The sequence below is a fragment of the Haemaphysalis longicornis genome, unplaced genomic scaffold (genome assembly GCF_048455015.1).
Source record: "Haemaphysalis longicornis isolate Haplotype H1 unplaced genomic scaffold, Haemaphysalis longicornis Haplotype H1 scaffold_8, whole genome shotgun sequence".
Classification (NCBI taxonomy): Eukaryota; Metazoa; Arthropoda; class Arachnida; order Ixodida; family Ixodidae; genus Haemaphysalis; species Haemaphysalis longicornis.
The window spans coordinates 108,201,175-108,263,827 of record NW_027526445.1 but is presented as its reverse complement, the minus strand read 5'-3'; the positions used below and the strand labels follow the sequence as shown (position 1 = coordinate 108,263,827).

Genomic DNA, 62,653 nt, shown 5'->3' with positions numbered 1-62,653 from the left:
TTTTTACTCCGTTGTTCTCAATCTGCACCTTTGTTCTCTCTCAACCTTTTTCTGCTCAATCATTTCTTTCTATACATGATATGGCAGTTCCGTTGAAACCACTGGCCGGCCGGCAGTGCTGCGCTGCCGTCAGCGTGTGTACACTGGGTGGGGACCTCGTCAAGCCAACGTCTGTGTTGGCATTTTGAACACACTGCCGGCATCAAGAGATGTAGATGCAGAAAGAAAATTTGTTTGAGTTGGAATGTTGGACATTGTTACGTCATCATCCATTGCATGGTGACCTTTTAGACGCGTTTGTAGACGTTGCCTTCGTGGTACCCGAGGGCAGCGGCGATCGCCGGCGTACGTGACGGGCGAATAATTTTTGTTTGTATTGTTCCTATAGCTGGAAACTTCGTGTCCGACTAGGCAGTGTGTGGCGCTCTACGGAGATTACTTCGTCCCTAAAAATCTCACAAGGTTCTTGGAGCTCTGTTTTTTATTGGCTTCCCTCGCAGTTTCCTGTTCACGTGTTTCGTCCGGCATAAAAAGTTCACTGATGGCTTTATTTTCTTAATTTTATGCACTCTCTTAGAGCACCAAATCCTGAGAGCTGTGACGTCAAGAATTAAGACATATTTCTGCATGTACGTTGACTTTCTAGCTTTGACGTTCTAAAGCTTGTCTACAAATCTTTCCTTTTCACCGTATGTTAAAATTGTTGGCTGTCAACGTGCGCTTTTATGAATCAGAAGGGCTGTTAAACAAAATAGCCCAGCATGTGTATAGAAGTTGGATGTATGTCCTTGACCACTTCTTCGTGTTTGAAGTGCGATAAAAAATGCGGCACACAGGGCCTACGGGAGGAATCTGAACCGCTGGCACCGAACATGGGGAGAATGATAGAATCGCAGTACAGTTAAACCTGGATGTAACGATGTCGACAAAATTCCGCATTTTTTTGTTACGTTGAGGTTTTTGTTACATTCAGATTTCTAGTAAACGCTCGCTAGAATGAAGCAGAAACGAAGGAAAAAATTCTAGAAATTGGTGAAGGTGAACTCCTCTTTTATGGATTTATTTCACTTCGAAAAACAGCAGGAGTTGCGCCTTCTGCTTTCGCACGAGCAAAGGTATTACACGGCGCTTCAAAGAAGCAAGGTTACCTACATCCGTATTAACAAATGTAACGTAAGTATCACTTTTGCCTTTTCGCACTTTTCAGCGCCTTAACTCGTTACAAGAAGCAAACGTATTCTGAAAGGGTGCCCCTTTGAGAACTTGATGCTTTTTACCGCACTCAAGATTGTTGGGATGGTGCGAGCTGGGATACTATACCTGGCGGCAAGATTATTCTTTCGCAGCAGCGGAAACGGCATTTCAAATTGTGCGCTTTTCTTCAAAAGACGCACCTTCTCGATTTCTAGCAGCAGCACTCATCACCGACGAACCGATACCGGAGATAGAAGTGGAGACGGGTGACTACACGCCGACAGGACGGCCTAGCACCTAAAAAACTGAAGTCTTGAACCGAAACCGCACTCAAACGTGGCAACGCACGCTAAAAAAATGTGAAGGTTAGTTACTCTTGCTAGCTGGTGGTGTGTAACGCTACACAACCAGAACCAAAAGTGATTACTATGTTAGCCACGAAATGGTGCTACCCTCTCCGTTCATCATTATCACCACCACCACCACCATCATCATCATCATCGTCGTCGTCGTCGTCGTCGTCATGATCATCATCATCATGAAAAATTTCGTGTTGAGGCGATTCCAGACGTTTTCATTGCTGTTGGCTCCTTACGGTAGTGATAGTTTTCGCTAAATTAGCTCATCTCTCCGGCCGATGTTTGAGTAAAAGTGCAAAAAACCCTGACTGATTCTCTCGCCGACTTCGTTACATAACGGCTAACCACCGCGCTGTTTTGTTACATAGAGGTCGCAAACACATGGGATTCAATGGGACTAACAATGAGTAATTAAAAAACTTCGTTAAATCCAGGAGTTCATTATACAGAGGTTTGTTACATCCAGGTTTAAGTGTAGTGGCTGCGGCGCGCTGGGGACTTGACATGTTTTCGTACACTGGAGCGAACCGCAAGCGTCCGGTTCGGCGTTGGGACGACCAACATGAGGTCCGATTGCGTCGGCTAAGAAAGATTATGAATTTTCTTTCTGCCGAACACATTTTGATAAAGACGTACTTCGCACCGGACAACGCGATCCAAAGGCGGTAACCGAAACTATCCAACCCAAAGAAAATGTCAAATTCTAGTACGGGCGAATACGGCGATATCGCCGTCTGGTTTAGGCGACCCAGCTTTTCTTTCCTCCATGGGCGACCCTGACTGCTTCCTGTTTCCTGTAAACCATGGCCTCCATGATGGGCTGGCGGCAGCGCCGATCGCGGAGACCATGGAGGAAAGAATGGCGGAGGCCATGCGTGAACGACCTACCGACTCAGAGACGCCAATAGACGCGCGAGTGATGCGCCACACAGGGAGTGCGCCACGCAACACCACGCGCAAGCGCTTCGAAGGAGAACACGAAGAGGGCGGTGCTAGCGTACACGTTCCGACGCGGGTAGGCCTATCCGCACGCCTCTCGCGGATAATTTTTCAAACTGGCCGCACGCCTTGCGCGGATAACTTCTAAAACTGTCCGCACGCCTCGGGCGGATAACTTTTCAAATTGTCCGCACGCCTCGAGCCCGAATGCAGCGCCGTGTGCCAAGTTTCTTTTTCAGTGTGTTATTATAGACTGCCCCGCTTCTTCCGCTCCCAACTTAGGTGCTATCCGCGTGTTACGTTGTCGTGGCCGGTTGCTTAACCCAATTGCAGCGTCGGTCTGCTAACGCTCGGCTTCACGTTGCGTGCTGTCCTGAGCCAGCTCACGGGTGAAGTCGGTGTGCCTAGCCCTCGCGGGACGACGACAAACGGCGACCGCGACGACACCGATCCATCTCCTGAAGTCTCGAGAACGAAGTTTGCCATCGTTCGTTCTGCACTTTCTCGCCTACAAGTTGCGCTGCCATCAGCAATAACATGCAACAATGTGCCAGATATCACCACACGAACAAATACGGCGGATACATGAGGTGAAGATGATTGTGTGCATCGGGGCGTAGAGCTCGAGGTACTACCACATTTGGCATCTGATTGCGGTGACGGCATAGTACATGGTAAATGCGCTAATGAGGTGTGGTCGAGTGCAGGGTGTGTTCTGTGTGCTATCGCCCTTCATATCGGCGCATTCGGCGGCTAAGTGCGCTGCTTGCACGGGCAGCGACATAGATCAGCGGGAAGCTTAAAGGGCCCATGCAGACAAAACGCAAGGTCGGTTCATTCGAAAGATTGCCTCCTTAGATACATACTGACACCATTCTTAATGTAAACTTCACTCAAATAAGCTATATAATTACGAAAAAGCGGAATGCCCGTCCGACCCACTACAGAACCCATAATATTATACACGCCAGCTCTGGGATTTGCTGAGGCCGGCAAGAGCAAACGCAAATTAGGCAGAGCTTATAAGTTTGGGTAAGAAGCTACTTGCATTTAAATTTAGGGCACATTCTTTTTATAGCAGTAAGAATGGTGGGATAAACAGTAGAAGTTACGAAAGCACACGTAAACGTATAAGTACCGATGCGTACTCCTCTTGGTACTGCGCGCACTGTGTTCGTTTTAGCTGCACAGCACTGCGGCTCTTTGGGGTTGTCTCAGACAACATTGGCCGAGTGGTGTAAGCTACGGCGTATTACGGGCCATATTTGTCGAGCGAGCACCATGTGTCCCGAAACGATTATTTTCTCTCTTCACAAAAACAAGCCAAGTACAAATATGATCAAAAACAAAGCAAGCAAAGTTACAAAACGGCCCGCTACGGTATGCTGGCGCTATATGCTGGCCATGCGGTATGCTGACAGTAACGGTAAACAAGTCTCCACTTCACACCAAGTTTAGCTTGAAGACCCGCTCTTGTGATGTCATTGCAGACGTCGTTAAAACACGCAATTTGGTGGGAGAACCAAACTTTCAACCTAAATTCACTATTTTCGCAGTGAATAAAGCATCACTTGCTTCCGTACAAGCACTGGGGGGACTATAAAAAACGAGATCTGTCAAATAAAATAAACTTGTATCATGTCTGTATGGCGCCTTTAGAGCATGTAAAGTGAGGTAATACATCTCTGCACTTCACACGGCGTATCGCCTCAGCAATTGGTGAGCCAATCTAAAGTGCACCTTCTGCAGCTGCGACTGCCCTACCTGGACTAATGACACCCAGTAACGGCACAAGATGACGGTATTAACAGATGAGCCATCTGCACTGTCACAGTGCTTTGGTGTGCGTCCATTTCCTTGTGGAGGAACACACCCAGCTCAGCATTATCACGGACTTAGTAAATGAGAGCAAAAATGAGCGAAGTTCCTCCAGCTGGCAGTGGCCTTGGTGCTGTATTCATTTTAACGGCGAGCCTCCTCTGACCGAAACACCTTCCCTTGTGGTGTTATACAGCCATTGCTACTATTGCACAGGCCCACTTTGTGTTGCACACAGAAGCAGCCATTCCACTGAGAGGAGGGTGAATCACCTCCGCAAGCCTCACCCACCCAGACGTCAAGTCACCTGTGCTCATTCTCTAAGACGTACGCTGTGCTGCCAGTGCTGTAAGCACTGTACAAGACAGGATAACATGTGTGCTAATTCAATCAACACAGCGAAGAATTTGAAGTAACAGGATGATGCTTTGAGCCTGCCAGCATATCCATGGTTGCAGTTCAAGATCCCTATACAGTAATTGCAAGAGCACAGCCTGAATGTTTGTAACCACTTTGCCGAACACATTTGCCCTTCGCCTTATGTGAATCCTTGCCAAGTAATTGTCATCAGGTCCTGTTGCCTTCGGTACCTCAAAAATTTCTGCCCTCTATAATGTCCTGCTACATCTGCTCCCTGCGTTGCACTGATTCCAGCAGGACGAAGCTACTCCCCCACAATGGAGTCTAGACCGGCCGACCCATGACTGGGGAGGGTGCTGATCCTCCCCTGTGGGACCAAGGCCATTCTTGGCAGTGTGTGCAATTAAGATAGTCTATTGATTGTTGGCCTGTGTGAGGAACTGCTGATAGCACTGCCTATACTCCACCGTTCACGCTGTCTTTACTCTTCACTGCCCTTTTTTACCGCCATTTCTACCGTTTTGCTTACTTTCTCCTCAATCCCTTTTAGGTCTCCCGGTTTTTTACACGAAAAGGCAACCTGTGAAGGAAGAAACAAAATGGCTACGGGGAGTAGAAAAAACTTGCAAGCCAAATAGTGCTCAACAGAAGTCGTTATGTGACAACGGTAGGGGTTTTCAATTATCAGTCCTGGACTCTCTACAAACTCCCCGAGAGGCAATCTGACATTTCTTGCTCGCATGTATTCCTGTGGTGTGGAGAATCTTGTGACTACCCGTGGGCAACAGGTGAAATGTCACTGTAAATACCCAATATATGATTTAGGAATTAAGTAAACTTTATGCGTATAGATGAGAATGAATATTTGTCGCTTTAAAAATCTTGCATATTCTTCACATTTGGCCCCACGTTAGCTCCTTCTACACTGGCAGGCTTACTGAAACTATGCATGGACTCGCTACCTCTGGCAGGCCCTAGTGTACCATTTTCGATCGAATAGCCTACTGAAAGATACCGAACACTTTCCAATATTAACTTTAGGTTAGTTATAGTGCAGGGGGCAGTTTGTCATGCACGCAAAAGCCACAATGTTTTTCATGGCTAAAGCTATGGCTACGTGATAAATCCAACGTGTAACATGAGTTGCTAGGCCAGCGGCCGTCCATGTGCTTCTTCCCCTCTATTCGTTTCGTTTGCACCAATTCCATCCAAAAAACACCCTCTAAATGTCTGCACAGCTTCACCTAAAAACTACGCCATAAACTACAGTTGAGGCTAACAGCAGCCCCCCAAAGTAAACATCTGCGGGGGAAAGGTGAGGAGCTTGATCCACAAAAAAAATTGAAAACCGCACGATGCTGTTAACAACCTTATGGTGCTCAACTTCTTGCGGAAAAATCTTGCGGAAAAAAGTTAGTAGCGAGTGAAAGCGGGTTTCAGAGATTAGTTTATCTTCAGCATTTCTTTCAGTAAAGTTTTAAAAACGCTGCTCTCGTTTCGCAAGTTGACATCGCAAGCAAGGCGAGTTGGGGAACAGCACTGCCTCGACATTAAAATTCTATAATGTAAGGTGTTTCAACTGGTGATTCCTGCACTCAATAAAACGCAACAATCACTCGCTTAAAAATCACATATCACTCCACATTACTACCCCTCCTTTTTCAGAATACCATTAAAAACTACTGCATTCTATTTAAACTTGACATGAATGAAAATAACCTCTGGGCACCTTCCTCTGTCACCGATGTCACCTACTGCCCTTTTCGTTACGAAATATGAACAAGGTAATAATCCTTTTATAGTAGCTTTGTGCTGAGTGAAGAGTGGTGTCACTACGACACCTCTGTCGAAAGCAGCCCTGTTATCATCTTTCTTGCCCTGTGAAGAATAAAGGCAATTTAAAGGAGCCATGAAGACAAACTACAAGTAGTGTTTATAAGAAAGACTGCTTAGTACCGATAACAATGATACCAATATCATCGCAATCTTCGAACAAATAACGGAGATATTAAAGGAAACGTGTGAAGCAGTCGCGACCTCCTAGCCAATTTCACGCAACTTTTCTATGACGTCACGGAACCTTGTTTGTGCGATTGGCGGCCGCCTAACTGACCTGTCGCGACGACACATGACTGGGCGTCTGTAATGGGGCCTCTAGTTCCATTTGACCGCATCACTTGAATGCTAACGAGCAGTTAACGCACTGAAAATTATGTTTTATTGTTGGCCCGTATGACGTCATTCTTGCTCATAACACGTCACTGTGGCGCAAAATTTGAAAGTTTTTAAATACTTGCTTTTTTTCGCAAAAAAAAACATTTTTTGTGGCTGTAATGGAGCTGAGTGAGATACTGAATCCTAGTTCTTTCAAATTAAATGAAGTTGTATTTTCTCTTCATGGCCCCTTTAAGGTCGCAGGAGTCACTGTACTTCTATTTAAGGTCCCTATACTCCTTATTCAATTTCGGCCATTTCCAGGTACATTTCTCTCGGCATCTACTAAAGGCATCTACATAATGTGTACATAATTTTCTGTAAAATGTGGGGCTATTTTAACTGTTGCAGAATTATTGAAACCAGACTAAAATTATAGTTTTGTGATATTTGTCCACCAGTATCTAAATTTTGGCTACCTTTGTATATTAAAAATTTTCTAAGAAAACCATTGGGTGCATATTTTCAATTCTGGCACAGTAGATGTCACATCATGTAGACGACAGGAAAAAAATCAGCCGGTTATTATGGAAGATATAGGAAATAATGGTACCTACATTAAAAACAGCTTTGAGGTAATTGTGCCTAAAATAAGAAATGAAGTGAAAAACTACTTTTTTTGCCACAAACACCACTCAAGTCATTTATTTAGTAAGCACTAGCTTCGTAATCACCGTCGAAATCATGTTTTCGCTTTTCAGCGAGTCGTCTGTCCTGCCTTGCCTATTTAGTCGGCGGTTGTGCTGCTGGGTTCACAAAGTTCCTCTGTGAACAGAGTCAACCTCTTTTAGCCACTTGTTGGTGCTCTTGCGCACTGGGTTCAATCAGAAATATTTTGAATGCTGGCTCTTGCGATACTACCATCACTCAATGAAAGAGCAGCACCCAATGTTGCAATCTTGAGAGGGTGAAGCCCAACAAAGACATTTTTTGGTGCGCGGATTTGAAGCACAAATGTGGTAAAAACATGCGCAGCGTCCTTGGAATGCCTTGGCTGAAACATCAGCTATGCAATGGCTGCCAAGAAACTTCTCAATACAGCTCGTTCCAGACTAGAGTTTTGATTTTGAGATGGGAGTTTCCTGATGGAAAAAATGACAATAAACACGGAAGACATTTTAAAATCGGACATGGTGACTTTCTACTTGCTCACGGAAAAACTGTTTTTTAGCTAGAAATACAACCTTGGGAAATGTGCATGAGGTGAACTTCCCTAATTGAAAGACAAAAAAGGCCACCTTTTTTTAAAAAGTTCGGCTTTCCCTTTGCCCTCAAAGGACTACTGACATTAAATTTCCAATTTGAACGACTATACAGATAGCTTCTTGTGTATATAATCTTTCAGAAGTTGGAACTTTACTGTTTCATAAAACAATTTCGATCTTTGCGCGAATTCAAAAGGCGAGAGAGACACTTTGAGATAAGCGTCATCTGATGTTAGCCATGGTCACCAAGATATACATAGAGGGGGCTCTGTAATGTGAACTGGTGAGGTCAGCCCTACTAGTGACAAGGCTTCCTATGCTAGATGGGCTTGCAATGCCAGACTACAATGAGTGGTGAATGTGGGACATTAGGGGTACAGCAGGGAGAAGACAAACAACAAACGTTAAAAATGTCAAACAAGGGAATGGTGCTAGCAGAGTCCGGACTTAAAAAGTACATTTGAAAAGAAAATGATTAATGTAAACTCTGAAAAATACAAAGTAAACGGTGCAAAAAAGTGAAGAACACCAACCCAAGAAAAAGAAATTGATAAACACCACAGCATGAGAGAGTATATATCTTGAGACACTTGCACTGCCTATGGTCAAAAGAGATATGTCCAGTTTAGTCTCGTAGGAAGAACCAAACATTGTGAATAACCACTCTTTTAATATGTGTGCCGTTTCATGCACGCATAATAGAAAAGAATAACGGATACATCCTCTCTGGAAAGAACTCTCAAAGGCACACAGTGTGATGACTATGATATAATTCCGCTCCTCAATATTGAATGTATACACTGGCGGCACGGGTTAAAATTATCATTGAAGTGTTTGCTGTTGACTCTAGCTCCTACATTACCATATAGAGTACATTGAACAGAAAAGCTTTGACCTACACATGATTCACAAACGGAGAATTTTCGGCTAGGGGTCAACAGGCATCACATTAGTGATAAAATGTACAACAGTGGCAGTATGTTGGTTCTGCAGAAGAGAAAAAAACAGTGTAGATGGAACAACGACAAAGAAAAATGCGACACACCCAGCACTCGTGTGATGAAATGCTTGCCATTGCCCTTGTTGGCATCATAGCAGACCTTGAGTTGTATACAATTTTGTTGAAAAGCTTTGCATATTCAAGGCCACATATTACACATGTGCTAGCTCCAGTAGGCAGTGTTCTCCAGCACGCATCCCACCCCATCCTAGGAAGCCGCATCTATAGTCTGAAATGCACAAATCCCTTTCCTTCTTCCCCACCCTGTGTCCATTTTATAAATGGGATCTTCCTGCCCCAGTTGCCCTACAACCAACTGCCCTTCGCACTCCATAAGTATGATAACTTTACTGGGAGTGCCATCCACCATACCTGCCGCCACACCAAAGCCAGCACACACATCACTTCCCGGGAAGGCTGGCTGAACGCAGATCAGATAATGGACGAGACGTCGATGCAAGAACTTCTGGCAGCCCACTGCCTAAGGGTTAGTGAGGGACTGTGGGAGATTTGCGGACTGGCCGTCTGCTAATGAAGATTAGGAGACGGCCAGCCAGCCTGGACTAGGGCTGCCTAGATAGTACAGTTCTCTCTCTCTCTCTCTCTCTCTCTCTCTCTCTCTCTCTCTCTCTCTAGGCATGGATACCACATTTATAATGCTTTAACACGCTCATAACAGCAGAGCATACAATGCACCGCTACTCAGAAAGAATGTGACAATGCTGTGTGTTGTTGAAATGCAACAGACTCGCTTCATACAACAGCAGTTTCCATGAAAGCGAGTGCTTTAAAATGAAGCACTTGTAATGTCAAGCCAAATTTTTATAGGAATGTAGTCGACTTTAAGACTGGTTTTTCGTACGCAGTGTTTTCGAAGGGTCTTTGGAACCTCACCACATCTAGCAAAGCTAGGACATCAGGGGGCCAGCTAGTTGGTAAACCATAATGCTCACAATAGAAATGACGGCCAGAATAAATGACAGCAAACAGCGCTTCTTCGTTCTCCTTTTCAATGAGTTCTTTTTATTTTGTGTTGTGAGCATTATTCTACGTACCCTCGTGTTGCTTTCAAAACCAATGCATTAAAACACTTGATTCAGTAACCGCAAAAGTGAGAGCTTCATAAGCCTAATGAACCGAGCCGCGGACCACACGGCCCGACTTGTCCGCAGGGTCACCAACCGCCATAAGGGTCTTACCGAAAGCGAAAAAGTTCGCATTCTCCAAGCCTTTGTCATAAGCCGGCTAGTTTACTCCCTCTCTTATCTCCTCCTAACTAAAGCCGACCTTAATAAAATAGACGCGCTAATTAGGCGAACATATAAATTGGCGCTTCGACTCATTCCTGGCACTACCACTGCCCGATTGGATGGAATGGGTCTCCACAATACAGCTCAAGAGCTGATAGAAGCCTACTTAACGAGTCAGTATGAGCGACGGGCCCGAACCAACACGGGGAGGCACATACTTCAAGAACTGGGTATCGGTCCCCATACAAACTTCGCGCAACTACATCCCCTCCCCGCGTCAATACACTCCCAACTAATAATCAAACCGTTGCCCCGTAATATGCACCCTCACCACCACGTCGCTAGGAGACTAAAGCGAGCGGAAGCACTCCACAAGATGTACGTCAACAATCCCCGAGTTTTATTTGTCGACGCGGCAGAATATCGATTCCACGACGCATACACGATTGCAGCCATGATTGCAGCCATGCAGCAATTCGGCCACCGTTTGGTCCCCCCGCCCAGAGACAGCGGAAGCGGCGGCCATAGCCCTAGCTCTAACACTCGACTCCACTCCCAGCACGATCATTTCCAATTTTAAAACTGCAATTCAAAATTTTTCCACCGGTCGCATCTCAGAGCCGGCACTCAAAAGTTTTACAGGAAGCTCTGCCCGACCCCTAAAACAGCCAGTTCTTCTGACCTAGACGCCCGCGCATTCGGGCCTCGAAGGGAACGAAGCGGCCCGCGAACATGCCCGAGGACTCACGATTCGGCCTGGGCCCAGCCTCTTTCCCTACCATGGGGCGCGATGTGCGCGGGATCGCCTGGTCTCTTTTCACGACATCACTATGCACTACCGCCTCTCCCGCTTGACCTATCCTCCGGCAGACAAAACTTTAGACAATTCTAAGGCTCACACGTGGCGACTTCTTCAGACGGGCACCTTTCCTAATCCCGCCGTCCTGACGCACATCCACCCAGCTCTGTACCCCACTTCGGACTGCTGCTTATGTGGCGGTCATGCCACACTATACCCCATCATCTGGGCTTGCCCGAAATACCCTCCTAGGAACGGTGAGAGGCCGCGCTGCGCAGCTCAGACCCGGACCTACAGGCCCGCTTGGTCGCCAGTGCTGCCGAGGTCGCTGATCAGTTCACGCTGAAAGCCATCAACGCGATCTAACCACCAGCATCGCTTTCATGATGCATAATCACTGATATTCCTCGAAATAAAGTTTATTCTCTCTTTCTCAGTATCGCTTTGGCACTGGACCAGTTCCTCTAGCCCAAAAATTAACACGCGCAGTAGCGCAAGCACCCGCAGAACACTACCGAGAACCGAAGGTCTGATGACGTTGTTTAACTCCACAGAATTTACCACACACCAACGCTCAGGTTATCATTGCCCTGCGATTATCGTTTTTTCCCCATCAATGTTACACCGGTACGTCGAAAGAAAGAACCTCGGGCGCTAAACAAACGCCAAGTCGATCGTAGCTGACTAGCGTAAACGCACACTGGTCGCAACCGCTTCCTGCAACAATCGCTGCCCGTGCAAGCAGCGGCCTTAGCCGCCGAATGCGCCGACATGAAGGGCGATAGCATACACAACCCACCCTGCACTTGCACTCGACCGCACCTCATTCCCGCATTTACAATGTACTACGCCGTCACCGCAATCACAAGCCGAATGTGGTAGTACGTGGAGCTCTACGCCCCGATGCACACAATCATCTTCACCTCACGGTATTCGCAATATCACAGCACGGCATACGTTCGTGTGGCGATCTCTGGCACATTGTTGCATGTTATTACTGATGGCAACGCGACTTGTAGGAGAGTAAGTGCAGGACGAACGATGGCAAACTTCGTGCTCTATTCTTCAGAGATGGATCGGCGTCGTCGCGGTCGCCGTTTCTCGTCGTCCGACGAGGGGTTGGCACGCCGACTTCACCCGTGAGCTGGCTCAGGACAGCAAGCAACCTGAAGCAGAGCGTTAGCAGACCGACGCTCCAATTGGGTTAAGTAACCGGCCACGACAACGTAACACGCGGAGAGCATCCAAGTTGAGAGCGGAAGAAACTGGGGCGTCCATAACATGGAGGAAGAATGGTCCATAATAACACACGGAAAAAGAAACTTACACACGGCGCTGCATTCGGGTTCGAGGCGTGCGGACAATTTGAAAAGGTATCCGCGCGAGGCGTGCGTGCAGTTTCAGAAGTTATCCGCGCGAGGCGTGCGGACAGTTTTAAAAATGATCCGCGCGAGCCGTGCGGACAATTTTCAAAATTTCCACGCGAGGCGTGGGGATAGGGATAGGGACAGCCCAGGCGTTGGCAAGGCGGAATGTTTTTGAAAAACCCCCAATATTGTCGCGTGGAGTGTGTTTTAAGCAGAGAAATCCCGCGTTTAATGTTTTTCTTTGGAACAATCTATGAGTGAGGGATACGTGCCATTTTCTTTGGTCACGCGGGCAGCACGAAGACGACGAAATTTTTCTGATGGAGGCGAAAAGCAAAAACGCCCGTGTGTACGAGATTTCGGCGCACGTTAAAGATCCCCAGGTGGTCAAAATTAATCCGGAGCCCTCCACTACGGCGCGCCTCATCGCCTGCGTTGCGTCGGCGCGTTAAACCCCACAATCAATGAAGACGACGAAATAAACGTGTGCCCCGGGCCCCGCGTGCTTGGTTCTATCTAGCGTCGCTAAATAAGCTACGCTGAAGAGCACAGCCACTTCTTGCAACCGGAAGCGTCGGGGGCCATTTTGTTTCTGGATTGCAGTGTTGCCGTCTCTCCCAACGAAACCGCCGCTGGTTGTGATGGGCCAAATGTGACCGGCCGCTCTAGCCTCCACGCAGCAAAGAGAGAAAGGGCCCAGAAACAAAATGGCTGCGCCCATAAATAACAAATATCACGTGGTGCCGACCTGTCAATGAAAATCCTGGCGGCATATAACAATGAAAGGAAAGAGTGTTGATAGTATTTACCTAAGAGGCTATTTATTTTGAAAATGGCGCCTGTTGCTCTCTAACGTACCGAAAATACATATTCTATCGTATTGGAAGTGCACGGTTTTGCATTACACGGGAGATGAGTTTTGTAACATGGAGATTTGTTGACTGACATGATGAAGAATTTTCCTAGGAGCTATTGCCATAAATATATCCGCTGTAAAGTTCGTTTCTATCTGGATTTGTCCTGCCAAAAACGTCGATCCGTTGATGACATATATGTACATCATGATGCGAATGGTGTCCTTTACTGGAATAGTACGGGGCTCTGGCTGGGAAAAACGTAACAAAGCACAGCCTTGAAGATCCCGTACGCACGGTGAACTACAGAATAAAAGAATGGCTGTCCAGGTTTCAGCATTTTATGTGAACACGTAAGACGTGCTGCAACTCAGGCAAAGTGCGAGCGGGAATTTTGGCTATAGTCCACTTGCTCGGAAGTATGAAACATGAAGGGTTCGAGATCTGTTAACGTTAGAACGTTGCGCTTAAAGGAGCCATGAAGACAAAATACAAGTTTGTGTTATTCGAAAGATTTCGTGTTTTGTAGTGCCCCCAGCGCTTGTTTGAATGCAAACGCTGCTTTATTCACTGAGAAATTAATCAGTGTATGTTAAAATTTTGATTTTCCCGCTAAATCTTGTGTTTTCGTAGCTGCAATGACATCACAGACCCACAGACCGTTCTGCAGCCTAGGATCCCTTGATTCGCGATCCGCCGTAAAGGGTAGAGACACATACACGCTGGGACCGCCATTTTGGATCGCTCGCTCGCCGCCGAAGCAAGTCATTGTATCAAAATCGCGCTAAAAGTATTGCCGCAACGCGGTTAACTGGCGAAGTTTGAATCAACTGATTTGTTTCGCGTTGCTGGTTCGCGTAAGAAATGAAACGAACAACGAGCTGAGCACGTTGACCCAATCGCAGAGGCACGGGACCGTTCAAAGGGTGTCTCCACCCTGTACGACAGAAATGGTATCGAGGTATTCGCGCGTTTGTTTACGCTACTGAACCTAGATGGCGCCACCATACCGTGGCGTGTCGTTTTCTGCCTTTTTTTTCGTTCTGGGAGAAAATCGTTCCGTGAAACATACTGCTCGCTCGACAAATATGTTCACCTAATACACCGTCACGTCAATCAATCGGCCAGTGTCGTCTGAGACAACCCCAAAGCCCCGCAGTCCTGTGCACCTAAACAAGAATAGTGCGCGCAGTACCAACAACAGCAGTACGCAGCGGTACTTCTATCTTTACATTTGCTTTCGTAACTTACACTTACCACCATTCTTACGGCTTTAAAAAGAATGTGCCCTAAATTTAAGGCAAATAGCTCGTTCGGCAGGCTTATACACCGCCTAATTTTCGTTTGCTTTTGCCGCCCTCCGCCAATCGCAGAGCTGTCTCGTGTGACATCATAGGTTCTGTTGCGGGAAATGAGCTAGTCGGTCGCATGGCCATTCCCTTTTTTCCTAATTATGTGGCTTATTTGAGCGAAGTTTACGTTAAAAGTGGGGTAAGTATGATTCTAACGAGGCAATATTTTGAATGAACCGAACTTGTGTTTTCTCTTCATGCCTCCTTTAAGTTGAGGAAATCCGGGTCGCTGTTTTCGCTATTAGTACGCGTTTCGAAATAACTTCGCGTGTTACTGCATACCTTTGCATTATCCTATGATGCTTAATTTTAGCGACAAAGTTTTACGGGGCTTCAGTAAAGGCGTGGGCCACACGCGGTAAATCAACCATTCATCGACCTCCAATGAAGCTGGAAAGATGGGAAGAACGTTATTTTTCCGGCGTTCAGTTTTGGGGACCGGGGCGTGCTTCCCATGAATTCACCCGCTTTGTAGCGTGGTTCCTAGTGCCTATATTGTTACTTTTAACCTAACAAGGCTGATAAATTAATTCCTACGTCTACGCTCCCAGTTACAATTCTTCACTGCTCCGTCCACCAGGACCGCAAGGGAATTTTGAAATCCAAGACCGGAAACCATGTTCACTACCAGTCGGCGAAAGTCGCCTTGCTAGAGCGACGTCACACTGGTGCAAAGAAAACTAGACAAAGCCAGAACAGACACCTGAAGGTGTTATCTTCACGAACGTCGAGGAGGACGACTTTTCCCGGCTCTACCGGTCCTCCATCACGAGCCGTAGCAGCAGCATTCTGCTGCAGAAGCTCTGCCAGAGTGGGATCCAAGGGTAACCCACGAGCCTTCGTCAAAATATTTCCCACCGCCTGCATCAGCAGCCGCGCCGATTGGGTCACCAGCTACTACTCCTAGTACTCCAGCTGCACGGTCGTCAAATTTTCCTCGTCTGGGGTCTGTGCCAGTGCAGCGTGCAGTTCAGCAAAGCAACGAGGGCTCGCGTTGTGTGCTTTCCTCTCTAGGGGAGGCTGTTCGAATCTTTCTCGCCCTTTTCACGTTTCCCGTAACTGTGGTGATCTTACCTCTCCCGGACTTTGTTTTGCTTTTTCTTGAACAATGGCGGTAGCTGTTACAACTCGCGTAGGCACAGCGCACAGAATCCAGGAAGCGCACAAAAAGGCGACAGTTGTACAGCGGAATGCCCGTGGGCTTTTGGATCTCCGTAAACTCTCCCTAAAGCATAAATCTCCCGTGATTGCTATTTCGGATTAACGATTGTAGGGTGATACACCCATTTAAGGATGCACAGCTGTGCGGTCGAAGACGGGCGTAGAAATGTTAGGAGTTAGAGTGGCCCTAACAAACGACCTCACCACAGTGGTGCATAGCTTGCCACCGGACGGATCGAATGAATACTACTTGGCAGCATCTGTGCGGGGCGCTGTTGTGTCCTTCACAATAATCGCCGTTTCATTCCGCCTGGGGTGGTGTCACACACCAGCCACCTAGAAAGCATTACCTGCGCCCCACTAGTTCCGCTCACCTTGACTAGAGATTTCAGTGTTCACTTCCCCTCCTGGGGCGGCACAAAAACGATAGCTCAAGGGCGCGCCTCCTTGCCACTGCTCAACAGCATGACATGTGCTTAGTCAACACTGAAGAGCCAACTTTTTCCGGGGCAGGGTTTCAAGTGCCCTTGACGTCATTGTCGTCTCGTCGGAAGTTCTTGCTAGGATGACTAGATCAGCGGATATTGAAGGGCATGGTAGGGACCACGTGCCGAGCTACATTGCAGTCTATGGTGCTGCGGCCATCAGCTCAAAGCATGTAATTCCGTGATCCATCTGGAAATTCTTCGCAAGTGTGATGGAAGAGTGTGTGGACTGAGTGAGCTGATATGGCTCGTTCATGAAAACTATTCAAGAGCTCGTAATTCCAGCACCAAGGTGCTGAGGTTGCCGCTTAAATACAGTGCTGCTGACTCAGTTTGAGAGGCCTCAAAAAGTGTTTCGAGGGGCAGAAAGACGAGCCCCTCAGAGGCCAGCGCCTGAGGATATTCGAGAATCCAGGTATGCTCAGAGGGTGGTTCAGAGGCATATGGCCAAACTTGCCCAGCACGAATAGGAGCCCTTCTGTTCAAGCCGGAACCCGAGGAAGCCGCTTTCTAGAATATGGTGCCAGGTCCGAATCGTGCGGGTTCCAGAAACTAACCTGCAACGCTTTAGCTCAATTGGACACAACGCGAATAGTACTGATCTGCACTTCGCTAACGTCATTCGTAGGACAACTACCATTGGGCCGAAACCTGTAAAACAGTTATCTTCGTCTCTGAGTGAGGCCTCCTTAGTGATGTCGTCCCCCATGAACAAGCCATTCTCAGAGGCACTGGCCTCCATCAAACAATCCACGTTCCCCGGTCCCAACGATGTCAGTTAGACAACCTTTTCGCATTTTGACGAAAAGTGGAAAAGGGGCTACCTAAACGTTTTTAATGGCTCGTGGGAGGCCCGCCATCCAGAGACAAATTGGAAACACGCTCGCCTTGCGCCAGTCCTCAAGCCAGAAAAAGTTCCATCTGGTATCCAATCTTACCGTTCCATAGCCTTCATGAGCTGTGCGTCACGCTGATGGAGAAAACTGTGCTTCATCGCTTGTACTGGGATCTGACAGTCGGAAAATTATACCAGGCATAAATGTCTGGTTTCCGCAAGGGTCGTAGCCGCATTGACACTGCCAGCGCCCTTGCAACCACCATCAAACACGCTAAGTATCGGTGAAACGTCATCATTTCCGTGCACTTGGACACAAAACCAATCCATGACTGCGTAGCGCATGACGCCAATTCGCTCTGATATAAAGGCGTCAGGTATCGGATGGCCCAGGCTGCATGGCTATGATACTACAATCCCATAGGTGCGTCTATATGTCAAACGACCGCGGTGACCCTTCACAATACAAAGTGATCCGAGGTGTTTCTTAAGGGTGCGGTGATAAACCCCACGTGGTTGAACATCTCTCAGAGGCCTGGAGAAATGCTTGTCGCAGTCACTCCAAATCCCCCTGCACACGGAGATTTGCATATGAATGTATGGTCGTAACAGGGGGGTGCTGCGGTCGAGGCTGCAGCGGGTAATATCCTCCATTGCCGTGTCCTTGGTACCAAGCGGCTCAGAAATATCGGCAAGCGAATGATCTGCGTTGGCTTATACGAAGCTAGAACTCACTCGCTTCGGGCTCGCGGTTGGAGGCTATCTCTACGTTCCGAACTATGGGTTTTTGGGGGTGACATTCGAAAGGTATCTCACCTGACCACCCCATGTTTGGCGTCTTAATAAAAAACTTACACCAATCACCCGCTATATCCCTTACGCTCTCCAGCAACTCCGGTGGTTTCTCTGTTAATTCCCCTCCCCCAGATCTACGAAGGGCTCCGCATTGGCCTCCGCACGCTACAGCGTTGCGGTCTTGGTACTTTTCCTTAAAGGAACGGTGAATGCTCTAGAGACCCTGCAAACGCACACCATGAGTACCTGCACTGGTGTTCTTAAAACTGCTTCTAGGTGTGGTGATACTTACAGTATTCATACGCACGTCACCCTTGACTCTAGGCACACAGGAACTTCCCCGCGTGCATTCACTTCGTGTGCAGTGGCAATGTAGTCACCCTTTAGCCCCAGTCTCGTAAGCTGAAGTGCGTGTCTGCCTGCCGGAGTATGACCAGCATCCAGTTCTACGCCGCATCCGCCCTAGGTGTTCTAGATCGTGAAAAGTGTTAATTGAGTGCCCGCTATTACAGGCAAGGAGCATAATACGGCTCTCGTTTACGGTTCTTTTCCATGGAATATATAAACCACTCATACGGCATACATACGAAGCTGAAACATTTATGTACTCCGACATGTCGGCGTCATCCACTCTCACGGTGTGGTTATCTTCATGAGGCGCCACCTTCAGTGTTATGCTCAGCCAAAGATATCAGCTACCGCAAACTGACTTTGTCGAAAAGCGTGCACACGTGTGGGCCATTTTGACGGACTCTCAGGCTGCACAGCAACGCTTAGCGCCTTTCCCGAAAGTTCAGCTTGTGCTTGATGTGGATGTCTTGCATCTCAAAGCTCTGCAACCGCCCCATAAAAGATAGCAATCCAGTGGCTCCCTGACCAATGCGGAATTACTGGTAATGTCAAGTCGTACAATACAGCATGCATCGTGCGTGACCAGCCTTTAGCAAAAATACCGGTTCCATTCTCTCGAGAAGATCGTTCAGCGCTTGCATCTGATGTGGAGTGAAGCATGTAGCGATCGACATGACCTGACGCATCCCATCATTACGCGTCCGTCTACACTGTCGACCAACATTGGATTTTTAAGAACAGACCCGAATAATCCAAGCGCTACAAAGTAGTACCCCACCGTATGCTGTTGAATGTCACTTACACGCGATACTTCCGCTTCAAGAACAATCAATCCACTTTGCCCCTATGTCCACACTGCGATGTGCGCAAGACCTGCAGAACCTCAACTGTGATTATGCAATATTTAATACACAAATAGCATCTGTCTCGGTGTCCCTGGCCTGGCCGCTCTCCGTAGTACTGAAATGAGGGATGTATTAGGTCTTTGCAGTAGTTCGAAACGTGCCTCTCGCGCTGCAAGAGCCTTATTAACCTATCTAAAAGACGCAACTCTTGATGAGACCTGGTAAAACGTTAACATCATGTGTGCCCCATCGTCAATTTAATAATCAGCGTCACTGCCTTCAACCTGCGTAGCAAGCCAACAGCTTAGCCAGGCTGACATCGCGAGCTGGGTTAAGCATCGTTCTCTTCTCTTTCTTGCTCTATCTCTATTTCTCTGTATTCGCTTTTATTATGTACTCCCTTTGGTATGCGAGCTGGCATGGTCAGATAGTGCGGCGTGCACTCTTCGATCCATTCCACCATTAAGATATGCAACTGAATTATGGCGCCTGTTTAGGGGCCCCGTTTGCCGCACCATCGAGGTGAGTGCTCGAGTAACAGTTTGACCGAACGGGTTGAAAGCTGGAACTCGAGTATATATTTATTCCTTTCCCGACTGAGTGCGCCCTGAAGGATAATACGAGTAGTCACCAACCCACTGTGTAGCCCCAACTCCCGTGACAAAGCCCGGCGGTAGCCACAACACGTTGGATGTGGTGCAACAGCTGGCTGCCCGTACCGTAAAAGTTAAATGCCAATACATATAAATACATATAAAGCACTACCGCCAAACCATCATATGATGATCGGGTACTTACTCTGAACTGGGTATCTGCAATCAGCCGTGCGGCTACACACCACTGCATATCGCCGCCCTGGTCAGGTGACCCCGCCCTGACCCGTCATCGTGTGTCTCTTTTGTGGCTATTATGCGCTGCGCGCTAGAGTGAGGTTTCAAGTTCACCTGAGCTGTAATTGTTGATATCCGGACTCACTGCCGGGCGCCGTGCTCAAGAAACAATGGCATTAAATCTTTATTTATCGAGCAGAGTGTATGCCGTTCTGGGCCTCATCCAGTGGAAACCATCTCCAGCTCAAGATGCATTGGGGTTGACTGGCTGCTTTCGCTTGGTTCACCAGGTTGAACTAAGAATCACGGTACAAGATGGCCAAAGGACAATTCTGTGGTGCGTTGACACGCTGTAGAGTATAGCAATCAAGTGTCTCTACTGTGTGTACACACGGAATGGTGTTGGGCGGCGACGATAAGATGGAGGTGGTACCCGCAACGGTGGCTAATTGGATAAGGCGTTCTGCTGCTGAGCACGAGGACGCGGGTTCGATTCCCCGCCGCGGCGGCTGCTTTTCTGATGGAGGCGAAAAGCAAGAACGCCCGTGTGTACCACATTTCGACGCACGATAAAGATCCCCAGGTGGTCAAAGTTAATCCCAAGCCCTCCACTACAGCGCGCCTTATCGCCTGCGTTGTGCAGGCGCGTTAAACCTTACAAACAATCAAGATGGAGGCTCTGCCCACCTGGAGTTTAGGGTTCACTTGGAGTCACCTCCAAGTGGTCAGGAATCATGCAGTGTCAGTATCTTTTGTTCAGAGCATTACTGACATCGCTAACAGACACTGATTGAGAAAGCAATGTGCGATATTTAAGTGCAGCAAGATCTGTAGGCGGGTTGGTTGGTCTGTTACATGAAAAGCCGTGAGAATTGCGCAGAAGGATGACACATAGAGAGAAGGCCAGAGGACGAGCGCAACAAACAACTGTGATTTATTCAAAGACTTACGCCGCAAATTACAAGACATGGCGCTTGCTCCGAACATACATATCCAAACGCCTAGAACATACATTTGCAAAAGGTTTTCTATTTGCGGGCGTAAGCCTTTGAAAAAATCGGTTGTTCGCTGCGCCCGTCCTGCATTCTTCTCTCTGTGTGTCGTCCTTCTGCGCAATTCTCACGACTTTTCAATTCCACACTATACTACGCAGGGCTATTTTAATGCCGGTTTATGGTAACCAAAAACCGCCAGAGTTTAACAGCGGAGCTGTTTAAGCGCGAGCTTTGTCCGCTGGAGTTACCATAAAAATACCAAGAAAAACCCTTCCGGCGGGAAGCGCCCGGGATTACCTTCGTGCAGCTGCGTGGATGGCGCCAGTCCTCGAATAATTTTGACGTCACTGCGCGACGCGCCCACGTCTTTACGCATAGAGTTAATACTACTGTCTTTACGAGCCCGCACCCCTGGACCTTGGAGAACACTCTACCCTGCGTTCGTGGCGTGATCTCTCCTGATCTCTTGTCCTTGCCAGTTGATGCTCTATCGCGCCTCACTTGGGGAGCAAACAACAGTTAGCGCTACAGACGCAGAGTTTGCGAAGCCGGTTGCCGCCGGTTCCAGTGCGGTCCACTATGGGAGAGACGTAAAAGCCTGCGGAGAAAATGATCCTGGCCTGCCAGTCATGGAGAACTTTCAGGGGCAAGTTCGGGAATTCATGTGAGGTGCAGCAGCCGCGTCTCCGACGAAGGGAGAGATGGGGCGTCAGAAGTGCGTCACGGCCGAAGAAGAGGAAGCGCGGCTCGAAGGCCGCCGCGCTGCTACTCTCGAATGGACGCGGCGACTTCGATCCAAACCAGAATATTGCGCCGGTGAAGCGGCAGCGAGTTGCAGAAGATCCGGTTTCACAAGCTCGCGACCATCGTACGTACTTCAATGACCGACTGTTCGTTGCTCTTTCGGCGGCAGAGGACGACACAACGCAGAAAACGTGTCCGAGTCTCAAAGCGTAGCCATGCAGAAAGCGTGGCAGAGTCTCCAAGCATAACCATGCAACAACGTAGCCTCACCAAAAGAAGCTACGTGAGGCAACCAGATGCGCTCTTTGTCCAGAGGACGAGCTTTGCATGGTTGGTGAACCATCGGTCAATATGAATGTTCTTGCTGAATGCATTCTATCCATGTTCTCTAGTACGATGTGGAGGATTTCTTAATGGGGCACAGTATTTTGGGGGCTAATGCTGGGATACCACACGCAATCTGTACCGCAGCAAGGTTACACGGAGGGAATTGTGTGGGGCAATATTTGTGAGGCTGGGTTGGAGAGAGACAGCGGTATGCTATGAGTCGTTTGGGCAGAGCCGCAGATGCTGCACTTGGAGGCTATATCACTTGTGAGGTGATTTCTTGCACGTAGCCGATGCCTCACACCTTCTAGTGAAGCTGCCCCAATTATTTGGAAACTCTTGTTACGTGACGCTCCAAATACAGGTAAATGACGAAGACAACGAGACACTGGACGGTGCTCGGTTCGAGAAAGAAGCCGAGAAGGTTGATCGGCCAGCTTGCGAACTGTTCGTTTATGCGCTGCTACATGCAACCATGGCAGATTGTGTGAGCACTGTGGTGGAGGTTGCAGAGTTTGTATCACCACCTCAACCCCTACCGCTCGCCCGGGTGTACTCTACCCACCACGGAGCTTCGGTGTAGACGCTCTGTTCCTCCCGTACCAATGCCTGGTGATGGAGCGACCACGTCGACGACCCCCCTCGTCATCGTGTCTCATCCCCGAGAGCGTGGCATATTCTCCGGGACGGACGACAGTGGTGTCGATGACTGGCTCAGCCACTTCGAGCGTGTTAGCGCTCACAACAGGTGGGATTGCACCAGCACGCTCGCGAATGTCATCTTTTTTCTGAAAGATGAGAGTCCTGCACGCAAGTGGTTTGAGACTAACGAGACCGAGTTGACCAGCTGGGAAGTCTTCAAAACGAAGCTGCGAAAAGTGTTTAGAAAGCCTCTTGGTCTCCAGGTTGCTGCCCGCAAGGAACTGGCATCGCGCGCCCGGATGTCGACCGAATCGTACGTCGCATACATCCAGGACCCCTCGGCCTTGTGCTCGAAGGCTGACAGCACAATGCCGGAGGCAGACAAAGTGGGCCACATACTGAAGGGCACTGCGGGCAACGCATTCCACCTTCTTATATGCAAAGACTGCCACTGTAGATTCCATCATTAAGGAATGTCGGTGTTTCGAGGAGGCCAAAGGACGCCGTATTGCCCACAACTTCACATGACTTCCCCACACAGCAGCGACAGATGGCAACTTGCAAGCCCATCTTCCCCGCCTGGAAGATCTCGTTTCGTCGTCGTTGGATATAACGAAAATCGTGCGCCCAGAACTGGAGGCTATGACCCCTACTACTGCGAAGCTTTACATGCCCGGTCGGAACGACCTCCACACCGTTGCCGTTATCCAGGCCGTTGTCCGCGTCCAAGTACCCAACATGGGCCTTCACCCTGTGTGCTCGATTAGCTCTCCGTTCGGACCAGTGTTCAGATCACCCGGTCCCCACAAACAACGTCCTCCTCTACGCTTCCCACGCCGTAACCCCGCTGAGTGGCGTAACCCGGAAGATAAACCAATTTGTTTCCATTGCTCCAGAGGTGGCCCATTGCCCGGTACTGTCGCAGCCGCCGGGTCTCGTTCTTCCACCACAGTTGCTCCGACTATAGTCGTCGACCACCCTTTGGCTACTCCAATGGCCGGCAGAACTGCTTCTCTTCCCGTCCTGAGCTGAACCCGACAACTTTAACAGTCCCCCCACCAGATTCAACCGTTCGCCGTCGCCCCAACGCCACTAGTCCCGCTCACCACAGCCTCGCCGCCCATCCCCGACGTCCGACTACGCTCGCCCTTCTTCGGAAAACTAGGTAATGCAGCTTCCGGAGGTGACGCTGCATTCCCGACCCCACCCGAAAATCCTTTCTTGACCTCGCCTACCCGAAACAATTTACTACACGTTGAAGTTGACGGCGATTCTGTCAGTGCCCTCATCGATACAGGAGCGCATTTATCTGTTATGAGTATTCATCTTCGCTGCCGTTTATGCAAAGTTATGACGCCACCAACGTCACATCTTGATAGGGTGGCTGATGGAGGGACACCTGTTCTGATCGGAATGTGCTCTGCTCGGGTGACTGTAGCTGGTCATCAAACGACTGTTTTGTTCACGGTGCTTGGACGTTGCTCGAATGACCTCATCGTTGGCCTTGACTTTTTATCTGAGCACGCCGCCCTCATACACTGTTCTACAGGTGTCCTTTTCCTCGAGATGCCGCTTTTGCCAGCTCCCGACGACGCGCCCGACGAGAGGATTTCCTCCAAACAGCACATTTGCTTGGCACCGAGAGCAAAAATTGGCCGCGTATCTGCTCCTTTCGTTGCAAATGTCGATAAAAGATGGTAGTCTTTATCGACTTTTGCCAAGTAAATACCTCCCTTCTCCTTCCCGCTCACCTCTCATTTTGTTCTTCTTGCGTCGCACTTCTCCCAATGTAAAGACGCTAAAGGTTTGCTTAATTCATTTTAAATTTACCGCGTTCCACTGCTCCAGGCCGGGTGTCTCGATGCCAACGCTGCCGTAGGGCGAAGACGCGCGTGAATCGAGGCGCCCTACTTCAACGTTTATAGAACCGCGTTTCCCTACTCCACGTGCGTTGCAAGAAGGACGTGGAACCTATCTAGTGGAACATTTCGTAACTGTTGCCGGTTGATTTCTTAAAATGGCGCCAGAAGCTATAGTGGCGCGGGCGACAGCAGGCGACGGCGGAGTGAATGTTTTTTTCTGCAGTTGATGAAGTATTTCATTTCGCAAAAATCAAGCATCTAAGATTTTTTATAAAGGCCTACTGCAAATATCACTTCTGTATTAATTTGTTGTCTTATATTTGCGTAATGTCTTGTGCTTCTTCAACAATTTTGACAAGTATTAACATTACACCGGGCTTAGATGGGTAAATTTAGCTGGGACTATATAAGACTATTGAGCAGGCATTGTTCTACTTTGGCCGGGTGGCTTAATCAAGTCACAAACGGACAGACAGACAGACAGACAGACACACCAAAATTTCTGGGTTTAAGTAGCCCAAGAAAGCTTATCGTCTTTAATAACTTATGTTCCCCTGTCGTGCAGCTACCAAGTTCTCGGCGGTGATTACGTAGTGTCACCAAACATTGATGTGCTGCTGGCGCACAGCGTGAGCCTAGCACATACCGTAGTAAGTGTTACCAACAACGAAGTCACTTTGCCTTTCCCGAATTGCAGCTTCGGACCGCAGGTTCTTCCGCACGGTATGACACTCGTCATGTTGGCGCCGGTTTGTGATTACTACGTTTCCGCAGCAACCTTTGGCGAACCTCCAACCGATGTTGAAACACCTCGCCCGACTCCTCCACGGGATGATGCCGAACGTTCGAAGATGATTGCAGCTGATCTAATTGCAACGCAAGCTCAAGAACTGCGTTGCGTTTTGGAGTCATACCACGACATCTTCGATTTTGGCGATCTTTCTTTGGGTCAGACATCCATCGTCCGTCATCCTATTCTCACTGGAGACGCCAGCCCTGTGCACAAACGGCCGTATCGTGTGTCCCACATTGAGCGGCTCCTTATCCAAAAAGGTGACAAAATGCTTCATAGAGACAACATTGCGCCATCCTCATGTCCTTGGGGGTCACCAGTTGTCCTTGTAAAAAGAAAGATTGAACCTGGCGATTCTACGTCGGCTACCGGCACCATAACAAAATGACAACAAAGGACGTCTATTCCCTTCCAAGAATCAACAATGCGCTCGATTGCCTTCATGGTGCCGCGTATTTTTCTTCAGTAAAATATGCTGGTGGGCTAGTTGGTTCATTGATCAAGAAAAATCGAGCGCTACAAACGAAGACAGAAAAAACGAAGAACGAGGAGACAGACGCACCTGTCTCGTCGTTCTTCGTTTTTTCTGTCCTCTTTTGTAGCGCTCCATTTTGCTTAGGTACTTTTCTTCTATGGAACTCCGCTCCAGCTACAGATGGGTTACTGTCGATGACAATGACCGTGAAAAGACGGCTTGTATCACACAAGACGGCCTCCACCAATTCAAAGTAATGACATTCGGACTTTGTAATGCCACAGCTACCTTCGAGCGAATGATAGACTCTCTCATTCACGCCTTTAAATGGTCGACTTGCCTTTGCTATCTTGATGACGTTATTGTCTTCTCTCTACCGTTTCCGACCCACCTCCAGCGCCTGTAGGACGTTCTGGTCGTTTTTCGCCGAGCCGGACTGCAACTTAACTCTTCCAAATGAAAGTTTGGACGACGGCAAATCACCATGCTCGGCTATCTGGTCGATGCTAAAGGAGTGCAACCTGACCCCGACAAGATTGACGCTGTGCGAAAATTTCCCGTTTCACGCTCAGCAACTGAAGTGCGCAGTTTGGTCGGTTTGTGCTCTAATTTCCGCTGCTTTGTCCGAAATTTCGCCGAAGTCGCCAAACCCCTTACCGAACTTCTCAAGAATGATACTCCATTTGCTTGCGGCCCTGTGCAAGCCGCAGCCTTTTTCTCGCCTCGTCGACACTCTGGCCAACTCCCCAATCTTGGGCCACTTCGACCCTTGTCCTCCCACGCAGGTGCGCACTGACGCCAGTGGCGGTGGCATAGTTGCTGTGCTCGCCCAAGTCCAGTGTGGTCACAAGTGGGTGATTGCGTTCGCGAGCCGCCTCTTGTCACCGGCAGAACGCAACTATTCCATCACGGAACGCGAGTGCCTTGCGCTGGTGAGCGGTGTCGGAAAATTTCGACCGTACTTATATGGTCGCGATTTCACCGTAGTGACAGACCGCCATGCGCTCTGCTGGCTATCGTCTTTAAAAGACCCCACTGGGTGGCTTGGTCATTGGGCACTACGACTACAAGAGTACACCTTCAACGTCGTTCACAAATCTGGATATTTGCACAAAGACGCCGACTGTCTGTCCCGTTACGCCGTCGGCACCTCTGGCACCGCTGACACTTCCGATGATGCCTACCTCTTGGCAATATCCGATTTCCTCCAGATGGGCGAAGAGCAACGCCGTGACTCTTCATTGCGCGCAATATTCAAACGCCTCTAACGTGACCCATCTGACCCCTCGCTACGAGTCTTCCTCCTCCTTGAGGAAGTCCTCTACCGTCGTAACTACCGCTCGGATGGGCCTGACGTCCTCCTTGTGGTACCTGAACACTTGCGCCTAGATGCCCTCCAACAGCTTTAAGACGCCCCCTTGGCTGGCCATCTCGGTGTTGCGCGCACTTATGCCCGCGCCCGCCACCGATTCTTCTGGCCTGGTCTTTATAAGACGGTCAAACAATTCGTCAACGCTTGCGATTTGTGCCAGCGCCGCAAGAAATTGTCAGTGCTTCCTGCAGGTCCCCTTCAGCCCCTGGATATTCCGACCGAACCATTCTTCCGCGTCTGATTGGACCTCCTTGGCCCTTTCCCTTCATCGCTGACCGGCAATAGGTGGATTACGGTTGCTACCGACTACGCGACCTGATATGCCATCACCCGTGCCCTGTCAACAAGCTGTGCCACTGATGTTGCCGACTTCCTCCTAGAAAACGTCTCTTTGCCGCACTGTGTTCCACGGGAACTCCTCACAGACCCTCGTCATTTCTTTCTTTCCAAAGTCGTCACCGACCTGCTTCGGTCGTGCTCCACCGGACACAAGTTGACCACAGGATAACATCCCCAGACAAATGGTATGACAAAGCGCTTTAATCGCACACTCACCGAAATGCTGGCCATGTATGTCTCATCTGACCAAAAAGACTGGGATGCCGTGCTTCCCTATGTCACATTCGCTTATAACTCTTCACGCCATAATCCACCGGCTATTCCCCGTTTTATCTGTTGTACGGTCGAGAACCAGCTTTGCCAATGGACATTTTACTGCGTGCTCCCTCTTCTTCACTGACAGCGTACGCTCACGACGCCATCACGCGGGCGGCGCTGGCACATAACGTCGCTCGCGCGCGGTTGTGCAATTTCCAGGTTAGAATGAACTAAAATACTTGGGTAGTGGAAAAAGCGGCGGCCTCCGAGTGAGGCACTTGGTGTCAACTGCACGAGGTGGCGCTCGCGTGCTCCGCCCGAGGGCTTTTTCGCCTGGGTAAGCGGCGGGCAGGCGTGCGTCGTGGTAACTCTTGAAGGGGCAGCAGTTATTTTTTCGTGTAAATTCATCACCGGTCTGGCGAATGCGCTATGTGATCATGTTGAGAATGGTATGTAATAAGCAAGGGCCTTAAGGGAAAGGTAGCTATGTTGTTTGCTCAGTTTTCCTCAGATGCATTGGCCAACCGAGCAGACCGCGCACGGTGTGCTTTAGGGATCGGGCTAGCAAAGATTGGAGAGCTTCGGGAACGTGTTCGCCTAGGCAAACTGCGAGCTTGGGCTTTCTTACTACAAGAGACAAACTCTCTACCTCACCTACCAAATTTTACGGCTTACACTACACCATCCATACATGATCGGTGCTGTGGCTCCAATGGATCTCCGCCAGGCAAAGCCGCCATCTTCGTGCTCACGGCTTATCCGCCGACTCAGATCCCCTTAGACGTTACCACAAGATGCTACCACAAGTGCACGCGGACGGGAGCTACTTGACTACTTCAGCGATGCGCACTTCACCCTGCTTAACGATATCTCATGTCCTACGCGCCGATGTACTCATCCCCGGATGCCACCCTACTCGCCCGACTTATCCTGGTGGCTTGGAAATGATACGATCTCCTGGCACCGAGAGGCCGACTGCTGGGGCAGTGATCCCCATCCCATCAGCCTTGGCATTGTCCCAACCATGACGCATCTCTTACGACAACGCTGCGCTGTAACAAACTGGGATCTGTTCCGGGACAACATCAACACAATGCTCACGGTGCCAAGTCCGGACCTCATCACTCTCGTTAAGGAAGCCCTGGGAAGCGCCTGTAAGGACACATGGGTAAAGGAATCCCGACCGAGGACATTCGAAGAAAATGTTTAATGGCAGCAGGCCTAAATTTGCAGCAAGACACGCATTACCCTCGGTGGCTCCATGGTCCTGGCTACCGTTCCCTACTGGACTATATTCGGGAGGCCAAGCTAGTTTTCTGGATATAGATCGGACCCGCTTGGTGTCTACTAAGCCTTGAGGCTAATAAATAAATGAACAAACAACAACAACAAGCCTGACCTTCGACTCTTACAGCTATGGGCCCAGCGCAAACAAGCTGAAGTGGCTGCCTCCCGAGATCCCTCTTCTGTGGAGGCCCGAATACGCTTACAACGTCCGACTGCGGCTGCCAAGCGTCATGAGAAGCGTCTGTCAAGGCAGCGATGGCTGAGCTGGTGTGAACCGCTCGGCCCATCGGCGACTACGTCATCCATCTGGCGCAACTTTCGTGCAATGGAAAGTGGAGGCCGCGCTCCATATGCGGCAGCCAGTGCATGTTTCGCATCGGACAAGGATCCTGCTCAATTTGCCGCCGTTGTTGCCCGCGCCTTGTTTCCTGCCTTTGGCATTCTTCCAGCCAGCAACCCGTGCCCGTTTCCCCTGCCGAGTCACGTCGGTTCCTCTCCTCCTGACAACGCCATGCGTGGAATTCAATCGCCTTTCACCATAGCCGAGTTCCTTGCAGCGATTGATCACGCCAAACATCGGACCGCTCCAGGGCCAGATGGCCTTACGTACGAGGTGTATAAGAACCTCGACGATCCAGCCCTCAGCAATCTCCTTGACTTCGTTAACGAGGTCTGGCTCTCTGGTGACATACCAGAATCTTGGCTCGAGGCATTGCTGTGTCCAGCCAAGCAGCGGCGCCGTGAGAACGTACTGACCCGTTCGCCCTATCTTAATCCCAGTCTCCAAAGCCAACGTCCCCGTGTTATTCGATGCTTTCCAGCAACCTCCCCGTATTGATGACTTCCAGGCGGCGTTTTCCAGTGCTTTCCGTTTTTTCTGGCGTATTCCATCGCTCTCCTAACGCTGGAAAATGCGGTCCCCGCGTTACTGTCGTCCGGCTCGGCGTTTTCCAGTGTATTCCGTTCTCTCCGGCGTATTCCATCGCTCTCCTAATGCTGGAAAACGCGGGGTTTTCCGACAGGGTACCGAAGCCTGGTAAGCCACCCGATCAGCTCCCTAATTTGCGTCCAATAGCCTTGACGTGCACCCTGTGCAAACTGTTGGAGCGCATGCTGGCAACCCCGCTTCAATGGCGGATGGACACTTTCCGGGGGTATAACCCGGCGCAGATCGGGTTTAGGCCCCGTCTGGGTACCGAGGATGGGCTTGACCACTTCTCGTCAATGGTGTTACTGGGCGGCCGATCACACAAAGTGCGCACAGTGGACATACAAGTTGCCATGGACAAGTTGCAGTGGACAAGTTGCCATGGACATACAAAAGGCATATGACAACGTAAGTCCCGGAGCCATCTTGAAAATTCTCCAAGGCCTTCTTCTTCCGGACAAGGTTTGCTCCTTCCTCCGGAACTTCCTCACAAAAGATCCTTTTCGGTTCGCATTGGTGGGACGAGTTACGGTAACTTTACGCCTGTCCGCGGAGTGCCTCAGGGCTCGGTAATTTCGCCTTTCTTTTTTAATATTAGTATGTCACCGCTGGCCTCGCATCTCTGCTCTATACCTGACATGCACTTTCTGATGTACGCGGATGACATCACAGTGTGGACTGTACACTCAGACCTGACTCGGCAAACTGCGTGCCTCCAACAAGCCTTGTCTGACACGCAGAAATGGTGCGAATATGCTGGACTGACACTTTCCGTCGAAAAGACAGCTTTTCTGCCTGTGGCCAGTGCTTGGGGCCGTCGCCGACTGGCGATGTCTCCAATCGTATTGCAACTATGCGGGCGACGAGTACGCACTGCCACCTCACTTCGCGTGCTGGGATTAGAAATTTATGCGTCCGGGTCGGCGTCTATGTGGATACGTTCAGCTCGCCAAAAAGCGGGACAGATGCTCCACCTCATCCGACGCATCTTACAGAAGTCTGGTGGCTCCTGTTCCAAAATGGCCCGTCTATTGGTGCGGTCTGTACTCCAGCCTCGGCTTGTTTACCAGGCACAATTCCAACACTTGAACCAGGTGAAGTGGGCTCGACTTGAGGCAATTAACCGAGCCGCCATGCGTGCAATTACCTGCCTCCGTAGGATAACACCGATCCCTGCTCGGCAGGCTGAAGCTCAAGTTAACACCTTGGATGAGCTTGTCCATCAGCGTCGGTCCGCCCGCATGCATAAATTCACCTTTGTTGCCGAGGCAGCGGCGTTAGAAAATTACATGGGTCGTTCACTACCCACATCTCCAGCCTGCGTCGTTACCAGGCCACCTTGGCTATACCACCAGGTGACCGACAACAGGCCACTAACGCGACTTCACAATCGATGCAACGGACATACTGATACGCTTTTGGCGGTCGCACAAGAACTGGCGGCTGAGTCTCAACCCCGGGTGGTGCAGGCATTTGTGGACGCTGGGGCCAAGGACTACGTGTGACAACACTACAATGTCCTTCCCACCCAGAGGCCTGTGAAACGTGCTTCTACGAAACACACCGCACCCTGCCGTCTATGCTGGCTGAGCTTACGGCCATCCGGGACGGCTTGCAAGCACTAACTCCTGCTCTTCATCAAGCCCCTGGAGGTACTACTTTACAGATTTATACAGACTCCACGGCGGCCATACGTGATTTACGTCGAGTGAATAATAACTCGGCTATCTCGTGGGACATTCATGACATACTGGATACGTACCCCTGCCCTCTGCGGCTCTCGTGGGTCCGGCGAAATACGCTTCCCGCTGACATTGCGGCGGATGGTGCCTGCCACACTGCATTTGTTCCACGACCATTGCCTTTACTGACATTAAATACCCCGGGACAGTTTTAGAAAGGAAAGAAGATCTTCGTCGCGCCACACGAGCTCTATTTCGACCGTGTGGAACGGACCTCCCTAGCCGACTCGCTCGCTGGGAGGAGGTCTTGCTGCGAAGACTTCGTGTTGGTGTAGCCATCTCTCCCGCTGTTACCCGGGAGTGGCCACCACGCTACCATGCCCCGTTCGACCAGAACTGCCCCTTTTGCACGGCTCCTGCCGAAAAGGCGGACACTGAACATTTGCTGGGGACTTGCCCTTCATTGGAAGCGGCGAGAACAAGACACCTCCGAGGCACAGGTCTCCACCCTGGCAGACCACCTGACCTTTATCGGTGGATATGGGGACCCCACCACCGCTCACTCCTTGCGTTTGTTCGCGAAACGGGAGTTAACCTATACTTGTAGCATAGTATTTATGCCAACGGGCATACCATCGCCATTAAAAAAAGTGCTACTTTTCTTTCTTTGTTGCTTGCTGGTTTTTGTACCGTGTTGTGTCAACTGAGGAAACAGCGGCATGCTTTAGTCTGGCCAGCATACGTCAACGGTTCTGTTTTTTTCTTCATTGCTTATTTCCTATCAAGTTCGCCATACCGAGGAAACAGCGATGTGTTTTAAGCAGGCCGGCATACGCAAACATTTGCGTTTTCTTTTCCCTGATTTTGGTACACGCAGAACACATGACAGATGTTTTTAAAATTTCAGCCAAGTCAGCTAAAAGTATGGAAATATACAGCATTCGCAACCGTAATTATCACCAAGTCACACGGCATCACTTTATTGCGCGATCATTTTAAAACTGTATACTGTAAACTGTGCACTGTAAATTGTAAGTATTCGCAGTGTCTATAGAGTTACGCCCGACGTAACCCAAAGTCAAAAATTGAAGTTATGTCCGACGTAATTTCACCCAAAATATGAGGTTACGCCCGGCCCGCGCGGCGGACGAGAGCGTGTGCGGAGGGGAATTTGGGTTCGACGTATTCTGCAGTCGAAAAGTAAGTCACGCCTGAAGAAATGAGAAATTAGAGTTAACTAGTTTATTCAACGGAAAAAGTTACGTTTGGCTTTAGGTCAAGAAAAAAAGTTATGTATGACGGAACCACAGTACACCACGCCCTAAGTAATCTACGCAGCCTTATCGCAATGGAATGCAGAAGGACGGATATAGGCGAGTTTCTGATCTAGAATCCCCAACTCGCCGCATTTTTCCTCACAATATTACGCAATGTTTCGTTTTCCAATATGTGACGTCAGTCAAAAAGAACACGAAAGTTCCTGCGTTATGCAAATACTGGAGCGGCATTGGTAAATTATAGCGGTACCCACACCATTGTCCCCTTTTGCGTTCGTCGATCTTCCGAGGGCTGCAGCAGCGGTGTGCAATGGATTTCGTAGGGTGCGTAGTTTCTTTATTTAAGCGAAGTATTTAAATTATTTTATAGGCATGTACACGCACTTCTTCGTATATGCAACACACAATATAAATGAAAAAAAGACTGGAATTACAAAAGAGAACCTTTTGCCGCATGCGCAATGCGAGGTTTCACGCACGCATGTAGCTCCTACCAAGAACGATGATAACATGGCTCAAAACCCGAGGTTTTTAAAAAACACAATTATTAATTGATTAGGACTAGTAAAAGGAATGTTGCTTTGTGTAAATTATTCTTCGGTGAGTAAATTCGCGCTGTAACAACGTTGAGAATGTTATTATTATAGCAAGGTCCTCATGGAAAAGTTTATATGTAGTTATGTCGTGCGCATTTACTGTTTTCTGATATTTTTAGCACATTTGACCAACCTAGCAGACCCCGCGTGCCGTGCTTTAGGGATCGAGGGTAGCGTATGTGTACACCTTCTTTATTATTTGCGGATTTTGCTACCGTGTTGCACGTGGTAACCAAGCAAACAGCGTCGTGCCTTAGGCATGTTGACGTGCGCAAACATTTCCGTTTTTTTTCTCGAATATTTGATCCATAGGCTAGAGCACTTTACAGGTCACAATTCAACCTGACAAAATATTTGCATAAAAGCCCGAGCCCGGCACCTGCACGGCAGAATTTAATAAAGTAAGCCTGAGCTCGCGAGACTTTTTAAATATCAGCCCGCGTCCGACAGACTGAATGTGAGAACGAAAAAGTTTGCTGTTTTTAACCTGAAAGCGTGAGCATAGAGCGAGTATATTGAATGTAAGTTTTTTTTAACATGGACTGAGTCGTACAACATAAATATCCTAGCACAGAAAATTAATTTTGTAGGATATCGGCAAGATATTTTTTAACGGCGTCGTAGCGACTTAGTACTCACCTTTTTTTTGTTTTCATTTAACGTAAACTATCAATGAGCAAAATTCTAGTTATCATCAATTGAGAATTTGCCACGCTCGATTTACGGGCCTCGCACACTGCATGCATGCGTCGGGGCTGGCACGGCCCGTGCAAGCGAAAATGTGTGCTGCCTGACCCAGGCTCTTGATGTTCACACACCACACAGAACAGGCATGTTTTAAGGACTCCAGTCGAGTCAGCGAAAAGCATCAGCATTCGCAATCGTAATTCTCAGAAAAGCACCGCACGGCATTCTTTATAATAAATCGCGATAGTTTTACAACTGCACAGTTCATCGGCATGGTGGTCACCTATTACCATAAATTAATTACCGCATTACAAATTCGCATGCACATGAACCGTACTGCCAACGTCTTGCAGACGTAAGATAATTAGGAACAGTTAGGAACTCAACAAACAAAAGCAGGGTAAAAGTAATCGCCAACATAAAATATGTTTAGCAATCACATAAATTTATTAGGGGCGCAGTCCCTGCCCACAATATTGCACTATCCTTTGAAACCGTATGAGCCATGGCCCTTCTGCAATTAGAGACCGTCGCACGCATAGCACCCTGTCTGTATTACCAATAAAAGACAGAATCAAGAACACTTAGGGACCAGTGCAGTGCCTGCTAGGCTCCTAGTGTAATTACACACAAAAAATACCATGTGCAGCGGTTAAAAAACGCCAAAACACAGCGTGAATCACCGAACAGCAGCATAACGGCATCTGGCTCAACGCGCGCCGCTTCGGAATCTCCTCGGGCGGGGCGCCCCAGCGCCACGCGCGGCGGTTAACATGTTTGGCTTCAAGGGCGCCGTGGGGAGCAGCCGCCGCTGTTTCCACTACCCAAGTATTCTAGTTCACTGTACCCAGATGGCCCAAAAGCCCCGTTATGACGATAGGCACCGCACTGTGTCTTGTCCGCCTGGCTCTCAGGTGCTCCTGTGGACGCCTCTTCGCCGAGTTGGCCTTTCCGCAAAGTTGATGCCTTGTTACGCCGGACCTTATCAGGTGCAGCGACAGGTGATGGATGTCACGTACGAAGTTTCTTTTAAATGCAGAGCATTTCTTAGCCTCGCCTCTTCCTGCGTCGGACGGCGTCCACAGCTCCGCGTCCGCAGCAGGTGCGCCTCTCCTCCATCCCTCCTCTCTCAACAGCAGCTGGCGTGCGCATGCGTCGTAGTCAGCCCGTTCGCTCCGTCACGGGTCTCGGCGTAACAGGTGCGTGATAGCAGCGCGGTGGGGCGTGGAAGGGCGCGCGCCGCTTGCGCATGCGCGCTCTCCCCCCCGTACTGCTCTCCCTCTACTGCGCGCGCTGCCGTCATGGCGAACACTGTGCAATCAACCTCGTCGGCAACGTCTACGCCAATTGTGCCTCCTACGCCGCTGCGACAATTGCCGACAGCGGTGTCGACACCACTCTCTACACCAAGACCTACAAAGTCGGCCACGGGGTTACCGTCCTCGCGATCTACCTGGCGCCCAACCTCCCCCGAACGACGGTTACCGAGTGCGTCGATCGTGCGGTCGACAGCGTGTACGAGCGCTTGGGAACAGAGAAGTGCGAGTCGTCCGTTCCCCTCGTGCTCGTCGGAGACTCTAACGTTGACCTGCGCACGGACGACTGGTTGATAGAGTACATGACCACCAACCACGGACTCTACTGCGTCTCAAACAACAACAGCAAGCAACCCACCACCATCCACGGCAGTTGCATCGACCTCGTCTTCGCTAGTTGTACCAACGCACAAACGCTGCTCAAAGACCACTTGACGGTCCACTTCAGCGACCATAAAGCAGTCCTTCTCTCCGTACAATATAACGACGGAACCGACCAATAATAATAATAAATGACGCATTCAACCCTATATACACTCTCGTCTCGCTCTCGTCTCTCTACCCCAAAACAACACCAACGCAACTACGACCAAACTACCCACCCTAACGCGACTTTACTCTCCTCTCTCTACCCCAAACCAACACCAACGCAACTACGACCCAACTACCCACCCTAACGCGAATTTACGCGGCGTTAACGAATCCCAATGCTCTGCATTTACTCGTGTTCCCCTCGCGGGGAGGCGCGGGAATTTTTTTTACGTCCCTCCACATTCCAAGCGTCTCCTTTGTCGGACATTGTTCCCGTGTCTCCCCTCAAGGCCTATCGGACGCCTGCCGATAGCGACTGCTAGCCAACACCGGGAAGGTGCTTTCGCCGGGGGGTCATGTTAGACGCTCCAACTACAAGGAAACGCCGAAGACGACGAAAGACGCCGGACGGTGCTCGGTTCGAGAAAGAAGATGTTAAGGTTGATCGGCCAGCTTTCGAACTGTTTGTTTATGAGCTGCTGCATTCAACCATTGCAGATTGTGTAAATATCGTAAATACGCCTCATTTTCATCCTAACAATATTGCCTTATGTATTTTATGCAACATCGAAAAATGTTTGTTTGTGCGCTGTCCATTACCGGGGGGGGGGACACTTTTTGTCATGTTACTGCAAGCAAAAAATATTTACGAATTACAAGGACGGCTGCTGCGGATGCCAAAGCTGAACTACCCCGGGCCCATTATTTTCATAGTTCCAAGGAGCTCCTCTCCCGGTAAGGAGAAAGTGTACCCGTCTAAGTTTAATTACAAAGTCGTTTGGATTAGGTGCCTATCCGAGATAGCTTCCAGCAATGCTGGCCAGTGGCTCAATAATCGCCTTTCCGCGAGCGTTCCTGTCGTCTTTCTTGGAGAGGGGTGGAAGTGCCTCGCAAGCACTCGAATCTTTCTTGTACTTGCTGCAAGCCACATTGAGAACATCGCCCAGCACATTCTCGAAGATGAGCTTGAAGTATTTGATGGCCGCTGGCAAATCGCACTTGCTTGTCAGCCGTTTTTCGGTGCATTCCAGGAAATCCAGGTAGTAGCTGCAAATGAAAGCGCGGGAAAACGGAAACACGATGCCTGAGGTTCATTCCGCAGCCAACATTGGGAACACAGAAAGTGTACATTCCTGTCGAAATGTTCGTGGTTAGTGACATGTTGTTCCACAAGTTACGAAAAAAGCGTGCGTGTGTATACGTGTGCGCACGTGGGTAGAGAGGAAGACGAACGCTAAGATGAAGATGAAGAAGAAGCACTGTGGAGTGTTGTCTTGGCGTGTAGAATCTTCCACACAGAGAAGCTGCGATAAAATGCCTCGTTCTCCGTTAATGTTTCGAGGGTCTCAGGAGACTCAAATCAAATTGTGGATATATTCATTCAAGCAATTTTGCAGACATCGCTATGTTTCTTAACGCTCTCACGACAAAAATAAACCTTAAAATAATTTTGATGTCTTTACGACGAAAATAGATGATTTTAAAACGCTCAAAGGTGCCTTGAGATATCTATTCCGCAAAAACCTGCAAGCGGGCACTTTTGAAAACCTAACCAAGAGTGTTTTCTAGTGATTCACCTAATTCCTAGCGGTACCTGTTACACCCTTCTGCGGGACTTGTTAACGATGGTTCGAGCGGATTTTGTGTAATGTGGCATAAGCGACCCTTTACGGAAAAATTTGGTTATGAATGACGGAAAAACACTTAGTGCTATTCCTCCTTCCGTATGCTCGGGTTATCGCGCTAAATACTCGTTCGGTGTTGTTTTTTAACGTCCTCAGTGTTCGTAGCCATGGTTCATCATTGCACGCATTGCATTGAACTTGTAGGGCCATGAATGGCAAAAAAGGGTAACGAGCATTAAAAAACAGTAACAAAACCCTTCTGATATATCCCTTAAAGCTATACCTCAAAGGAAACCTTGACCTAATAAGCATTCGCCATTCGTTTTATTAGGGGATAAGGAATGCGTATCTGCAGGCCCAATTGGGGCCCGTCAGAATGTTTCGAGGCCAAAAAGCTTTTATGTCTTTCCGCTCAGACTTGCTTTTGCTTCCAGTACAAGTACAAAATACCCTTCAGGTGCGGGGAAAGCACAAGAATACAAAAACTACGAAATTGTTGTTAACAGTAACGCAGTCGCATGTCATATATTGATCTCGCAGAGACAAAGTAAATGTGGGACGCAGAGCTGCGCTGTTACATCGGAAAGGCATCTATCCATGGCAATGAATGAGCTTGTATTCTAAAGAATTGGCAAGCCACTGGACGGATATTTTTAGCTAATTAGAGAACCAATTTACTTTGGTTAACCTCAAAGAATAATTTTAGGTTGCTCATAATCATTCTCCTTCCATTAGAAGTTCACGTTACACTCACCAGCAAGAATAAGCGACCTGCTGCTTGGCAGGGGCCTTGGAAGCACGATGCAGGTCAACGAAGAAGTCCTGTACGCAGGTTCTGACTTCCGGACCAGCCCTGTTGATACACTTAGCACTGTCCAAATATTCTGTCGGGAACAAAAAAGAAACAGGAAGTTCAATTGGAATCGCCACGCAAATATCGGGGATGCTTAGAACCTGGAATGTGATGGCAAAGCTTAGTTATACCATCGTTAGATTTCCAGTTGAACTTTGAGCACTTGGCCAGACACCGGCACAGCACTCCCCGAAGCTCTGTTCGTTTTTTCGCCATCGCAAGAAGCCCCATATTCAACCACGTCGGTACCTTCCCGTCCCAAGGCGGTTCCTACTGAACGTTCGGCAGCCGCCTACACTCTTACACTCTTTCGGCTCTGCTGTTTTTCTTTCCCAGCGCGGGCTCCTGTGTGGTGCGCCACGGCAAGTCGCAGGCAGGGTGCCACAGAATAGAATTCCCGCCAACCGAGTGAGTGCCCTCGTATCATCACTTAAGCTTGCCCATACATGTTTATTGTCTTTATCACAAATTTTGCTTTAACGCAAGGCTTTCTAGCTCTACCAACCAACGGTTATTTCGTGGAGTGCGGGACAACAAACTCCCAACACGGTGAAGGCGGCGGCAGGGGATAAGGAGGTGGGGGGGGGTTTAACTCCCGGAGCATACTAGAGATGGCGTGGCCAATTTTCCCAGCGCTCCCCGAGATGAAGTGCCTGCTCGTAGCCGGCGGCTGCACCGGCGGTACTGCATTGTCGTCAGCGTTAGGGATGATCGTTTCGGGCCTGTTTTGGTGCAGCTTCGCGTCCATTGTACAGTGCCTTCGCACGGCTTGATTAACTTGTTCCACAGCACCTCCAGGGTAACCCGCACCCGGAGGAATTAAGTGGTCCTACGGCAAACATACGTTAAGTATTGGTTTCCAGGACGGGAAAACGAAATGTAAAAACTACATACAGACATCTGGCCGACAGAGAAACGCAACATTTTGCGCACTGCTTGCCACGAATGGGACACCCATTTCTAAATTGGTGAATAGAATTCGGTCGTGCTTTAAGAGCTATTACAAAAAGGCGAAAGTAGCAACTGGCTCTGATAAATATCGACTCTAAAAGTTCCCTAAGCTTTCTCGCAATTCTAAAACGTGTAAACTAACTAGTTTAAATCGGCATTAATGGGAATAACTACGCTGACATGCCGAATTGTTTCGGTGTCTGCGCTTGTGTCGAGCTGTGTGCAGCCCCAAGCTAGCACATCAGGATGGCTAGGTGCCGCTGCCTCACCCTTCGAAAGACGGTCCTATTCGTTTTCTTAATCCCGACTCACGGCCGGGCAACAGCGGCGGCGTCCGCCGCTCTTTCCCGGGGGTGGCCGACGCCATAGATGTTCTTACAATATACACTAGAGAAGGATCCGGCGCTAGCGTCTATGCGGCTCACAACAAGGCCATCTGTGTGGTCATGGCCCACCATTATATCATGCGCTCGCCTTAGTTTGATCATTCGCTTCGATTTAAACGTTTTAGTGACCGCAAATTTAAACAAAGAGCCGCAAAAATGCGACGAATAGTGTGCAATTATGTAAGTGGAAAAAGCATTGGCTGTTTTTAAAACTAAGAAAAAACGAAGTAAAGCGTATTTTTGCCGGGACGGTTGTCCCTACTATTCTGCAGACCAAGCTGGCAGTTAACAAAAATGTTAATATTTTGTGGGAAACGTATTAGAAACTCTCATTTTATTATTTTACCATTATTTCATACAATCAATTGTTTGAAGAGCTTGGAACTGTATTTGAGCGTGCCTGTGAAAACGTCGCCTTCGTGGCGAACCGATGCACCTATTATCAGCTACCGTTTAACCAAACTTGCTGCTGAGCAAGGCACAACTTAGGGGCGCAGTTTACGCCGAAAATGAGCAACTCACCAAGCCCTAGATATCCTCAACGTATTACAGTGTACATTACTCAACGTGAAATTGCCCTTTATTGCACTTAAATAAACTTGAATTCGTTTCAAAACTTTCGGAACACGTAGCTTCATTCCATCATAAAGTACGCCACTATATTTTCCTTACAACCTCCGCTACCAAACCAACCACCACCACCATCATCATAATCATCATCATTAAAGTCATCTCCTCCTGTATAGGTCCAGTGAAGGACGAAGGCGCTCCCGTAAACACCCCACATTTTTTTTCTCCTGACCTGCGGGAACTATTTTTCCTTCCGAATGCTTTTATTTCGTCCCTTGCAACGGCTATGGTCCTACTCTTCATTTAGTATTAGCTATTTGTAGCTGCTCGATTAGCCATGCACTCCAAAATAGGTCACGAAATCAACGCGTGGAGGGACATAATCGGCGATGTGAAGAGGTTACGTCAGCGGCGGAAACGACACATACCCTTTTGTCTCGGGGCCGTTTCGTCGCACAAGATGTCGTACTCATCTGAGGAAGCTTCGATCATAATTGAAATGACGGCCTTGGGAAGACCATCCAGGCACTTCTTTGTGAAATTTTGGAGGCACTCCAGCTCGCCGCTAAAGAGTCTGTAATCAGAATAGAACAGTTGGTAAATTTAAAAATTTGTTAACTTCAAAATTTCGAGCAACGCTTGAAGAAGGCGGCCTATTTGACATGTGTTCGATCAATACTATACTATGCCTGCGCGGTATGGGATCCTTCACAACTGCTACTGATTGATGAAATAGCTTAAATTAAAAACCGGCGCCTAGGTTGGCCTTGGAGATGTACAAAAACGCGGTAACTGCGCTCAAATAAAAAACGAGCGTTGTTTGGGACTGCTTTCCTTGCGCCGTCAAAAATTGCGGTTAAAGTTCTTTCTTCGGATATTCAAAGATAAAAGACGAATTCACAAAAATAATTTAAAGAACGTCGTCGCCGTTTGCGTTGAACAGGCTGTTTCAAAAATAAGGAAATTGCGTATCTGGACGGACTTATCCGCAAAGTATTTTTTGTTTGAAATATTAAAGAGTTGAACAAGTTCTGTCAAACGCAAGTGTGCTGCAACAATGAAGATTTGTGTATGTCAATGCTGTAACGCCCTGCTGTAGGACGTTCGGACAAGGCGGAGGGATCTCTGAAAGTAAAAAAGAAAAAAGTAACCCCAAGCTGCTTTCCGGCCAGCAACGTCATCCATCTCTTTGTTTGAACCTATGAAAATTGTGAATGCAGAGTATGTCTTTGATGCAGAACCTCGAAAAATATCCAAATTACTGGAATTCCGCGTTACTCTTGAAATAAATAATTGCATTTCCGCCAGCCTTGTGGGGTTTCCACTCAAAGCACCGCACATGCACAATTCCGGCATGCGCCCCTTATCATCCCCAGGTAAGTTTACCTAGGAGCGTTATCACAAATTTGAAGGCTGATTTTAGCTAAAACGTTTGCGGTTTATAATCTTGTCACTACGGTAAACAAGATATTTCGACGTTATTTATACGCTAAGACGGCGCTTACCCGTCATATTTTAGCTAAACAAAGTCACTTCATTCTTTGACGCATTTTCTCTGCCAAAACTATGGGAAAGCTTTATCACAGACTGAATGACTGAATTAGCAATACTTTGGTTTAGAACGCCGCTGGGGCCTGCGAGCACCCATAATCACATCTGATGGAGGGCTGCTAAGTTGAGGACGCGGCGAACTTACGGTTCCCTGCACCATCTTATCCACATGAGAAGTCGTTGTGCTGCGCCCCGACTTTTATAGGTCGGGGCGCCGTCGAGTGGAAACCTCACTGCCAACAACGTTGGTTGGGGTGCGGGGGTCAAGTCAGTGGAGGTGGGGACTGCTCGGAGCGCCAGCACTGCCCACCAGAGCCCCACCTGCCGATTTGCAGGGACAGGGCAAACCCATCGTCTCCTACTCGGGACACACAAGATGGATCGCGCTCCCTGTACGGCTTCGCACAGGGCGACCTGCAGTTGAAGACTAGCCTCCAGTGGAGGTCATAGTGCGCGCGCAGTAGTACCCGGACACCTGACGCGTCCACGGGGGTGTAATGTACAATTCAGGTAACCACGCAAGCCGTAGTGTTCAGGGCCGAGTAAAACCACTCGAAAACTCGCGCATCTAGATCGACAACTGGTCCCGGTGGGGACATTCCCCGAACGGAGACCTCCGGCCGATTGCTCACCGGGGTCCCGGATGGGGTAGAGGTCAGCCCTGACGCAGTTGGTGCACGAGACGCTCGGTTGGGTAGGTGAAGTCCGTGGCCACCCCGGCTAGGCCGACGTGGTTGCCGAATCCGGGATTACCCGCACCCCGATTGTGTGGTGATTGCACACCGGGCTGTGTTGGCCCGGGGCTCCTGACACTTGGGAACTCGAGTTCCCACCACACGGCCGCGTAGGCCAGTTGCCACGCACCCCTTTAGCTGTCGGACTCGTAAGTACCGACGTTTCCCGTGGGACACCACATGGAAGTGGGTGAGGGCAGGGGCGAGTGTACGCCAACTCCTACAACTCCCGCCGGAGCAGATGGTCAATGCTCATGGTCCTGGTCAATGCGCTTTAGTGGCCGGGGTTGTCGTCCATCCAATGTCGGTGGGCGTCGGGAAAGCCAAATCACCCATACCCACTTATGGGGATTAGCCAAGAAGAGTTTAGTTTAGACGTGAAAACCAATTAGGTAAGACAAGATGGGGGAACAAGAAAAAAGGAATTAGTCAGTGTTACCCCTGTCACACGGGAACTTTCGCACGCGATTGAGTCGATCCGGATCGCGTTTAATCCGGATCCGGCCAGTTTCAGTCGCGATTGAGCCCGATCTCGCTCGAACTTTATCCTGGTTCCCCAACCGTGATTGAGGTTTCCACGAGCGATCGGACGAAATCGGTGATTCTCTCGTCCGCACTAAGTAATGGCACAGAAATTGACAACGTCCACTTACGCCATAAAGTGTAGCAAAACACTTTACTCCCATAAACGTGCGATAACATTTATATAGTTGCGCATACCTACGACCGGACAAAGCTACCACAGGCAAGCCGCGAAATACATTTTTGCCCCGTCCGGCGTACGTGGGTGCAACCGGTGCTACTTCTCAATCGCCAAAAAAGTCTGTGATTCTTACGGACGCAATCAACATTCTACGCGGTATAAAACGGCCAGATGAAACCTCCTAGTTCATCTTAAATATCCGGCAACGAATCAGCACGCTGCAGACCCGCGGACGTTTTGTGACCTTTTTCGGGATACCGGCTCACACGGTAATCTCAGGCAATGGCAAGGCGCACGCACTTGCGCAAAAAACCGCAAGTGACTCGTCAACTGGGAAAAGCTGCATCCCCCGGGATCACCCCTTCTCTTCTGAGCATGCACATTTTCATCAGCTTCGTTCGGTTATACCGCCATCATCTGCATGTCAGGACGAGAAGACGGATGAGAACTGTGAGAACATAGCGGAGGAACCTTCACCTACTTCGAGCTCAGAATTCTACACCCGCCGCAAGGCGGACAGGAAGTCGCAACTACGAGCGGCTCTAGGTGTGAAGTGTCCAAGCATTCCTCAGCGTTCGGCCCAGGAAATGGCACACGATCGTTCAAAGGATTACAACTGGGTCGTCAAGAACACCACACGTTCGCGCTACATCATACGGCAGTGTAGATGATCCCGTGTGTTCACTGTGCTCAGCCAATTACGACACTGCACACGTCCTGTGAGACTGCCCTCGCTTTGCCGACTGTCGACACCCAGCCTTCAAAAACGTAGAATTGGCAAGCCCACCCAGCCTAAATGATGGGCTTTATCCAAGTCTCTCCAATAAGAGCGAAGAACGGCGCCTGCTCACCGCTCTACGAAACTTCCTCAAGACATCTGGCTTTCACCATTTATTTTAGTTTCGTACCCCACTGGATGTACCATTTGCCCCCCCCCCCCCCTCCCATTACATAATCCCTCTCCCCTAGACACCCAAATTCGCTAAAGCGTAACATGTCGTCTTTGCATCTCTAGTACATAAAATAAATGCCTGTTACCACCAACACCTGCAAACGTGCCGTGCAGCAGCGGCGGTGCGCCAAATGCGCTCGAAAAGTCAACCGCGCTTCGCTTAAATCCGGGTTGTAAGAGTCTGTGCGACAGGGGTTTCAATTCAAGACAGAACGAAGAGAAGAGGGAGTGGGTAAGCAAAATAAAAGTCAGTCTGATCCGAATAGTTTTAGCAAGGTAGATCATCCGTGTCTGGAACGGATGACTGGACGTCGTGACAAATTTCCCCATGGCAATGGTCACCTTCTTTGTTCCCCTGAACGACGAAACGACTGTAAGAGACAGGGGAAGTCATGGGCGTCGCCGGCGAGTCTCCCGCAGCCTCCTCCGATGATGGTTCTTGGGTTAGCGGCATATACCCATGTGGGAGACTGCCGAGGATTAGGGCCATTGTGGGGTTATTGTGCCCTAGTTGATTAAAACCGTTTAACGAAAGCAAATCGCAGAAAAGGAAAACCTAAACACAGAAAACAGCATGAAAAACACAAAGAAAACAAAATACAGAAAGAAAACTCATGCGCGCTTCCGTCTAACGACGACAATGGTTGAGCGCCAAGCTTTATCGTGATGGATGCTTTGGTTGGCCAATCCCTTATTGCGAGCAGTGCTCCTCTGGAGGTACCCTCCACTTTTCTGGAATACCCACACCAAGTCTCGCAACTCTTGGTTTGGGGTGTACGACGCGAATCGATACCTGCTGTTTCGCGTTAGCTCCGACCACGTCGAAATTGGGCAATCGGATATACGTCGGCTTCATAATTCGAGAGCCCCAGGTCGATTAAGCCCACGGGAAGCGTTTTCTTTTTCACTTTACCCTGAATCCTTCATAATCATCGTCAAGGAAAGTAGGCTTTCCTGCAGGGAGTATTCTCCTTCAACGGCATGAGTCAGGACAATGAAGAAAGGAACTCTCAACAATAGCCCAAGTGCAACACTGGCGAATCACTGATCCGGATTTCGACAGCCCTGCCGTTGTGTCGAACTCCAGCAATTTTTCTGCAACAGTGCGAGCCATTGTATTGGCACCTGTAATGTATTCACCATGGTCTCGGCTGACACTGTCCATACTACGGGACATTCCTTTGTTTGGGAATACAGTGTCATCAGTTGAATAAAAGGGATTTCTTGTTTTTAATCAACCAAGAATACATCTGGAGTAAATGTTTGGAAGGACACATGTTTTACTCGTGGGCAGCAATGGTGAGCACTTTGACAAAGTGTTCTCAGGTCCGTCTCCCGCAATTCTTCTAGCCTAACGTAAAGACTGAGTAGACCATTGATTATTGTTAGCCTAAAGTTTAGTTATAACGAGTTACAAGATGTCTTAAAACAATTATTACTTACTTGCAGTCCTTTTGAAGTTGCTCGGCAGTTTCAGCAACGCGTTCAGTTACTACAAACGGTATAAAGGAGAATCCGCACTTCTCGGCATCCGCAGCAGTACAACCAGGAACATCCTTGAAGACAGATACGCTGGATACAACTGGAAATAAAAATATGAAATGCTCCCCTCAATTATGGGTACATATTGATGACTAGTCGTCGCAATGCGGTACCTTTTACGTATCGTTGCTTACCTGAATTTTCGGGGATCTATGAATGCACCTAGTAAAAGAATTCGTGGATCAAACGCCTTACTACTGCGTCCTTGCTCGATATCTTGAATACGTTTTCCTGAGCTACCAGCGGTATTGTTTTCAAGGTAAGGAGTGTAAACTGTTTTCTTAGCCAACAACTAAATACGTTTGTTTGGATCCACGGAACACTACGAAAGGGATGACAAAAGTTCTTTGTTGTAATTTTTATGGTAGTAAATACGGACCACGATAATATTTCACTTGCAAAAGACGCTATAGCGATAGTGAAGCTTTCGGTAAGGATTCAAATAAGATATAACAGAGGGCTAAGGATCTGATGTCTTAAACATTCTGAGACTTTGGGCCCAGTTTTCTGGGATAAAGAATCACAATTCCTGATTTATTTCGGTAACTTCGTTGGCCTCTTCGGTTCACATCCTTCTTACGTAACAGGCGCAATGCTCGGTGTCGGTTATGTTAGGTAGATGGTGTCTGACGCCGCTGCAAAACTAATATAAGTGCTGCGTTTCAGGCCAAGTGTGCCTAAAATAACCCTAAAAATAAGAAGACTTTCAGGCTCAGATAACGTATTTTTAAAAGTAAAAAAGACCAGCGTTGCCATTCACTGCGTACTCGTTGACACTGCAATGCAGATCGGCTCTGAAATTAGTTCAACGTGTTTTTTTTTCTCGCACCGAACGGTAGATATATGTTAGAGGCCAATATTTTGGGGTAATGGCGGCTTGAAACATTCATCCCTAGTTTTACATGGTAGGGTTAATGCTAGGGTTAACAGTACGGGTTAACAGTACGCTTAATCTGAAGATATTACTGCACGACATTGTTCTTCATGGCCAGCTTCCTGGCTCAAGGTCGCAACCTCTGAGGAACCCAGTAAAGCTGATCCCCTAGAGGTCGCATCTTTCCCCATTCGTCTTTCGATTCGTCTTTCGGTTTTTCTTTCCGTAAACTTGAAGAATAAAGCGTTTATATACACAATTTCATTTTCAACCAACAGCGGAACCGCTGCAACCACTTAAGAAACAACCCGCCGTGGTGGCTCAGTGGCTAAGGCGTTGCGCTGCTGAGCACGAGGTCGCGGGTTCGATTCCCGGCCGCGGCGGCCGCTTTTCTGATGGAGGCGAAAAGCAAAAACGCTTGTGTGTACGAGATTTCGGCGCACGTTAAAGATCCCCAGGGGGTCAAAATAATCCGGAGCCCTCCACTACGGCGCGCCTCATCGCCTGCGCTGCGTCGGCGCGTTAAACCCCTCAATCAATCAATCAAATCACTTAAGAAACAGTAAACATGCCAACCATCTCTCCTATCTTCCCATGTACTCTGTCCTCCCTACCCCACCTCCTGTAGACGAGCAGGCCTTCCTGTGTCCGCCCCTAGGCGAGACAATTTGCCCCGCTGTTGGGGAATCTTCCCATTTCAATTTTCAATACATACGTACATACATGCATACATACATGCATACCTACATACATACATACATACATACATACAATACATGCACTAGGTAGATGTACAAACAAATTATAATCTTAGTGTGCGGATTTTGTAACCCCGCCTTCCTGGCTTTGTGTAAAGACGCGTTCTTTCCCGATTGAGTACAACAAAGTGAGTGTTTACGCGGGTGCGCACTTAACCACTAAATCGTTTTATGCCCACGTACAATAATATCTCAGTGACGTCCTAACCATCACGGAAGTGACGTCGCTAGAAAAAGTGCCATTGGCGCAGCGGTGCCCGGATTCGATCCCACGAACTCTCTCGCCCCAACCGGAGGCACGTGGCGCTCTGCCCACTGCACTATGAACAGCGGCGTGAGCAGCTCTACGAACGCGCCTTATGTCCTTCCATATCACTAATTCAGATGGTGCTGCCATCTAGGAGAATGAAGCGAAGTAGCGCATCATGACGCAAATGAGTGCCGATAGTTGGCGCTTCTGATAGCGCCTTCGTGTGCGGGACACGCGCTTGAATTGAGGCACCCTCCGCTGTCGCGTTGTTACCATGACTGTTATGTGTTTCAAGCTGCTGTTTCTGTACATGTCATTTTTGGTTTTGTTGTCCGGGAATAAACCGGTTAGGTTTTTTTTTCTTGCGTGTCGGCGTCACTTCCTGTGGCGGGGTCAGGCTCCCGAACCCTTCGCACATGAAAGAGGTTCCTTTAACAATCAACTGCTCCGAAGGAGGCCCCTTTCGCCTTCGAGTTTTACTGATTCCTATGAAAGAAGGATCAACTACAATTTTCGCACAGTACCTGAAACGCTTTGGTAGATAACCGTCTTCTTGACATTGGAGAGCGTAAACTAAAAAAAATTCTTTCAGGCATGTAACCCAGAATGGCTTCCTAAAATGATGATAGTTGAGATTCAACCGCTGTAATAGAATACTCCACATCGCGGTTTTGGCCCTGTGTGAGCCATTGTTCTATACGTCACGTTTAAATTACGTGCTAGGACTCGAGCGTCGAGGTGATAACTTCGGCGAAAATGTCCATCACTACTAAAGGATGTGTGGCGAAGTATTTGCCTCTTTTGTGTACCAAAAAATAGATTCTGAAATAACATCTTTAAAATTCGCCTGCCGAAAGAGCATTAGTTATTCGATGAAATGATCTAGTCTGAATAATTGGTCAGGCACACAAATACTTAAGTACACAATTTTCGAAAACTTCGCTTCGCGTAACTACGAACTTCGTCATCCAAGCTACGATGTAAGGTCAAAAGCGTACATATGATAGCAATATCAAGGCAAATTGTCTCAGCTCTCCTACACTGTTACGAAGTTTGACATATTAACTCACCTCCGAAGGCGATACCTAGAACGACAGATAAAGTCAGAAATCCACTGGCCATCTTGATGCTCTTGCGGGCGGGTAGCCTGTGGTTCTATTCCCTCCGCAGACGGGGCTCGCTATTTATTCTTCTGCCCACATGCTTAACTGACCGGTCGCTGTGTCTCCAAGTAATATCATCGCAGCCGACGGCGGGACACGTACGTGCTCACGATAGTCGGCACGTACGTTTGCTCAATTTCGATTCTCACCGTGATCACTGTGCTGATATACGCAATGATATGAGAGTTGCCACATCGGGGCAAGTGTGCTCACCCTTGCAATGAACATGAAAGCAAGGTAACCACACCATGGAAAGCAGATGTTGAAAGTAGTGTCGAAGCTGGCACCCGCCTTTGTTTCTATGTCACGTTTTGCGAAACATCAAAGGTTTTTATGTTCCTCGCTCCCTTCCCTACTTATCTCAAGGATAATGTGCCACCCTTCGCCTGCGGTCGTTATCGCCGCGTTGGTGCGTGAAACAGCCTCGGGATGTGCAAACATTTCCACCTGGCTTCAGCTTTCTGAGGGAAGCAGCTGCCAAAATTTTCATGCGAAAGCGTTTAAACGCATTTTCCCGCGGTGCGTCGTCTTCCGCATGGTCAGGTTTTGCTAGAGAGCGAAGGCTGAGAGAAAGTTCGTCATGCTAGAGGGGACCCAATTAGGCCACGTGAACTACCCAATTCAAGGAACAGTCTTTCTTAATGTCTGCCCGTGAGTGCCCTAGAATGCAATTATGGGCGCCTCTACAAAAAACCTAACCGCTGATATGATGTGAAGAGCCGCTATTAAGGTGTCTGAAGCGCTATTTTGCCAATTTCTTGGCGAAAAGCTGTCCACAAATTGAGTATAATCTTTATGCCTTGTGAACACTTTTTTACCACAACGCCTAAATCATAGAGAATGCACAGCTCAAATTCGCGTGTTTATTTTCATACAATATGGTTCACATTGCTTACTAGCCTCATCCGCCTTCCTCAGCACATCCCCCATATTATGTCACCGGTATCTACACAAACTACTAGTGACAAGTTCAGTTGCCTGTTTTCCATCTGCTCCTTGCCAGGCCTCTCTAGATAGGATGGGAGTCATGCCTGCCATCTATTTGAATGGACGGGTACTTGTGAGACTTTATTTCTGCGATCAATATTCACCCCGATCTGTCCAGCAACGAGTATTGGTGGAGGTCAATTCAAAGAAACATAACAGCGGTTCGAGTTTATTTCTAACCTGAGTACAACAATGCATCTCGATAAAAGGGCAACGAAGACAAAACACAATTTTTTATTCAAAAACTGGAGAACAAAAGAAAAACTTTTGATTTTACAGCTGAATCGAGTGTTTTGTGACGGCTGCAATGACGTGTCCAAGGCAGCTACATAAGTAAACATTAGTGTGCTGACTAGGACTACAGCGAAAAGCGAACCGCATTGTTTACCGTCAGTCCCCCCAGAAAGCACTACGATACTGTTTAAGACCGCTGCCCGCACTGGCTATGTTTTTGAGGGTATTTTTACCTGGCCAAATTTTTTTACGGGCGATAGTCATCGTTTTGCGAACTATTGGGTGTGCTGGACAAACAAAGTAACAGAAGGCAATGCCGCTTATGACAGTTGACCACTGTAAGCTCAAAGGCGCAAGACGGCTTTGTAGCTATAAATGCCTCCGGACACGACGTACGCACTGGTGCTTCTGTGATTACGTATGCTTTTGCAACTTCCGTTTTTTATCCAACCATCCTTGCTGCAATAAAAATATATACATCAAATGTAGGCGCAAATACCTCCTTCTACAAGCTTATAAGCCTTCCTAACCTCCGTTTGCTTTTGCGGCCTCAGCTGATCGCACAGCTGTCCATAATAAATAAGTTCTACTGCGGCAAATGAGCTAATGGGTTACATCGTCATTCACTGTTTTCCTCATTGCACAACGTACTTGAATGAAGTGGTGTCAGTGTTAATTCCAACGAGGCTATCTTCGAGTGAACCACCTTTATATAGTGTCCTCATGGTTCCTTTATTCTTGCATCCGGTTATAGAAGAACCCTTTTAAACCGCCCAAGTTCATGATTTAAAAAATTAAGCTGGGCAAACATTACAAGTGGTAGTGTTCCTGCACTGAAATAACTATTTTGGTGGCAAAGTATTGTTGCATACAATCATAAAACGTAAACATTTCAAAAATTGTACGCAGCAGTTTGGGCGTATAGAACACAGACCAGACCCTTCCTGGGGCCCCTAACGGGGCAAGATGCGTACTTTAACTGAGTCAACTTAAGAGTATGCCGGGCGATTTGGTTTTGCTTTTCATAACTGAAACGCCCTCATATTGTACAGTGTTAGAATATTTAAGCCCATTACAGCAATCCCACTGGTCTGATGAAGTTTGTTAAAACAACAGTTGTGCCGACTACAAATCAAGTGCAGGTGACAGCTTGCAAATATCTGTATACTTATCACGAAATATGCATAATGAAATGTTTCATGGTCGCATGATATAGCTAGCGGCACATCGAAATAAGGTATATTTTGTTTCGGACATGCCCATGCGGCGCAGAAAACCCCAAACGCAGTAACTGCGTCTCTATGGCTACCATGCTGCCGATTTCAACAACGCCGTCTTTAATAAAGCATCGAACTGAACCGATATTCTAAGAAATTACTCCAACACGTATCTAAGATAATCGATTTCTGGGTCTTGCTTGCTGCGCCATATTTTGGTCGGGCTTCTCAACTCGGTGCAACATGTTTTGAAGTTTTGAAAAGGGTACAACAAAGTTTTCAAACTGTAAAGTGTCTTCGCGGGGCCACCTCTTGAGAAATTCCCGCTGAAAAGTTAGGAAAGCTGACTTGTAACCACTCGCTTCGCGAGAACTTAGCAACATATATTCGCAAGGTATTCAGCATTTTATAACCAATGCATTTTCAAGCTACACCTATAAAACAAGTTGGCAGAATTGCGGGCTAGCTGGCTGGCCCTCGATATTTTAAATTTTATGCGCACATTTCTTCAATAATTTAGGTGTCCAATAAGGCCATATTATCTTCCTAAAAGGGTGTTCAAAGAGATGAACTGGTCAACATGGGCTCTCACCAAATTCTTAGTTCACGCTGAATTAGCCAGACCCATAAAACGACTAGAGCTAATTGGGGCTTTCGCCTAAGCCTCTTGATATAGAACTTTTTGCGCGCCTTCAGTGTTTTTAGGAATTCTACAATATACCTTAGGGTTGCTAAGGTATGTTACAGATTTTTTATGGCAATTGTTAGCGCGGTAACGGACCAAAAGAACATACTTGAACTTTGCCCCTATCAACCGCGTAATCAGTCTTCTTTTCTTCGCTGATGCAGCGATTTATTTTTTTAGGAACATTGATTTCGATACGGGCGGGAAATCATAAATTGCTTTCAGGAAATACATAATGTGTCAGGTTCGGGATACAATGTATCTACAACGTGCCTCGTAAGACTAAATACAACTCTGCCGAGTTTGAAAGAACCAGACTTTCGCTCGTGCGTCATCTGCAGCACGACTCGAGCGATATTTTTTTAACGGAGAAACGCCAGAAATAAGTAACGCTTCTCCATTTGCACTTTCGAGTCACAGTGGCGTAACTTGGGACAGTGCTAACCGACATGTATGACTTCGTTACCTGCACTTTAGTGTCCAATAGAATTATCAAAAGTAACAAAAAGGCTCCAATACGTTAGCCCAGTCACGTTGCTTGGCAGTGGCTTCGGACGGCGTGTGCCAATTGCACAGACGACATTCTGTGACGTCGATGAAAAATCCCCAGAAAGTTGCTATGGCGCCGCCACTGCTGCATATCCTTTCCGTAATGTCGTGATAACTAGCAGAAGTCTGCGATAGAGATGGTATCAGTGTTATCAGGATGAAGCTGCTTTTTAATGAATCTAACCTGTGTTTTGTCTTCGCGGCTCCTTTCAGAAAACTCGGTATGTGCTCCCACCGCGTCTTCCACAACCAGGCACAAAGTTCTAGGAGTTCGGGAAGAAGCAGGGGAATAAAGGAAGGGCGTTCAGTTATTACCAAGTTGCGCCAGCTGCCCTAACTCTGTTTTATTGTTGCAGCCATGTCAGAGATTGTATTTGAAAGACCTAAAAGAGCGAGGCAAACCTCCCATTCGAAGTTATCCAATCATGAATAAAAATTAAAATAGGGCTGCTGAAAAGTAGCCCACGGAATTGTTTTTTACGCTTTCTTCGACAACAATTTGATCCGTTGAACCACGTTTTCTTGACAAAATTGTCATGTTGGTCCGTCTCTACAATTCTGTAGTTTTTACACAAAAAATGGTTTTTCCCCTAAAACTTTCCTACTGATCAATGTCTTAACTTCCTTCATGCTTTTTTTATTGAATGCAATAAATCATTACACTAATAATGCTTGTTCATTAAAATGGTTGCATCAGTAATAATTTCAGGACTCATTCAACACTTTTAGTCACCGCTGGTTACGGCGTAGAACTTCCAGTGTCGAATAATTTGAAGGTGATCGCAATTACGTGTTGTAATTCGTCATGTGTTTTTCTCAATCGGTATTTTTACACCCGGAACTACCTTTGGAGACAACCGTAAGATCTCAAGTATTCCAAGTTGTACTAAAGACCATTCAATATACAGTTGGTATAGTTGAAATCCCGCCAAAAGGAAAACTTAAGGTGAAATGACAACCGCTTTTCTTAACGACGATACAAAAGCAAGAAGGGATGGCCGAAACCAATCCAGTGACCGCGTTAGGACAGGAACGGGCAAAAAGTCTTCGCGAATAATAATATGCTAGTGGCTTCTCGTCTTCTAAATCTTTAGGGGAGCAAAAAAATAAACGGAGATGGCCTTCAGCCTAACCTTACGGAATCATCTCTTTCCGGGTTGTAGTTGTGATAAGGCGGCAGCTTTCTTTTAGACTTAACGTGATAAACTGAGCACCCACTGTAATGAATACCGGACAAGCAGATTAGTGCGCCTGTGCGTTTATTCTGCAATGACTCCTTGCAATGACTGAGGTAATAAAAACAGGAAACCGTAAGATTTCAGCGAAGTGCAGGAGTTTTTGTGGCGAAGCGTATTTTTTTAGGGAACCCGTAAGGGTGTCGCATATGCAAAGGGCTTCAAATCAATTTAAATATCCCGCCTGATCAATCACTTCCTGACGCAGCCAGATATTGAAAAATAATTGAACTGTTAGCGTAGAATGAGAAATGCTGTATTATTAGTGGATAAGCATACGTTACGTAATTAGCAATAGCTCCCGTTATTTACAGCCTATCAAAGCATAGCAGAGGGGTTCTGCGCAGGTTAGCCTGATCTTGGGTTACTTAAAGCTGTTGTCCAGCGACATGAGGAACAAAAGATGCCAGTGCGCCATATATACAGCGTTCTGCTTGCCTCCACGCATACCGCGACAAATGTCGCATTCCTAGCCATACAGAAAGCATCCACGTAAATGCCGGCAGTTCAGCCTGAAGCACCTTTCGAGAAATATTTATTCTATATGGGAGGAGTAGTGCGAAGTTTACACGTGATGAAACTCATGGTTGGCTGTCGTAATGTGTCTAAGGCGCAGCCGCCCCCGCCGTCCTCTAGGCTACACAAATCTAGAAATAACAATACTCTAAACGGAAACTTAACAAAACATATTCTCTGTAACATTTTGCGCGAAAAGAACAAACCCGGAAGTACGACTTTCGCTGCCCTCACACTATTTTCACGAAAGAGCAAAGTGAACGGTGAAAAGGTTCATTTTCGAAAAAAGCGTCCTAATTCACAAACAGCATTAAACTACCTTCAGAGCAGTATTCCGGCGTCAGCATTACCCAGGCGACGGTCACAAAATGGCCGACGGCGCACAAAGCGTGCTTCGGCAGCAGAGTAGGCCATGCCGAACAAATAAGCTTCAGAGGCAAACTGAAGGCGGAGTTTTGAGGGCCAACTGAATGGGTAATGGGATATAAAAAAAAGAGTGCGCGAATATCTGCCTAATAAACTGAACTGCCTTACTCCATTGCTTACTCCATTGCCGTCAAAAAACGATAGTCTTCTGCCGCCAATGGCACGCAAATGTATCTCCCGTCTCCACTGCCCACCTCACACGCTCTTGACCGCCTGTCTGGCTCCTCCAACGTCGGTAGAGGTTTGATCAAGTCAAAAAAATTTTCCTGCATCCCACTGCTCGCGCGCCATCGAATGGAAAATTTTCTTCTTTCTCTTAAACTTCTTCGCGTGCCGCACCGAGAGGTGAAGTCGGGCATGAGTTCTTTGTTATTTTTATGTCAAAATATTGTTTTCAATGCATACTATTTAATTTACTACCGCAAATAGCAAGCTTCCACCATTTTCTATTAAACGGACACTGCGAGTATGACACATCGGAGAGTAGCTCTTCGGTAACTGCTTCTTCGGCCGTTACGGCGGGTGGTTCTCCTTGGGCCGTTAAAATTATCGGGACGTCGGGGTCCCTGACACCATCGACGTTGCCAAGGATGAGGTCGTACATGGACCTCTCCATACAAAAAGCAGTTACACTTCCGCTGAAGTGGTCAGTTTCCACCTCGATCTCGGCTACGAGCCACGTTCGCATTGAGCCGTCCATAAAGTACCCTGGGTTTGTGTCCCCAGTAACCTCCTACTCTCGGACTAAGTCAGTTCGCACGATAAGTGTGCTAGTAGCGGTAAAGCTGAAAACAATAATGGTGTTGCCTAAACATTTTCTCTCAACCACCGGCACAGTCTTTGAACCAAACGTCGTAATGGCACCCCCGACGTGAATTTCCTTGCTACTTTTCACTCCTGATAGTTATCAGCAACATCCTACTGTTTGGGTACCCTGCGACGTGCGCATTTGAGCAATTCCTGTCGCCATTCTTCGTTGCTGCGCTGCCGTGTAGCAGCTTTATGTCCATCCCGCCGGTACTTAATATACCTGGAAATATACCTGCAAGATGCTCCAGGAGCACTTGGCAATATGCCCAAACCTGTTACATATGTAACATTTCGGCGGTTGCATTCGGCTGGTTTTCCTTCGGTCCGCTTCCGCGTTCGCGAAGCCTTCTTGGAATACTTTTACCTTTTCAAGGTTGGCCCCGAGGCACAGGCGGTTATTCTCCCTCTCATGTCAGGATCTGCGGATGGGCAGTCAGGCTACATGCGTTGAGCCTCAACTTGTGCTCTTACTTTCCTAGCTCCTCCTTGGGTGCTTTCCCCTGTCGCTCAAACCGAAGTTGTCTCTTAATTTCCTCCTCTCCTTCCCTCTCAACTCTTTCGGCTTCTTCTTGGGCTTCCTGTTTTGCTCTCTTAACATTCCCATTTTCTTCTTTTTCTTTCTGAGCGACCCACTTTCGTAGTTCGGACACCGAGATTGCCGGATGGCAGCCCAACGCTTGAAGTTTCTCAATGTGTCAATGATTGCAAATGTATTGCAATCTAGCCTCACAATACTCTAGCCTACAGCTAGGTATATGTACACCGAGAAAGTTAACAACGAGCCCACCAACTCCTAAAGACGTAGGAGCTGTCTATGTCCCAAAAAGGTCCAGGCTGTTTCTCTTTCTTAACGCTCACATCACACGTCCTGTCGCGGAGGCCAGAAAATTGTCACCGCTTCCTTAATAGGGTACGCTGTTAGGAAGATACGGGGAGTTAACTCAGGCGAGCAAACAACCACACCGAATCTACAGAGAAATGGTTACCGGCGGGAGGGGGCGTCTGATGTGCGGCTTTCCCCAACAAGAGGGATAACAATGAGACAGAGCCTTGAACGAAACGACAGAAAGACTTCTATTTGAAAGGCTGTAATACGATGCAAGCACGTGAATATCAAACGTTAGCGAGAGGTAACTTTGGACGAATACAAATCAGAGAGACAGTTCAAAGACAAACTGTACAATGAAGTAGCGTTAACAACGAATATTACAAGGTAGTGCAGTTAACTAACAGAAAAACAGTTCGATGCATATGAGAGAAAAAATCACACAATATCGACCGACCTTACTGTATGGTGCACCGCTAGCGGAGGCGCTTCGATTACCAATGAAGCGATATTTCGACGTAGGCCGGGCCGTCCGATTACAATCACGGAGATTGAAGTCACGGAGTGCGTTGGAGTTCTCCAGGACGCATACCGCTAATGATTGTGTACAAACGGGCAGAAGCCGTTGTTACATCATCACGTCAATTTGTAACTACTTTCTCTCGACGCGGGTTTTCTTTTTCATAAGCGCGCCAGCGCGGAGAGAAAGAACAACACACAAGGCGCCAACCGGCGTCGAACGCACAACTTCCTTCTTTCTGCCTTTTAGAATCATGGGCTGGCAATGGTCTTAATAGTGTTGCATCAAGGCAGCGATGGGAGCAGTGTGTGTGATTTTATCCAAGCGGCCAAACCGGTTCTGCCCACTGAGTAGCCAGAGTCACTGTTAATTATTAACAATAACTCTGGCTATAGTCAGTGAGTCGAAGCGGTTGGGCCGGCTGGGTATAAAAAGGGCCCATCTCCCCGCGAGGGGGACTCGAGTAAATGCGTCGCATAGGGAGTGGCTGTATTGCGTAAACGTTTAGTGTTTGGGGAGTTGGTGGCAGTGAATGCGTTGTATCAGCAGCTTCCTGACGTAGTTTGAATGAGTCAAGGATATAAGGTGCGTTCGTAGCCTTCCATTCTGTGTCGGCTTTGTGGCGCAGTGGGTAGAGCACCATGTACCTTGCGTTCCGCCCGCAGGGTCGTGGGATCGAAACCAGGCGCTGGTAAGTATTATTTTTTTATATAGTGTAGGGGGAGGGGTGCGGACCTGTTGTTGAGAGCTAGGAGAGTAGCGTGGTGCGGGAGAGGAGGAGTGGGGGAGAGGGCGCACCTGGAACGGCTGTTGCGGACGCCGAGGCACGCCGACAACGCCGGGTGACATATCGTGAGTTAAAGAAATGCTCTGCATTTAAAAAGCTTCGCTATAAAACGCGAATACCAACCCGTAATGTTAACGAATGGTCGTTGCAGTGTTGCTCATGCTTGGTCCCTATCCATAGAACTTCCGAACCGGCAAAAATTCGGCCCATCTCCCCGCGAGGGGGACTCGAGTAAATGCGTCGCATAGGGGGAGGGTGTATTGCGTTAACGTTTAGTCTTTGGCGAGTTGGTGGTAGTGAATGCGTTGTATTAGCAGCTTTTTGACATAGTTTTAATGAGTCAAGGATATAAAGGGCATTCGTAGCCTCCCATTCTGTGTCGGCTTTTTGGCGCATTGGGTAGAGCACCACGTACATTGCGTTCCGCCCGCAGGGTCGAGGGATCGAAACCAGGCGCCGGATAGTATTTTTTTTTATATAGTGCAGGGGGAGGGGTGCAGACTACGACTACGGACGTCAACGCGGGTGACATCGTGAGTTGCTGAAATGCTCTGAATTTAACAAGACCGACTGCCCCCGTCCAGTATCACAAAGGTGTTTCACAACTGCAAGGGATCAGTCTGTTCTGATTTTAACCAACCGGACAAATTGCTTCCGCTCACTGACTAGCCAGCGTCGCTATCAACAATTAACAGTGACTCTGGCTAGTCAGTGAGCGGAAGCGGTTGGTCCAGTTCGGTGGAAACACGTATGACTGCTCCCATCGCAGCCATGATGCTGCCCTAATTAGACCGTTTCCTAGCCGCGTGCGTTTGTACTGGCAGTTCGCCCGCGAAAATCCCCTATGCTTCTGTGAAAGCTGGGTGTTGGAAGGGGGGGGGTGTTAATAAGGCAAATCTTTATACCTTACCATCTAACGGTTTTGTCGTTGCGTAGGCCACAAGAAACTCTTAACGCGGCAGAGGTGAGGTACGGCGCGTTTTGGAGGCGGCTACGGAGCAATTTGAAGAGGAGGGCCGACTACGCTGGGTCTGAGGGGCCCTGAAAGGGACACTAAAGTGTATTTGTCAAGCTCCTGTTTTTGCTTGCACTGCGTTCACTGGCTCAATAAACCCACTTTTCATAGTTTATCCGGTCGATAAGGCGGTATTTATTTTATAAAGCCTGAAAGAAGAAAAACTGGCATGCGCGCTTTGCGGCGGCAGAATAACTAGCAGTAGTGACGTCAGAAAAATGTGCTGCGACATTAAACGATTCCCAAGGTTAGAATTCAAACAAGTTTCAGTCTCGATTCTATGTAACAACATGCTTGGTATGCAACGGCATCGTTGGATGGGCATTCTCGATATCTCAGTAATCGGCATACCGCGCTTCTGCCATGTTTTCGGCTGTAAAATGCTTCAGGTAAGCTTACCAGCACGGCTTGGAATCGTTACAATCACTACTAGCCGAGGTGTCAGTGAATGAACGCTGTCCGCGTCACCGCAGACACTCAAATGAAACGCACTTTTCCCCCTATCTTTGGAGCTTGCCTGGCTCATTCTTGTATCGTAAAAAGCGCATTCGCACCAGTCCAAGAGTCGGATGATTCGGGACTGCGCCCACTACCCTCAAGCAGTCGCTGCTTGTGCCAACAAAGATGCTAACGAGAAGTGGCTAGCGCTTCAGTGTCAGTTTCTTCGCGTTCTGCGAACTCTGTCGCGGAGAAATAAATGTTGCATGACAACATTGGTGAATTCAGTATACAAAACATCGGCCAAAAACAAAAAAAAACTTAACAAATACCATGCACTTTTAGGGATTCGAATTTGCGATTGGCAAAGCAACATACCTACTACTCCGGACCACTTGGCCGCGAGCCAGCGCTGCCAGTGATGGAAATAGAAGGTGTGTAATGTACAGACAGTGTACATTTTATTTATATTTAGGATTTCAACCTGCATAGATGACTATTTGTTTTACAGCGCTCCTGTAGTAAGCGTCCCCCTAATTCAAATATCTCATGGGTGGCGATTGCGATTCTTAGACGGAAAAGCGTTCGCAGATATGTGGGCGTGCGGATGACCACTGTGCTTGTTCACCCAGCGCAAAATAGTGCGTCCTCCAGCCTGGGTCTACGCTGTAAGGTAAGAGATTCAGTTTATTTTATTTCTTCAGTACCTATCTTAACTTCGACAGCTCTTCTCCGGCCCTCAATTGGCCTGAGACCTTTCTACTAGAGTACCAGTCAACGAAGCGTGGCATGTTCGCTTGTATGGAGCTACTTGCACTTAGTGCTTGATACAGTCTACAAATGAACAAACTAAAAGCACATTCCTCTAGGCGGAAACGGTGTCGTGGCTTAGTTTCAATTGAGCGAATGAATTGGGATGACCCCTTGGCGGCTATCCGGTTGAACACTGGCCGGACTGATTCTGTCCAAGGGTCGGCGAGCCGGGCCGCAGCGCAATTAAGGGAATTATTTAATTGTTTTTATTCTGAATAACGTCACGTAAACGCGGCGATAGTGGTAGAAACATGGCCTAGAGACTCCAGACTAGAATTTTCGGTAGTACTACCGCAATGTTTACAAATCACTTCAGTGTCCTTTAATGTTCCTCACTCGCGGAGCACAGTTTAGATGGCGCGGTGAATGGGCGCTCTTAACCAACGTTCCGAGCTCGCCAGAACCTGCTTATCACGGCGGGCGTCGGGGCGCGACGGCGGGACCCAGTCCGTCGGCTTTGTTGTCTGTTTAGCGACGGTTGTTTTGTGCCTGTTTTGGCGCAGCTCAGCGTCTACGGAGCGCTTCCTTCGCACGGCTTGATTAACATGTTCGACAGCACCTCTAGGGTAACCTGGACTAGACGGAATTAAGTTGTCGTACGGCAAAGATACATTAAGTGTTGGTTTGCAGGGCGTGAAAACAAAATGAAGAGACCTTATTCAGACATCTGGTCGCTAGAGAAATGCTACCTTTTGCGCACTGCTTGCCACGAATGGGACTCCGTATACTAAGTTGGAGAGCACCAGTTCGCCTATGTTTTAAAACATATTACACAAGGTGAAAGCAGCAACTGGTTCTGATGAATAGCGATATTAAAAGTTCCCTCAACTTTTTCGCAATTCTCAAACTTACTAAACTAACTACTTTAAATCTGAATGAATAGGGTCACTAAGCTCACATGCCGAATTATTTCGGTGTCTGCGCTTCTGCGCGCGGTGGTGTAGCCCCGGTGGTGTAGCCTCGAGGTTCCGCTGTATCACCCTTCAAAAGACGCTCCTCTCCGTTTTATTTATGGTGACGCACGGCCGGTCTACAGCGGTGGCGTACGCCGCTCTGGCCCTGCCGTGGCCAACGCAGCGGCGATCGGGAGATGTCGCCCCCGCGAATACCAAATGACGGCTGGCAGAGTCTCTGGTTTCACTCTTTGTAGACCCACGTGTGTGAATCAAAGTGACATCACATGGAAAATTGGCGTGGTGTCGCTAAGCGTTGCTTTCCAACCACCTTCAAAGCGTAGATTGGAGCCTTTTTTTGTTATTTTCTTACCGGCGAGCTGCGGATTCCGCGTAGTCATTGGCGCCTCGTACTAGAATGTTCCCGTGTTTTTCCTGGCCTAATAGAAAGAACATTGAATGCATAGGACGACAATGTAACATGAATGAGGCGCCGTACAATAGTATGAAGAAGCTGTACAATATTTTTAGACGCTCTAAACCCGAGTTTGTGACAGAGTTCCAGTGATGCACTGATGTTTTGTCGGTGATATGACTAATTTTTCCTGCTCGCGCAGAATTATCTGCAAGTATTAACCACGCTAACAGATTTACTGTCCTGCAAAAGTTTTGGCAGCAAAACGTTTTTGTTTCAGAGTTCTTTTATAGTTTATCCGGGTGGCTTAATCGAGACACAGACCGACAGACCAAAGATTCGACAAGAAATTTCATGTTGGAGTAGTTTAAGAAAGACTGTCTTCTTTAAAAATATCATGTTGAGTCAAAAGTCGCGGGAGTGGTTCTTAATTTCACGAAGCCTTTGCCATAGTCACTGTCTTCGCCGTTTCGCCATGTTTTGCAGGCCATAGAGTTGACAGACGGCCAGTGCATTAACCCGGAGCTCAGAGAGGAGTTGGCAATTACGAATATCAACCTTTTATTCGCGCTTTTTGTTTTTCTGTCGTGTTCCTCTGTAACGCGCACAACATATGTTACTGTTCTTGGCTGCGTTCATTGGTCACCAATGGCGCCAGTCCTTGCATTGAATATATATTCCTTATGTTGTAGTATTGGAGCACAGTTTTATGGTTTAGCTCTTTTTGTCTCCTTGTATTTATGTAAGTATGTAAGAAATGTATGCGCAGTTTCTGTACCTTTTTGTCTCGTGTAACATTCTCAGGCCGTTGTGCCGGCCATGGATGTTGCTTTCCGCCCTCTAACCGCTACTCGTGTGTTGTGCTAGTATGTAAATAAATAAATAAAATTGATAAATAACTCTACGATCGTGTGTTGGAGTGTGCTTCAGTGAGAGCGAAAATTGAACTTACCTCTATAATGTCGAGGCAGAATAAATGAACGCTGATGGGATTATCGTAAATGACTGCAAGAATTTGTTTATCGTTTCAAATATTTTCTCTTGATTTTTATCATTAAGCGAGCTTGCGGCACGACCTGAATTGGCGTTTCGGAGCGTTGTTTGAGAGCCGGCTATGGCTCAATGTGGCGCGACCGCGTTACCATGCTCATTCTCATGAAGCCAACACGCTCACGAGCTCTGCCCAAGAGTGACGCTTGCACAAAAATGTGTAAAGGACCACAGCTGTAACAACGCGATGAAACTAGAAAA

The 62,653-nt window shown here is 48.1% G+C and overlaps 1 protein-coding gene across 1 annotated transcript; it reads right to left on the bottom strand.

Annotated features, from left to right (window-relative positions):
- Positions 1-36,873: 36,873 nt before the first annotated feature.
- On the bottom strand, positions 36,874-49,050 carry LOC144148992 (uncharacterized). The gene is made up of 5 exons (XM_077680516.1): positions 48,944-49,050; positions 45,893-46,031; positions 40,938-41,083; positions 38,504-38,633; positions 36,874-37,171 (listed from the first exon to the last, which is right to left on the bottom strand). Exons 1-5 carry the CDS (start codon positions 48,993-48,995, stop codon positions 36,916-36,918), a joined length of 723 nt encoding a protein of 240 aa, XP_077536642.1. The 5' UTR covers positions 48,996-49,050; the 3' UTR covers positions 36,874-36,915.
- Positions 49,051-62,653: the final 13,603 nt, after the last annotated feature.

What these genes read in the sequence shown, in the direction of transcription:
- LOC144148992 (XM_077680516.1), bottom strand. Translation starts at nt 48,995, where the DNA reads ATGGCCAGTGGATTTCTGACTTTATCTGTCGTTCTAGGTATCGCCTTC. An exon ending in TCTAGGTATCGCCTTCGGAG is followed by an intron (nt 46,032 to 48,943) that starts GTGAGTTAATAT and finishes TTTTATTTCCAG; the next exon opens with TTGTATCCAGCGTATCTGTC. An exon ending in CAACTTCAAAAGGACTGCAA is followed by an intron (nt 41,084 to 45,892) that starts GTAAGTAATAAT and finishes TTCTGATTACAG; the next exon opens with ACTCTTTAGCGGCGAGCTGG.